Genomic DNA, 72,089 nt, shown 5'->3' with positions numbered 1-72,089 from the left:
GAAATCAGGAGTTGGCGTTTTATTATTCCGGCGTTTGTCCGCCAAAACGCAAGCCGACCGGCGTTTTCTGACGCGGATTAAATTATTTCCTTTTTTTTATAATTACTTCCGTCGTATATAGCTAGGTATGCTTCAATAAGAAACAACAAAGTTTTGAATTGTACGAAAAACGCCGTGTATAGCCCCAGTCTAAGAGGGCGCCTACCCCCAATGTGTTGTCTCATCCGTCTTACAAACGAGTAACATACCAAATTTACGCTCAACAGTTCGCGTTTTATACCGTCAGCTTAAGATTTAGAGTGAATCGACCTATTGTGAAACTCGATGGTAAGAACTTTTTATCTGTGTTTTGTTGGAAGTATTTTCACAATAATTCAGTGTGTATGTGAGTTATATGAGCATTTTTAATTTACATCTATTATACACGCATACGTCACTTAAAAACTAAATTATAGTAAAAAAAAACGTACAACAACACGCAGATAATGTTCTTGCCGTCAAGTTTCATAATCGGTCGGTTCACTCTAGTTTTTGTGCAAACGGCATAAAACTTGAACAGCTGAGCATAAATTTGGTGTGTTACGCCGTTACGCGTTTGTAAGACGGAGACCAACACATGCGGGTGTGGCGTCCTCCAAACACATTTCCCACTGCATAGTATGATATTTTATTCCCAATTAGCAAATTTTCACTGACAAATACCATTTCTGCAATAACACACAGCCTGCAGTGATATGTTCAACAATACACCTAAGAGCAATGTGTTTCTATCCACTGCAGAAACTGTATAGCTAAAATAACCAGTTACGTGTATAATTTTTATCTTACCTATACATAGTCATTGTGCTTTAGTTATTTTATTCAACAACTTATTATTTTTATACCCTATGCAAGGAATATTTCTTCACTATATAGTCACGACGAGTCAGCAGTGTTGGGACTATCTAGATAAAAAAAACAATTTATCTTTATCTCATCTAGATAAATATAAATAAACTGTTGACAACTATCTTAAGAAATGATCTTAGATAAACGATTTACTTATCTAGATATTTAAACAAATTATTCGAGTACATACTTTTTGGTTTTTAATTAAAATTGTATTTTTTAAATTTTTATTCATTATTATTTAATATTTTCTATGGGAATTGTTTTCATTTTCATCAGATCTATCTGCTCTATTAAAAGGACACTGAAGACTCAATTCTGTAGCCGTGTTGTTAATGCAAACAGTACAGTTTAAACATCTACAGTGAAAAATGATATATTTTCATATTTTACAATTTATCTCGTTTTTATCTAGATAAAATGGTTGTTTAATTATCTTTATCTAGATAACAATTTAATTAACTATTCCCAACACTGCTACAGGTCGATTATCTACTATAGAACTCGGCACGAAAAAATTGCCTTAGCACAACTCCTTAAAAACGACACCTTTGCGGGGGCCTAGCTTATTAAGAGTAAATATTGTTTTGATTGACGATTCATTTTGTTTTTCGTTGACTTTAGTATTGTTTATTATTTATTCTGAACTGTATGCTTCTCAATGGCCGTGTTGTTAAACTGATGAGCGACATCGTCGAATCTAATATATATATATGGTCGTAGATATATATACGGATCAAGGATAATATTGCAATACATCTTGCGGCCAGGTATATACAATAACCGCAGTATAGGTATATGGTAATATGCACATCATGGTCGCGGGTCTTCTCAGAGTTCACGGGAACCGGGTCTGCTCTCCACTTATGTGGACCTCGTGTCTGCCCACGAATTACTGCTGCGCCACGACAAAAGTAATGTAATAACATTATGTTGTGTGCTTGTTGTGTGACTTGAAATCGATTACCCTCGAGGATAATGCACGCACGTGCGACCCGGAGGCTGTCGTTGCGACGGAACTCGTGATCTGTCGAGTGTCGGGGATGTATGACGACCATAACGGATGACGATAATAATAATATAATGTTCTATAATAGTATAATATACGTATCAAGGCCGACTATACGGTTAACTCTACATGACTTATGCTCCACACGAGTGTCGGACCTGTATATACTATATAGGAATATTATGTTAACATAATATTACGCCATGAAATTGTCTGGAGATGGATTTGACAATTCTACGCTGAAATCACGTTTAAATAACATCATGTCATGCGTTTATGGGACACGACAGATAATAGGTACACACGTGACACGTATACATTATACGGTAGCTCAAGTATCTCATCTACGCATACGACTCGGAGTATATTATTTAATCATTATATAGTTTTCGGATCGACACATTGTCGAACGAATTATTGTCGTACTTACACACAAGCGTGTATATCGTGTTGAATTTTTAAATTTTTGTTCCCGCAGTGTTTTATATGGTAAATGTATTCAGAATTTGAACTGCACCGCGACAAACGGCTGGTACCGAATTGGTTCCCGAGCTCCAACCCCACATGCCGAATTGGTTCCCGTTTGAAAAAGGTATTTTATTAAGGTAAGCCGAATTGGTTCCCGTTTAAAAAAAAATGATATAAAATATACAATTTTAAATCGTTGATTTGGAAGTCAACTATAGTCATCACTAGGCGTAGGTACAAAATACAAATAATAAAATATAGTAAATACAATTATTTAAAATCGTTAATTTACAAATTTGAAGCAAACTTTCTTTAAGTATTCAATTCGCGAAAGCTTCTCATTAGTGTACTCTGCAGTCATACAATTTTCTGAGAATTTGTTATTTTTTTCTTGTTTGCTTGTAAGTTTTCTAGTATTGTTATTTCGAAATTTAATATAATTTAATGTCTGAATACTGTTTAAAGTATCCATAAAATAAAATATTTTAGGATGGGCACATGTAAACTCTTTATTCTGTTATTCAGCTTTGAATGGAACGATTCGCAACAATATGTTATCAATATTTTTGTCAAATCTAGTACAAATTTTCGGTGAAAAGTTACTGTCTGTCATTATGTATGTATTATGAACGTGGTCAAAGAACTGATCCAATTTTGGGGAGCAAAGTTTTATGGCCATCAAATCATTACAAAAACAGTCTTCGAATGATAATAAGGGCAGTCCAAAAAATAGTTTCACAAGTTGAGACTGTACAGTGCTCACTGCTCACCAAAATTATTGTCATTCGTAAATAGGATATAAACGACATACCATATAGCGATAAAAGTACATATATCTCTTATCGTTATCTTAATTGATTGGGATATCACCGATAATTTTCTAAACTTCCAATATATAAATATATTTCCATCTTATTGACTTATTGTATATTATACTATAGATTATAGAGTGTAGCCGTGTATGTACGTTTATATTTTATACTGTCTAATTTATATTTTGTACCAATTATTAAAAATTAAAAATTACCAGTATACAAACGGGAGCCAATTCGGCTCAACCCAATAAAATACCTCTTTTTAAACGGGAACCAATTCGGCTCAACTTTATAAAATACCCTTTTCAAACGGGTACCAATTCGGCCAAAAACGGGAACCAATTCGGTTACTCCCCGGCAACCATCTGATGAAGCCCTGGCCGGAAGACCCCACCACCGGTACTACCAGGTGTAGGTACTAGTGATGGGAATAATCGAGAGAAAATAATCGAATGATAACAGTAATTACTAATAAGTAATTACTATTTATTAGTAGTTACTAGTTACTAATAAAATACTAGTAATTCGAGTATTATTTTATTCTACTCATCAGTTAATGCTTAGAAACCATATTAATATCTCTAATATTGTAATATCTTAAAAAAGAAAAAATGCTGTTAAAATCTTAAATCCTGTAACCATACCATAACTGTAACTAATGGCCATGTAACTGCCGAGTTTTTTTCTTGATTAAAAAAAAAAAAAAAAAAATAAGTTTAATAATGAATTCGTATTAACCATGTTTTTAATTTTGTATTAATAAGTTGAATATTGGTTGATTTTTAATCAATAATGTTTAATGTTTTGATTATTTTAATCGAATGAATATATCGACCATGACGAAATAATATTTCGATTATTTTAATCGAGTGAATATCTCGATTATAGTAATACCTACTAGGTACCTACCTATATTACTGTGCACAGCTGGTAATATGTAAACGGTATATAGTGCCTACATAGTACGCATATACAGTGAAACCTGTCTTATCCGAACCCTTGATAAGACGGAATCCTTTTCTGTGCGGAAATGTATTATGGTCCCGGAAGATTTCTATAATTATTAACATAGGATTACACCCTTGATAAAACGGAACCTGTCTAACGTAAAACGGAAGGCTATTTAATGGTCCCATAAATCATATACACCTCATATACACGAAAAAACACATCATAAAATGAACAAAAATATTTTCGATACCCACATTTATTTTGCTACTAAACAATATTATAAAGGTCAGCGATTAATACGCATCGACAGATAAGTACATTTTATCTTGAATCTACACATCAGTGCTCAATGCTCATTATTGTCACCGTATATAGTCGTAGTTTACCCGTCGTTTCGTATCGTTGTATTTGCTTTCATAATGTCTTCAAAGATTTGTTTAAGTTTAGAGACATTTATGATATGTAGCCTATGATATTTTTTTATTATTGGCCGGAAAACGTTACAACCTTAATCGTGCAGAATATTATAACTCTACATTACGGAATTTTCCTTTTTATTCAGTTGCGATGGAAACCTGCCTAAAACGGAAATGTTTATTGGTCCCGTGCGATTCAGCACAAGACAGGTTTTACTGTATAATATTTGTGTGAGCGTGTACAAAATCAGATGTTTGGGATATACGCGAACCTATAACCCAACTGGGTTGTTTCTCGTTGGTTTTAAATGCAATAATATGTAGGTACCTACCTACTTGGGTTGTAAATAATTAATATTTCTAGTATGGGATTTGAGTTATTCAGATTTAACCTATATCATCAAGATTACGTAATAGGTATACGGGCACTGTGTATAAAAAACAAATAAAAATAACTAAAATAAATAACAAACAATATATTATTATGTTTTTATGGTAATAACATGATGTGTAGTGCATTAGTTGTGCAAAAGATATATTATTCAGTTTGTTGCAATTATTTTTTGAGTTACGTTACCTACTCACAATATTCATCGAACAATTGAATAATTGACAGTATACCACTGTTCTAAGTCGGTGTTTTATGTTTGATACTTTGATTAGATACTATTGCGGACCACATACGTATTGACCTGTTGGAGTACACCGTGTCATATAAATGGGGTGTTCGACCTTGAAACCAAAAACGGAATAACGGACGACATGTCATAAATTAATATTATATGTATAGAATCAAGCATAGAATCTTTTATATATTCACTTGGTTATGTATAATGCATTGATACCAGCTGTACCTATATTTATAGAAATCGTCGAGTGTGTAAAAATAACGAATATGACTACCCATGTCTACAATTATATCGTAAAAGGTGTGGCCACTATAACTTTTATAATAATAACTAGGTTTATTGATTATGTATATGAATTATTTGTCACATTTCCGTATTGATTAGGGTTTTTGTCAATCAATCAAAAAAGTCGTGTTGCAAACTGTAATATTATTTAATATGGACACAGTTGGCGTATGCAAGTGTAGGGTTCTAGGATTCTAACCCTCCGTGTGAAATGTCTTCTTTCGACAAAAAAATCTTATTTATCGCCACAACAATACACAGGGTAGATTAATTGTTAGTCATTTTTAACATACAAACATATAAAAACTGTACATCGTAATTGTAATGGCAATCACATCCACATCATTAAAAAATTACACGAACATTGTTTAGTCTGTGAATACCATTCCTAGGTAAACCGAACTAACCGAACTAAAATACTACGTACATCGTATGCACGGCTGCATCCGAATTGCATGCCAAAAAAAAAATGTCCAAATTATTATTATACTGTAACGTAATTTTTCATTGTAATATTAACCTTTAAAAAAATGCTATTATACTATTTTATTATTTAAAAAAAATGTTTCTATATTGACATATTTTATTATTATGAATTATTATTATATATTATTTTGTTTATTTAAATTGTAATATTGTGTGCCCAAAATGTCAAAAAAAACTACCAAATTTAAAAATAATATTATTTAAAATACACTCACTTGCAGATTACCCTAAACTGCAATAGTTTTATTTAACTAATGGCCTTTGTTGTCGATGAAAAAAAAATAGTTTTATTTTATGATTCTTATTCACAGTGTCACCTTCTACAATATATTTTATATGTTTTATTGTAATGTAACAAAATCCCGATCCTCCAGTTGAAAAGTAAGTTATTTATTTGGATATATCCCTCTAAGACAGCGTTTCTTAAACTTTTTTATCCGTGGAACCCTTTTTTATGTGCACTTTCAACGTGGACCCCCAACTTTTTTTAGCTTTTTTTTATTGAGCTCTTAACAATAAATTATTACAGCTCGACAATTAGAACCACTGCATTGTTTCAATATTTTCAATGCGTCATTTTATGTAAGGAATATTTGCAATAAAAGTTATAATTATGTGTCAAAATTTAAAATTTTGAATAAAAAACCACAAGTTTCGGGGAACCCTGAAGTGACCTCCGCGGAACCCTGGGGTTCAACGGAACACAGTTTAAGAAACGCTGCTTTAAGAGATGGCATGCAATTCGGACAAACCCCTTCAAGAGACGGCATGCAATTCGGACAACCCGATTTATATTTATTTTTTTGGCATGCAATTCGGATGCACCGGTATGCACTACTGCAGTGATTTCTAACCAATGGGCCGCGGCCCACATGTGGATCTCCAGCAGCGCGGTACTGGGCCGTGAACCATATAAATCTTTAATAATATTTAATGTTATATATGTATTTAAAATAATATTATATATATTTTTAGTATATACCTTGTAGTATTTCTGGTTATAATAATATTTATCAATAGTATCTACACCCTATAGTGTCAAATAAGTGCGTATTATTAACGTTAGATATAGGAATAAACTGAATGTTGAAAGCGATTTAATTCTAAAACCATGACAGTTTTCATCCCAATATTGACTCTCTCGCGAAGGACTAGGTGATGTCAAAAATCACATTGAATTGTTGAACTTGTGATTAAGTTTGATAAACAATTGATTTTTCAATTCTTTTTAGTTCTATAACAACTGACGTTTGTACACACACACACACACACACACACACACATATATATATATATATATTTATATATTTATGCATTCGTATACGGGTGAGCTATTTGTGGGCCTCAATAAGATTTTTTTACAAAATCGGTGGTCCGCACAGCTAAAAACGTTGGGAACCGCTGAGCTACTGTGCAGCTGCTAATATATAGAGGTATTGGGTAGGCACCTAAGTAAAATCAATATTACGAACACCAAGTTTGGCGAGTAAAAATATAATGGAATTTATTAAGGATCGATCTCGTTTAACAACAATTCTTTAATAACAGGTAGTTATATAATGAACAATATAATACAGTCGTAGGTAATAATTATTATAATATAGTCATCATTGGACGATAAGATTAACGTTGTACGGACTCGATCAGTACGATCTGTACGGGTAATAGGAAGGTCGCTGCTTGTAGGCGGATTTGTGCAACGGGGCGTCCGGGTAAGCCGGGTAAGCGGGCTCGGCGGCGGCCGTCGGGTAAGCGGCGTCGGCGGCGTGCTGGTAGACGGCGGCCGGTGCCGGACGGTAAGCGGCGGACAAGGATGGCTTGTAGGCTGGTTTATAGGCCGGTCGGTAAGCGGCGGCGGCGGTGGCGGCGGCGGCAGGTCGGTAAGCAGGGGCGGCGGCCACCGGTCGGTAAGCGGGGGCGTCGGCGGACGGGTGGCCCTCCTTGGACACGACCGCGTTGAAGCCGTTCTCCTCGTCGGCCGTGTAGTCGACCACGCGCCTGGTGCCGTCCGGTTCGACGACCGTGTACTGTCCTCTGACGTTGTCGCCGTCCCTCACTTCGGTCTGCGTCTTGTAGTCGCCCGTGTACGCGTCGGACACGTCGTACGCGAAGTTGTATTTGGGCGGGGCGGAGGGGTGCTCGTCGTCGGCGGCGGCCGCGCGCCCGTAGTAGCCGTTGTGCCGGTGGTCGGGCTGTGGCCGAGCGGCCGCTCCGTAACCGTACACTGACAAGGGACTGCCCGACGTCGTCTGCAGCAGTGATGACGCGGCGATGACGACCACGACCTGCAGCGACCGCATCTGCTAAAAAAAGGAGCAAAGCGATGAGGGTTTTTGTTTCGGACTCAATTTTTCAATACACGAAATCGAGTTTACTGTACCGTTAATTAATTTTAATATATTTACCAACTCCTTTTCAACGCTCAGAAAATAAAAATGCGTCGTGTATTTATATTATACATTGTATGAATTTAACTGGGTCATCAGTTTTTTACAGAGTCTAACATTAATTTATTCAATTGAAATTAAATGATAATATTATAATGTTTACGCCAAATGAAATAACTTAACCTACACTGGTACATATTATGGGCCTATATATATATAAGTATTGAAAGAACTACTCTTCCCATTTTTTTATGAGAACATTGAGGGTCGGATATAATATTATGATATTTTATTTCTTCAGCTATCGTAGTGGAATCTGGAAATACACAACCATTTAAATGTCACTATAGTGCTGGGAGTATTATGCAATATTAGTATATTACTAAATAATATTATATTATATTACAGTAATGCGTTTCACACCGATTAGTGTAACTAGTGTAAGTTGTACTTGATTGCGAAAAACAAAAGTGACACCCTGATACGCGCACAAAACGTATGATTTTTTCAGGAGAGCGATTTTAACATTTAAAATTATCAGGTTTTTTATTTATAAATTGTTCATTTTTGTAGATACAAATGTGTATGAATGCTTCAAATTCTATCGAAAGTGTTATATTTATTCTACATGGATATAATATACATGTTTTTTATTAAAATACTTTCATTAGTTCTATGAGAACTCGAAACTCTAAATTTGGAGATGTGTCAAACTATTCTTATAATCTTATCTATTAAGGCTAATTATAATAATAATATGTATAGTGTATTAATTGGGTGTAAACAAATTTGGAAAAAACTGTAAGCTAACGTTTCTGGCCCTATAGGGGATATTATATAGTATTTTAGCTGGTTCATTGTTGTATTTTATAAAGAAAATCGAATGTGGCGAGCTTTTACTGACAGGTTAGGTTAACTCGTCTGGTATATATTCATGTCGAAAAAAAAAATTTTTTTATTAAAATGTATACATTATTTTACATAGAGAGGTATTATTGAAAAAGGTTTAATATCAAAAGGTAAAATAATGAGTTTTGAGTGATCATTATAGTATATAATAATGTTAGCTATTGAAAGTTATAAACAACACATTTTTTCCGATGTGATGTTGCGACATAAACGAGTTCTTTAGAGAGATGTGTTTGGACCACTGAAGTCTGAAACTAACACCTAGTATACCTAACCTAACCTATAGTTTTGGAACTAAGAATTCCGAATTAGGTATTCTGATAAAATACGTGCAGCTTAATATTATAAACATATTTATAGCAAAATAGGTATGTTATTATTGCTCGGCTACCCGAAAACCTGCACGACATGTAATCAGCAATTACTTCTCATACGTTCAACGATAAATAAATATTATATAATATAACACTATACATACCAACTATTACCTACCCGCTACTTTGACATGCACATCGCAGAAAACTATAAAAAAAAACTAAGTTTAAAAAAGTAGATATTTTCGGCAAACGTGCGAACACATATTTTTTTGATGTATCTATGAGGGCCCTATGTATCTTCATATATTTTAATAATAATATTGGAACAAACGATAAATTCCGGCGAGGTCTGTACATGATATATAGATTTCAACCGTATCGTAGACTTACCGCGTAGAGTGACATTGCAGCTGTATAGTATATCGTCGTTCCTTCTGCACGACAATATTTAGCTTTATACGCGCAGAACTGACTGTGCGATCCGACTGCTCTCGAGAGTGCACTATATAGGTTTGGACGGAAAATCGAAGGGATTGCACTGTAGCAATGTGTAGAGCAATAACGGCTTTATATAGGAAAACGGTAATATTAATTGCGATTCGTATAATACAGACGAGCGTGCGCGAGTCGAAACACTGAAAGCCTACGATCACCCGACGCGTATTTATACTTGAAAAATAACACGACATACGGGAGACCTGTACCCGATACTGCATGCGGCTATCGTACGAGACGGAGGAAAGAAAGGTAGAGAAAAACGAAGGACTAGGTATAGACGGCTACTCGCGTGGCCTCGGGCTTTATCCCGGCCCCGAGATGATATACTTGTGTGTGTGTGTGTGTGTGTGTGTGTGTGTGTGTGTGTGTGGTGAATGATAATAATTGGATTCCTCGGTGCCCACGGTTCGCGTAGACGGCCGCGCTTAAGAACGAAACCCGGAGTCAAACGTCGCCGAGTGCGCGTGAGAACGGCCCTCGTTATTATTGCTAGGTAGATAATGATAACGTTATATATATACGTATATTATGATGATATGGGATAACACAAGATCGTAATATCGATCGTCGTCGGTTTCGCACGAGCCCGCTGTACCTGGGTCGATGCACTTTTCGGCTTCAAGTGTAATATTACCGACACACGACTACCTCTTCGCGACGCGTCCTGCAGGGTGATTCTCCGAGCGTACTTCACCCCACGTCCCGCAACCGTTTCGTCGTCGATCGATCAATGTATTCGAGTTCTGATATTTCTATTTGAAAAAAAAACAGGAGTTTGTACAGCCGCGGGAGCGAGGATAGTCTCTGCGAGGATAGTCTCTGCGACGATAGTCTCTGCGACGATTTACAGAATGTGTCGTGGCCTTTAAATGTGTAATTCAAAATTCCAGAAAAATAGAATTCGCGCAAATCCATCGCTGTAAACGAAAATCGGGGAGAGCGCTGAATGCCCTCGGCGAATCACTCTACGTTGATTATAATGAAATAATAACCATAATAATATGCGATGTTCATTGACGCGATGTGCGGCCAGAGATAAGGCACGGCTCAAAACGACTAAACTCTAAAAGTATAAATTTCATGAACACTGTCATAAAATATGCGTTGAATACGTCTCGCAATATCTCAACTCTACACTAGCAATATTCCACGCTGGAACCGGCTTTGTGGAAAACTGCGTTTGATGAAACCCGCCTTAGCTAGGTACTTCTGTAATAGGTACATTTTTATGCTAAATATTTGTATGATATAATAATATTTATTACGATTTTTTATTTTTACGCGCCTGAGGAAATACTCGCACATTACAAATAATGATCTCATACTTCTATTATATAGGTACCTATTATGTTAATGTACATGACATTATTTATTATATATTTATTTAAGGTCCACTTTTATGGTATATTACTATATTAGTTACAGCGGTACAAACTTACATTAAATTATATGTCCACAACAATAAATTAGCATTTAGCCTAGCTATAATGTGGAACGAATTATTTTATCGTTTTATATTGACAATCCATTACATATTTATTATTATTTAAATTGGGCGGAGTGTTTAAAGTTGTTTAAAATTAAATGAATTACATATAATTAAAATGTTATCCGGGAATAAGCGTTATACAATTATACCTTATACGTATATCATATATATTATAATATATTGTAAGAACCGATGGTTGATCAACCGCTTAGACGGTTGAGTCAAGACAATATTCAGTTTTAGAAAACGAAATCGGTCGCAGTGGCTCTTAAACGATTGTGTACCTATTTCCTTCTATATATATTACAGTAGAAACCTGATTAACCGTCCCTCTCTGTTATCCGTCATCGTCGAGAAAAACATCTCAGCTTTTTCACTTACGTAAAATAGTAAATACTGTTGTACCTATGTGCCGGCCAGTTTGGTGCACACAGAAGTTAAATTAAATAAGAAAAATAAATACAGTATCGTATTCGTAGTAGGTAATTGGACAAAGAAGCAAATGAGCTGAGGCAGCACATGGCAAAATTGCATTTAAGCACCGTGGTAGAAGGGCAGTGAGGGTCCTATACAGCGAGGCCGGTATGTTTGATTGTGTCTCTTATTTTTGTGTTTGTTTTCAAAATAATAAAAGTAATTTGAATAATGTGAATCTGTCAATTTTGTGAACCGTTCGAAAGATAAGTATACGACAATACGGTATATTGCCGCTCAAAAAGCTCGAGCCTCGGAGAAACAAAAGAAGATGACGAACTATTTCGTTTAGTATATATATTATGTACGTTTATATTATTTTTTTATGAACACCCGTAAAGTATATACGTTTGTGGTAAATTTTCGGTTAGCCTCATATTCGGTTAACTGTCACAGTCTCGGTCCCGATAGTGACTGTTAATCGAGTTTATACTGCGCATGTTATTTAGTCATTTATGTATAACGCACTATACTTACTTATAATATAATCAAGGAAAATGAAAACTGATAGAATAAATTAAAGAGAGTGAAGGATTTTGAAGGCAATAAGCTCGCCGGAATTGTCGCCAAAATTTGCTGGGGTTTTAATTTTTCTTAGACTTTTTATCCTTACACACAATTATTATTATTATTATATTATATACATGATATGCACATTGGCCCAATTGCACTTTACCGTAGCGATGAGCTTAGATGTACATAATATTATAGCCGTACATCAATCGCTCCAAAATGATCTTTTTACCTGTGAGAAATCTATCGATTGAGCATCGTGTCAAATCCAATGAAAATTTTTACATATTGATTCCGCCTGCCATAAATCAGCTGAATATTTATTAATAATTATTCGTATTAATAACAGCAAAATGTTGAATGCTTACTGCTTACATTGTGGGTACATTAGTAGTATTATAAATAAAAGTGATTAGCAGTTCGCTCATAATAAAATTGCATTGCTGAAATAGAATATTCCATGAACAAATACAAACTGATTCGTATTTAATTATAAGAGGGCTAAACAAAAATAAAACATGCAAAAAAAAAAAAATAATTAAACTAAAAAAAAAATACATAACAAACATTTTTGACAGTTATTTAAATGAATAAATTGATGGATTCACTTAAATAAAACTGCCGTGAAACCACCGTTTTAAAAACATTTTGTAAGAAAACCAATCACTAGGTCTTTGAATTATATCATTTTACTATTTTAACAAATTTTACATTGTGTTCAGTTGCTTTTTTTTACCACGAATCATTATGTATGTAGAATTATTATGTTATATTTTTCGTTGTTTAAATTGTTTTTATTTAAACAAAAACAATTATGATAAGCCTGGGTGTACCGATACTGTTAACTAAAAAAAAAAAAAAAACACTGTATAATATCATACATCGGTTATCGTTTAGTAAACAGTCAGCGGAATTGTTAGGCGAAATCGATTAAACCCCAATCCAAGATACAATACACATCTTGTGCCATATAAACATACAGATATGTACCCAGTGTCCCAGTACTCCCAGTAGTTACTATGTACGAGTAACACGTGAAGAGTAATATATACAGTTATTTTCTATTTTTCTAATTAAGCCAAAAGGAAAAGGACGACCGGAAAACAAGGTTGCTGCGTTCTATATATACCAATATACCTACCTAAGATATATCGGATATGGACGTGTGGTATATGAATTCCAATGAACTTTATACATGTTACGTATATATATCTTCGAAAGTAGGTACAAAGCAGTACAGCACCCAATAAACTAATCTCGTGACTCGTATTATTGAATCGAATGTGAACGCAAATGAAATAACACATGTGTAATGCCTTTCGCAAACTGCAAGACCGTTGAAATGACTTTCGTTGTAAAAGAATAACTATAAAAAAATAATAATAATAAATAACGAGTAAAATTGTTTTCATACGTAACGTAATAATCGGTAGTAGGTAGTAGATTTTTGGTTTTATTTTTTTTTTTATAATTTAGCCCGTCAAAAAATATTTTTAGAAACGAACATTAATATTACGCAACAAAAAAAACCGTAGATAATAACTACACTGCGGCTGCAATTGAAATCGTTATAATTTATCATTTTTTTACAGTGGCACATAAAGTTCCTATTTGTAAACATATATATTATATAGGTTAGTGTTATTATGTATTATTATTTAATAGTTACCATATCAGTTATAATCACATTAACACTATTTTTTCCTAATCGTTTATCAAAAAAATCTTCTTACATGTAGGTAAGAATAGTTTTATATACACCACTAAACCTATAATATCGTTCATCAAGTATTATTATGCGATTAAGTGTCGGAATCACATTATTGTGAAAGACACAGAAAACATGTGACGGTAAAAAGTGTACTGTTCCTGTGAACGGCTCAGAATTATGTAACGACGATCTATAGTCTATGTATATCTAGCTTTATCTAAATAGAGGATCGCAAAAAGTGACAATAAACTGAATAAACGTATTAATGTCCAGGCGTAATCCGGTATGACGTAAGTATAAAAAGTAAAACCAGTCGTATAGCTAACCTGGACCGAGAAAGAGCTCGGAAAACATGAGCGCGGTATAGAGGTATAGAGAAACAAAAACTGAAATAAAAAAATAAACATGGAAGTATGAGTACAGTTATACAAGACTTATCTCGCAAAGATCTTCTTTTTCCCGTTGACACGTGTCTGCGAAAAGAGCCGAAAACGTGACGAAGTTTATAATATTATAATATTACATCGTTATTCGTTACGTCGTTGGGCTTCGACTGTTGAAGAATTGACGTAATAACAACCGAGAAATTAATTATTGTTAATCGAATTGGAAATCGCCACCGTTATAATAATAACTCAGAGATAAGGCTTATTATTTTGAGGATTAAGCAGTGTGAAAACAGTTCGGCTCCCATATAGTGATGCCACATGGAAAATAAAGATAACGCTTTTGAGATTTTTTATTAAACGGTTAACAGCGTTAAACGTGTGTCCAAAAACAGTTTTTGACTCGTATTAGTTGAAATCTCCGAGGAAAGTGTTTCGTTCAAACCCTATTGGCTCACTCATATTATGATAGTTAAATATAAACCGGATATTGAGACGTAGGTAAGTATTTAAGACGATCAGAAACCCTGCATAAATTGCCATCTATTTTGCCCCGGGCCCCCTCAAAAAGTATACCAACATATCCATTCAGCAGTTAAGCACCGCGCGGTACCTGTAGGTATAGGACCTATCATAATTTTGCAAAACGCTTTTTTCCGCCGACGACCGGCGAAAAACCTTCGGCCCAAACATTACTGTTGCTACTGCAGCTGCCGCTGTTGTGCAAAGTTAATTACGGTTATTATTGTTGCTCACGTACAATATTCGGTTTGCCTGGACGTAGGCCAGTAGCTCTAATATCGCCCACGCAGACGTACGGCCGTAGTAGGTCTACATAATAATATAGTAAATTATGTTGCTTAGGTATAGATGTAGGTGTATTGTGTATACCTAGCAGAAATATCTAATACCTGTATAGTAGTATACTAATATTATATATTATGATATATTATTATCCGTAACGAGACGTAATGAGGCGCAACAGGTCGGGAACGTTTCATGAGGTACGCCGCCCTACAAATAACGCGAGCACAATAATAATAATATCATAATGTACCTGCCCGGTGTGTACGACGCCTGTGCGTCTATATTTCACAACTCCGTTCAACTTGACCCCGTGACTTCCACAGAGTCATTTACATCGGCCCCCGAGTGCACAGAGCTCGTGATTCGTTAGCGATATGTTGTGGTTTTTCTGAAATAATTGAGCCGCTAAACGCAATGACCGTCACCGCATTACAATGTAAATACAAAATGATTTCACGCATTGTTGCCTATACACTCCTGCAGTATTATTACCCACTCGAGTTCTTATACACGTCTTCTCAAATCATCGAGTGACAGAATGAAATACGTAGTATTGAAAAAACACTACGCTAACCCGCGTGTGTGGGATGGGGCCTGACTGTCGTATTATTATGTTTTACCCATTCCGACGTCGATAATCATAATTAAATAGGTACTTGATTAATTCCTGCTGAGAGGTTTTCGTCGTTATTGAAATTTACCAAGTAAACATGTAAATATATAAAACGATTTATAGCGTTATAAGGTATCTATAGGCAGGGGCCGAGTGGCCGGTCTGGAAATGGGAATTTTCCAGATGGCCTGGACCATATTATGGCCTGGTGGCCTGGCTATTTTGTCATATTTTTCTTTTAAATTTAATTTAATTTACAAAATATTAGAAAATGCAAAATGCATCAAAAATTTGTTTCTATTAAATTATTGTACTAGTAATAGTATTAGCCTAGTACAACCGTATTCTCGCTTTTGGATATAAAATTTCAAAATATTTGGTACATAAATATAGACATCAAACAAAATCAAGGCAATATATTGATATAGGCTGGTTATTTTCATAATAAAACATGGAAATAGATAATAATATCATCATAAATGTAGTTGGTGAGAAATCTAAGGTAGTATCTAAATTATTACTATAAATGTATAAATCTTTTTTATTATATTGTTTATAGTTTATGTATTTATTTATTACTTACTACCTTATACCTACTATACCTAAACCATTAAGACACAATATATAATTATTAATACAGTGGATGCCGCTATAAGACTCACGGATATAAGGTTCAATCGCTTATATCAGACTCAAAACCGTCTGAAACTGTCAGGACGTATCCAAATAAATTATAAAAAATTCAATTATAAGACTCGAATTTCGTGAAAAAAATGGTAAAAACTAAACATTTTTGGTTAAAAAATATAGGCACCTATACCCATCAATGACTGACAACACATTACGTTTAAACCTATATATTATTGCAACCGTTTAATTTAGAATATTTCTCAAATTATATCTCACACTTTATCGATCTGCATTTACTTAAAAGTTAAAACCTCAAAATATTGACTGAACGCGGGCAGATTAGTGACACGTAGGCAATGAAACAATAGCTGTTTCTATGTAAATAACACAGGTACACGTCTTATGCGCGTCCCAAACGCTTTCATTTAAATTTATTTGGACACGATTTGTATGCCATCGCAAATCCACTTCACAGATTCAAATACCACAATGATATTATCTGCACGTAGTAAACCACACGCGGGTAAATGTCAATGGGTCATTCGATAGATATAGTCATATAGAATTTAGACACGTATAGAATTCAGATCAGGATCGTTAGAGAATAAATATACGCTGGGAAATTTTGTGTGTACACGACATGTTATGTGCAAGTTTGTGCAGGTATAATGCGTATTATGCATTACATAACACGAGGTATAGGTATAATGAGGAGCGCATGAGTCAGGTCTTATAAAATGGTATACCTTCCTATATCTATTAGGTAAATATTAAATCGAGACACCGCGAGTAACATAATATTTCAACTCGATCTGGTATAACATATATGTATAATATATGGGACTATAATATTGTTGGGTATTATAATAAATTATTAATTAGTTGTTCAAAAGCTTAATTATTTGGACAGGTCCGAGAAAGTTCGTTTGAATGATTTTTGATTGTTGTGCCAACTTTGTTGTGCCGGTTTCACGTGGGTTGCCTTCATATTATATAAGACATTTTATCAAAATTTATTAAATATATATTTAATTACTAAAATGGTATGATAGAATATGGACAATAAAACAGTTTTCATTGCCATTAGAACATAATGTGTTACGTATTCACAAGATAATATTATGTTTCGAAAATTTGTTATTTTACGTGTAAACGACAAACCTAACGCTGTTGAGATTTTTAGAAGATTATTATCTAAGACTATTATCAAGAAAATATTAACAACACTTTTGATGGAATATTTATTTCTTTAATTTAGCCTCGATACCCAAACATTGATTAATTAATCATAGTTTACTATTCATGTAAAACAATAATTAGTAATAGTGACTTATTATTACTACGATATTATTATTATTATTGTATGGTATTATTAATAATTATAATACATAATATATTAAAATATACTTTAAACGATAATATGGGATACTAGCCATACTAAAATAGTGATGAACAAATCGTTATTATTGCTCCCGGTATTGTATATAATTTAAGTGTATTTAGCCATATTGTTCGTGTTAATCTTAAGGAGTAGAATAGGCAACTATTATAACAACCTCGGAGGTAAATTATAATATTGCAATGTTATTTTGATAATAAATGGTTCACCAGATTCCATATTCAAAGGGTCCCATATTGTCATTTATAGTAAGTACTTTATTTACCTAATGTACCTATAAAGTATAAATGTACAGAATATTTTACTGTGAATATTATTTGTTATTATAATATAAGGTATAATGTAAAGCATCCACGTCCCACATGTTTAAAAACAATATTTTTCATTATGTAATACTTATAAAGTTATAAATGTTTATTAACTTTTAATATCTGTAATAATTAGTGTAAGACACGCGTTCGACAACTGAAGATTTTATATTTCGAATAATATATGTATATTATTAATTATAATATTATAATATCTTTATAGTTCAGTTCTAAGTGCCATTAATTTAAACCTATTGTGATGTTTCTCAAGTGTTTTCCAAATCAAACGATTACATATTATATACTGTGTACCTACCTATGTATTTTTTTCTAGTTTAGCTTGAATAATACCTATTTATCTACCTCATTCCTCAAACCCGATCCAATAATACCATATAGGTACCGATATAATTTCTTCATGTTATATAATACAATTAATACCGTTATATTTATACATACATAAGTATATAATGTTTGATAACATTATTTATTTTGAATAAGTAGGCACTTAAATAAATGTTGAAGTCGTTAAATTGTTACTCCGTCTAATGAAAGCAGAAAAACCTGACATACCTCTATAAATTAGTGAAATCATTGGAACGTCAGAGTTTATTAAAACTCAATATTTTATTATAATGACACACAACAACAGTTTTGACGTATCTGGATGCAATAGTTTATTTTGAAATAATTATTCAAAATCAGCAGTTTAAATAATGTTATAGAAATAAATAATATAAGTCATAAGATTAAGTATGACATATTCCTAATGGCTAATACAATGTACAACAATAACTACATTTATAAAATATACATTTTTGGCATGTGAAGAATATTTAAACATTTTAAAAAAATATTTGTTTAAATATTAATGTTAAGAGGTTAAATTAAAGTGTATATTGAAAACGTTTAAATTATAATTTCTAATTTTCTACGGTGGTGATAAAATTGCAATGTTTTATGAGAAGTTTCTATTTACCCATAACATACCCGTAGAAAACACGAATTTTATTTATTGTTTCAATACTTAAATTATAACAAACAAAAGATTAAATAATGAATTTTTTTTATAAATTTGAAAGTTGGATATTAGAATGAAAACAAAATATACAATTGACGTCGAGCCAAATCGATATAGGTTATATATATATATATATCATTCAAATAGACGAAAAGGTATTAGGTTATTGGAGTACTGCTATCTTTCTGACATAGTTTTTTTTATGGATAACACTAACGAAAATTGATAATGATTGTTTTTTTTTTGCAGTCAATAACTTTTATTTGTCTTTATTGTTTATGGTAAATGTACGTATATGCGTACTAAAGTACTTATCCCTTTCGATCGTTTGTAATCGGTATAAAAAAAATAATATCATAACAGTGATCGAAATAGGTTGTGCATCATCTATAATTTATTTAACTTAGGAAGTTAAAAGTATTGACGCGTGAAAATAATGAAAATATTTACTGTATTATACAAATGTTGAAAATTTATCGATTAAGGTAGTCGCCATTAACTTGATCCTTTATAAATGTGAGTATTTTAATTTATAATAAATGATAATATATATAAGCAGTGGTGGATGTCCTTAAAATGATATGTGTTTCTGTGGATATTTCTGAGGACTCACCTGCCTACAAAGAATAGCGTTATACAGCCTAAGCATATTTAGTTGAAAATACAAAAAAAAATGGCTAAAAAATATAAAAATATACACCATCAATATTCAATCAGAAATTCATATTTATATTTTCAATTTTATTTTATTAATTTAAGATTATGTTATAATTTGTGTAAAATTGTTAAAAACGTGTGTACTTAGTAGAAACACTTAATAGTTGAAAAAATGTTTGATCTCTTATTTCAATGGAGGTTTCTTGGAGCAAACTAAATCAATCATTGGCATTCTGGAGGTCAAAAGTCAAAAATTTCCTATTTTTTTAAAAAATAATCGGCTAAAGCATTAAAACAATACGGAAACAACTGAAATTTCTAGACTAAAACTAGTTTAAAACTCAAAACTGAATATTAATCAGCGGGGACTAAAATGTTCAACTAAAATGTATTCACATATAAAATAACTAGATATGAATTAATTTAAAAAATATTTTAGCTTTTTTTTACTATTTACATCTTGTGTTTTAAATTTTCGACTATTTTTGTTTCATGTGATTAATAATTATTTATTATAAATAAAATAACTCATTAGTAATTAAAGTGCAACACCTTTTTTTAAAAAATTATGTTACACTATGTATGTAGTGAGCCATTGTATAATAATGACTATTAATCACCCATAATCCAATTACCCGCTCACCTACCAAAATATGTTCTATATGTGTGCTGAATTAACATCGAATAGCCGCCACTATCTAAGTGAAACATAAGACCGAAAAAAAAACATTTTAAATTTTACGGCATCGTTAGGTTACATTTTGGCAAAAAAATTATCTCGAAAAGGTTAATTACAACTAATATAGCGACATAAAATAGTTTTAATGTGATGTTTCTATTTCTTCGAATACGGATTTGATTTCAGATGAATTTATTTAATGCAAAATGGTATGCAGTTTGTTACACGAGTATAATATACTTACTGTAAATAGCTACGAAAAATTAAATTGGTTAATTAATCAGCCGTGTGTGAATATGTGTTACCTAACCGGTTGACCAGCAAATTGCGATGGAATTCATAAAGAAAAAAGTCATAAAGTACAGTTTGCTTACCAAACATGTGCTCCATCCCTCTTAAACATTTTTTATTGACTAATGACAATTGCCAATGAGATGAAGGTGAGTTTTACTGCTTCAATACTATTCTGAATGATAACCATGTTTGTATTTGTGAATGAAAAAACATCAATACTATTACTAACAATAGGTATTCTAAATTCTAAATTTTAATCTACACTAACCGTTGAATTTAAAATAAATATAATCATTTCTGAAGCTATAATAACATGTAGTAATGACAAAGTTTAGGGTACTCTTCAACGTACCTACCTATACTAAAAATACATTCTTATTATTCGGTGCTTATACATAAGTACGGTATGCTCATATGGACAAAAACGCCGAAAACAATAATTGTTCCGTCCAATTAAAACAAGTGGGTATAGGTAGGTACCCGCCTGTCTGCTGATGGCCAACATCAATATTTTGCTGTTAATTACACGCTGATTGTTTTGTTTGTTTGTTTTGTATACATAGAGAGAAAAACGAGTGTTAACCTCTATATATACCTAATTAATATTATAATATTGTTTTATAATACGTCGTTGGAAGTTGCGAAAAAAAACAAATCACTGCGGTCAGTCTCGCCGGTAAATACCATCACCTAATACCTAGCAGCGAGGGGGGCAAAGCTCGCCGTATTATTGATTCGTTTTTTTTTTCGAGTTTTTTGGACTTCCAACTCGCGAAATCGTCCGAAAATCCAGTCGTCAACGCGGACGTCAAACGGCACCATCGTCGTCATCTGCAGGTCTGTAGAAATACTTCCAATTTCCATTTAATTCCGCGACTGCAGAGCACGCTACGGGAATAATCGCCACCGTCGTCAGTATATGAATTTTGGATGACGTCCGATGATTCGCACCAAGTAGGCGGACCTTTGCAACGGTGCAGTTGCGATTATCCGCAGCCGCCGGACGCCGACCTCATAACGGTGGCGGTCGCCGTGGATACCGCGGCAGAGGTGGAGGCGCAAAGGAAACGGCAGCAAAGGCAGCGGAGGCGTGACGCGGAAGGTGAGGCGACTGACGGGGCGTCCGACGAGTCCTTTTGGAAACGGTCCACGGCATTTGTGACGGATTGCGCGGCGCGCGTCAGACGTGGCGCCGCCCGTCTGTGTCCGGACTGTTGAATACCAAGTCCGGATTAAGGGGGGGGGGCAAAGGGGGCCGTGGCACCCGGGCCTTGGTGGTTGGAGCTCGTTTAGGGGCCACACATTTTTGTCTGTTAATTTTTTCGTTATAGGCTATACATGCCATAAATCACCTAAAAAAATCGATGATATATTTTCTGACGACATTATTTTCAATTACATAATAATAATATTATAATATTATACGCATATTATAATATGTCAAATAAACCTCTTATAATAATTCACTATTAAAGTCCATCAATTCGATTGATGTCGCCCATCAATCGAACGGGCAAAAGATGTTTTTGTACACCAGTACACTGCAACAACACAACACGTTGCAACAAATTTGTCGTCTTCTGTTATCGTTGTTCATTTTGAATGGTTTGATGAGTTAATTTTTATATTTTTCATTCTTTTTTAATATTTTAAAAATGAAAGGGCACTTTGAAAGTGGTTCTCCAAAAAGAAAAACAAAAACAACAGATTGAAGTAAATAAGCGCCTGTAGACTGTAGAAGATTAACGAGTACAGGGGCCTCATTTAAAATGTCGGCCCCGGGGCCTCAAAATGTCTTAACCCGGGCTGGGACGAATAATAATTTTTCTTGCATGGCACGATGTGGAGAAGATGTTAAGGTGATATCACTTGTCAAAATTTGACAGAACGGATGCCAAAAATATGTAAGTACGGCGGACCAGGAGTTCCGAAATCTCTCAACCGAGTACGCCACCATTGGCCCGGGACATATTTTATTTCCAGTTTTAATGCGTAAATAATCCGCAATTAAATATTTAAAAATGTATTCAAATGTAAATATAATGTTCACAGTAAGAATATAAAATAGGTGAAATACAATATTATTTCATTATATGTTGCACAATGTTGTATTTTATCGGTATATTTTATAGAGATAAACCAATCGATAAGCTTGTATTATAAATTATAATTTATTATATTGAACATGACGTATTCGTATTATTATATTATATTACGTTATTACACTTTAAAAAGGTTTGAACATTAATTGAAAAATAAATATAATTTTCAACTTTTAGTTTATTTATTTGCCAATAAGTTATTGATATATCTGAACTCCTCCTAAATGGCCGGACCGGTTTGAATGCATTTTTTTGTATGCGTTTGGGTGACGTCCTGCATGGTTTAGATTCACAATTATTGGACCCGATGGGTCCGACCCGGGGAGTTGCTCGAACAGGAATTTTAAGTTTTACGGAGAAAATATTCGTTTATATACGGTTGATATTGGTTACAGGACAATTAATATAAATATATTTAGTAGAAATTGGTATTGTTTTTTTGTTTATTCGCGGTAGTCCATCGGGCAGATCAAGTATATAAACATGCATACAATTGCATTTTCGCACATTGCCCACCAAGGTGGCCGAGTTGCACTTATGGCCGCTCATCGGCGTGTCCGCAGTCAAAATCAAAATAAAACATATTATTTATATAAAGTACTCATCAAGCGGGATACATGGGCAATCCACAGCAGCAGGTAGCCATAATATACTGCTCGCATTATCACCACCGAGTCTCATATGGAGTTTGCATTTCTAACGGGCAACAAAGTGCACGCGGGATCGGCTAGTTTTACCATACAATTATAACTAGCTATTAAAAATTCTCATAAAAATCTGATATCTTTTAGTAGCTTAAAAAAAGTAAAACTATTTTGAAAATTGTATGGTGTATAGAAAATGCTAAAATAAACATTCGATAAAAATGGCAATGTGACAATTTTATATATTTTTCAAGCAGTTAGTATGGTTCCCCTAAAGATGTTTGTGTTGCTGTATTATTTACTATTAATTATATACATTTTTATAAAATAATACTACTCAATTAGTTTTCATTGTGATTTGATTTTTAGAATTTTATTCATACCTACTTATTTGTTAATTTTTCATTATTTTAAATATTAAAAAAAACCATTACTCAAGAAACATGAAAAAAATGTTTATTTATTAGTTAGTAAGTGTTATTGATGTATTTTAATATTATATACTATAATTAAATACCTAATGGCTAATCTACTAAACTCATCTACTAGACTCACTAAAATCATTTTATATTCTGATTGGAGCAAGGAACGTGTTGGTTTTACAATGATGCACCTGCCACCTATTCCGAGTGGCTGAGAAAATTTTTTTTCTTTATTTTTTAATTACGTGCAGGTAGGCCATTTCATCCAATAATAATACAAACAGAACAATAATGTTCTGTTATATAACCGCATAGCATTTCAGTCAAGCAGTTCAAGTTTTAAGCAATATTTTAGATTATAGCTATGGTCCACAATAAAAATTCATCTATTGAGAATTTTTTGATTTTAAACACCGTACTACAAAAATAAATGTACTCAGGAGTCAGGAGTACTTTTTTAGGTACCTAAAAACGATCAGTTTAGTATGTTAATACTACCTACAATATTGAAATTCAAAGTATATTATGTATTACATAATCCCTCTAGAGACTAAAAATGAAATCTCTAATTGCACTGTATTTATTACATATAGTATTTGTAACTGGTTGTTTGAAGAATTACATAAGCATTAATTATGTAATATTTTTATTTTTAATTCGGATTCCCGTCGTGATAGTATATTTTTTTGTTTATTTTATTTTATATAATTAGTACTTCAAACTTTTAGTTTACAGTAGTTGTGTTTTTTATAGCTTCCTACTTCATAGAAAAAAGTTTATATAAAAGAGTAGGTGGTTATCTTTGTATTTAATTTATAAAGAAGAATAACAAAAAATGTATGCATTGTCACTAAAATTTATCGTGTACGTTTTATAATTTATATTTATATTTTACAATATTACAATCCTAATTTTATTATTGAGCACAATGATTTTTTTCTTAATTAATTTGTTAATGAGTAATATGTACTATTATTGATAATTTGAATATAATACATTGAATATTGAAACAATAGTTTTATTTTATTTAACATTATTAATACAAATTGAATAATTATTTTATTTATTTTTTATACACATTGTACTATTTCAAAATAAATACATTTGTGTATATTCATGGCGAAATCTTCTTTTCGGTGCACTTTAATACCCAATGGTTTTGTAAATTGCTTTGATGTTTTATGTATGTATGTTTTTTACTCAAACTAGTTTAAGTATTAATTTATTCTGTACTAATTTCCATTGGGCGTGTATTTCAAGTAAATAAATAAATAGAAATAAAAATAAATTCAATTTATATATTGATCATAACTATAAGAATCAAACGAATGGATTTAAAATATATTTAGGTAGGTACCAATACTGGCTACTGTAATAGATATATGACACGAGTCTAAATTATTAACATTAGTGTATACGATTTTGTCAATTTAAATCTAATTGTTAGAGATAAATTAAAGATTTGAAAAAAAACCGTTAAATAAATTATGAAATAAAAATGTAAATTATATTATTTTAATTATTATTAATAAATAATATTATATGGATTTACTTATAAGTTATATTTTACTAGATTTTTGAACTTGACAATTAGTTCTGATAAATACATTCATTATAGCATTACCTCAACGAATTTACAAGTCGTATAAATATACAATAAAAGTTGAGTATACAACCAAAACATTGAATTTATCTAAAATTATAAATTTCAATGATAATTTTGTATACCACTAATTGATTATAAACACTAGCTAAATAAAAACTATAGTTTAAAAATAACCAACGTTCACTGCGTGGTTTATGATCTATACTAATCGCATACATATGATTTATATATATAATATACATTATACATACACATGACCACATACGAATATGTATAACAATAATAATATACGCATGTGTGATAAATACATATATAGGTATTTAGTACTCTCGCGGTAGAGAAACGATGGTTAAAATATGTTTTATGTACACAGTGTAATAAACTATAATATTAATATTATAATAGGAAATTATAATAAACACGTTAGGTGAAGATTTTTGCTTGGAGGGGGGGGGGGGTCCAGTTGTGGACGGGCAACCGTTTTATCAGCACTTGGGCGGCTGACATTGTTTGCAGTTCTCCATCTGAGTTTCGAATTCTTCGATTTGTAGCGTGCAATCGAAGAAATTGTACTTTTTGTACATCTTGCGCGAAGCTTCTTTTAGCACTGTAGTAGTGTTCGCTCCGGGCTCTGTATACATAAAATACACAGAGATGATTAATAAACGATGCTATTTTATTGATATGCTGACAGGGGTGAGTCGTCGTGTATCAGCGATTCTCGATATTTTTGAGGCCACCGCCCCCTTATACTATAATGTCATTATGATTTTTAGTGACTCTTTTATCGCGATATCGTTAAAAAGTGAATGTATATTGGCGACCCCCCCCCCCCCCACCAGTTTGAGAATTTCTGGACTGTACCCATGCAAACTGCAAGAGTATTATACAGGGACAATTCTTTGGAACGGTCGCCGAGTAAATTATTAGCCACGTCTTAAGGCAATCGAAAATGTCTCCTCTCTGCGCGCATCACGATAGTGACCGTTACCAGACACTTAACTTATTTTCCTTAGCAAACTGTGGTTGTAGTGTTATTGCTAAGCACCGATTAAAATGAAAATATAATAAAGAAATAATACAATAAATTTTAATTATTGCGGCAATATTGATTTTTTATAAACACTAGATAAATAACCATAGTTACGAAATTTTTATTTAGGAAAAACGTGTAAGAGTAAATATTAAACGTAACAGAGTAAAATGTTTTTACATATTTTTTTCCCCCAATTTACGGCCTTTTTTCTCGGGCAGTAGAAAATGTCTATTGTTCTAAGCCATCCACTGCACAGAATGCTCCGAATTATTCATCGAAATGTGTCCTGATTGTCTCAGCTGCTCTCCTTGGCTACTTATAGAATTTGAGCGTTTTTATTTTTTATTTTTTTATTGTAAAGCTTTGTTATAAATTTGTTACAGCTTTGTTTATGTTACTTAATTATTATTGCCTACATATATGTATCCTTGTTAACTACTGCCGATTGACGTAAAATATATATAAATAAATATCACTGCATGATGTGCACATAAACGAAATTCATGATTATACTCACTGACTGCCAGATGGGCGGCCAAAGCTATTTTGTCCGGACTCAGGGCCCACACCCTGAGGTTGTGCACCCTAACCACGCCGTCGATGCTCATGAATGTCTCCAGGACATCTACGAAATTCACTCCTTTCGGCATGCCTTCCATCAATACTACCATAGTATCTCGGAGTATATTAAAGGTAGTGACCAACACCAGCAAGGAAAACATGAACGTACATATTGGATCCACGATTTTCCAATCAGGCTGAAAAATCAAATTATTATTAGTAGGTATGTATTTCTATATCTAATTTGTATATATATGCAACAGTGAAGATGGTTGGCGAGGTGTGACTTAAAAATCTAAATGCATTATTAATTTAAAACCTTTTGACATTCAACATGCTGCAAGTAGAAGATAGTCTACGATTTACTAACGTAAAACATGTTCGACACATTCGGTTACATCTATTTATATTATATAAACTAAGGATCAGTGGAGATTTAAAAATATGCCATCTATGATGTTTAGTATCTGAAAAAGAAAACAAAAAAAGTAAAATGAAATACTTCTTACGTTTGGCTATTGACATTAAACGAACGAATGACTAACACGGTATCTACAATGTATTATACGTAATTAATGAAAAACAAAAATTCACAACGCAGAATACAATAATTTAAGTCGGCGATTATTGATAACTCCGTGAGTTATTTATTAATATTTTACTGACACAATACTATTATATTATATAATATGATATAACCTCGTTTCATGTACAAGGTTTAGGTGAGCTGTGTGTGGCGTATTCAAGTAGGTACATATTGTTTATATTACAAACCCCAAAACGTTTCTAGGTCATCTGCGTAACAGGTGAGGGGCGGGGGGCTTAGCTCCTCTATATGTGTATATTTTAGCCCCCTATAATATATATTGTACTCATTTTATTATTCCCTTTTTGTTTTTAATGATGAGCTTATATACTTTAATTTTATTGTTTATTTTTAATTTTGATTTTAGAGGACACTTACGGTTACCGCGGTGGGAGCGTGCGACCCCCAAAGTTATTTTGAACATTAGTTTTCTAGGACTGTAGTTACGCCTATGACTTAAGCATACTTATATGCGTATAACCTGAAATGGGTAAACGTCAGATAGGGACTACGAATGTATTATGATTTCGCTCTAATCAAATATATCGCAAACAAACCGTCCTTGTTGAATTAATTAAAAATTAATACGTTTGCTCGTTTCAATTTATACGCGTTGCGCACTATATACGCGGCATTAGCGTCATTTTCTTGATAATATATTCGGTTTACAAGAATGACGTACACTAAATCATGTACACGTACAATTTTTTTTTCAAAACTTTTATCACACATACAACGCGGGAGGAATGGGAGGGAGGGGGGGAATAAGAGTTTATCGAAAATAATATAAAAATTATTGCTCAACGTGACGGAGTGTAATCGTTATCATAAGGCTTGTCGTACACTGCTTAGGTATAGGTACTCGTATCGCTCGGTATCTAACCTACCGTATTGTGGATCAGTAGCATAAAACTACTCGGTGCCTATATATAGTACCTTTACAATATTATAACAGGATACAATTCAATGCCGCTGCAGAGGCTCAAAATTATTGTGAGCACGCTGATAACAATTTTTCAACACTTTAAGAAAACGCACTGTATAATAATAATTATTGTAATACCACCTACGTATATATAGTATATACGTACAATAATAGCCCGACAAGTTAGATAAGAGGATTAAATATTAATAATAATAATAATAATAATAATAATAATCGAATACCGGCGAGGAATTTTCCGTGCGGCAAACGAGCGGTTCGACGGACGTAAAACGTGCCGTGTAGCACGTAGTCGCTCTGAATATCATATAATATAGTTAGCCACAATATTGTATACTCACTCTGAAGTAAACGATAACGGCGGCAATCAACACGCCAAGGCTCTGGATGATGTCTCCGAGGACGTGTATGTAGGCTGCCCTGACGTTGATGTTGGAGGTGCTGCGACCGGTCGCCTCGTCGTGGCTGTGCGACTCGAGACTGCCTCCGCCGTGAGAGTGCGAGTGCTGGTGAAGGGTCAAGCCCATTCTGTAACGATACGATACGCGCGAGAGCGACTTTAAAATCGGACGATCGGCAGCTCATATAATATCAATATCGTTGCGATCGACGAACGTCACGAAAATTATCGTATTCGCAGCACACGACATTATATATGGACTGATCGAACAGACGACCGCAAACAAAAAAAAATGTATTGAATCCACGGGGAGTCGACATAATGATGGTCCCTTGTTGGACATGATTCTCGGTGGCCTCTGATCGGTCAGTTATGTTTTTCATGCGACCCCCGGCAATAGCTTTGTTATAAATGCTGCACGACGAATCCAGGATTCATATAAAAATACTAATAACTAATAGGTACTTTTAAATCAAATCTGACTAACGGAACGATTATAATATGCGATTAAAAGCTATATACGTAAATAGGAGTTTGCGTTTTGTAATGACGCGCATAGATTTATGCTGTTGGTAAAATTTATGTTTACGTGTTTGAGTAGAAAAAAAAAGTATTAGTTTAACACTAATTCTGCGAAATAAAGTAAAAAAGTTGCCTGTTATACCGCAAGCATTTTAGAAAATGGTTGTAAGTATTGAAATGTTTTTCAAAATACAAGTGCATTATCCTTATTTGACAACCACTGCAGCATGTCAACATTTAAAAACCCATTTTATAACTTTACCTTTCACGTCGGCACTGATTCCAATGCTAAAACAATTGTCTGAATAATATATTGTTAAAGTACAAAGTTTGTTTTACAAACAAACTTAATATTCCATGAGCAATAAATTTAGACACCATAATTCCAGGGAAACTTTAATTACTACAAATAAATAAACAATTTATTATACTGAATTTATGGTTTCTTCAATCCTTAATATTTTTTAATTAAATGTAATTTATTTGGTAGATACCTACATCTTTTTTTTGCAAGATTATTAATAATAATTGAAGATATGTCTATAGCAGCAGTGGCAATCCAATCACAATCCAATCATTTTTTTTTAAGCAACATTAAGTAAGTTTTGCTGACTTATTAGTTTAATATTTTTGAAACGTTGCTTGTATTTTTTTTTTTTTTTTATATTTTATACGCATATACAAGTATGTTGCTATTTTTTTTAGTTCGCATGCATAAACCCAAAGCCAATTTTATCATATTTTATTACAGATCTAGATTTGAGAGTAGCCATCACGGTTTATTCTAATACACATATATATCGTAGCGCAATCTGCAGAAAAATTAGACTGATAAACGCGTGCCGCGCACAAGGCCGAATCTAAAATTTTTTTCAGCGTGGGTGTGGGGTCTAGTCGGAGATATTTTTGTCCGATGTAGATGATCGTGAAAAAAATCAAGTGGACCCCAGATACCATCATCGTCTTTGTGGGTGACGGGTGCGATATTTAATATTATTTTCTACCACCGACTATACCACTATAACGGGTCTAAACGCATAATATCGAGATACATGTCGTCGTATCGATTCCTGTCCCGACTGTTCCTCTTAAACGTACATTGAATAATTATGATCCGTCTAAGCCCACGTGGCCTGCACCGCAGCTTAAGGCCGTTTACAATTCAACGATTTCGTAGATCACGCGATATGAACACGTCGCGCGACACGCGATAACGACGATATAATAATCGACGTCGCATTGCCATCGCGTATCGGACACACGTACAAATATTATATTATATACTCACACCAAGTTGACGCACAGTCCGACGGCGGACGTGATGAGCATAATGTCGGCGTCGATGGTGTACGTCATGTCCGTGAGGCGCTCGACGGCCAAGTACAACAGCACGCCGGTGACCACCCAGATGAGGAGGACGGACGTGAGGGCGCCCAACACCTCGGCCCTGTACCAGCCGAACGGCATCGACTGCGTGGCCGGCCTCGAGGCCACCCATATGGCGCAAAGCGATATCATGAAGCTGGCGAAGTCCGTGAGCAGATGTGACGCGTCCGTCGCGATGGCCAGACTGCTCGACAAATACCCTCCTGCGCATCACGCAATATTAACGTTTGACGAATACTTTACGGAATGCACGTCACGCGGCCGCGCCGAGCGTTATGCTCAGCTATGGGCATACGAATAATTCCCGCCAAGACTTACCGATTCCCTCTCCGACCATGAACAGCAGACACAGTATGCTGGCGAATATGAGTTTTCGCCTGGCCTTCTGACTGCTCGACGTGCTCTCTCGGTTCGGGTGACAGTGTTCATTGACTGCGAATCAAAAAAAAAATCATATTCGTCGTTATTATATAGCGATATGCGTGCAGGCCTCCATAATTATATTTTACAATATCGACTCTCGCACCGATATTGTTTTCGTTTCAAAATATCGCGACAAACGTAACGCGGAAACGACATTCCCGAGAACGCATAATTATTTACGTGTAATTATTTGACCATTCGTTATATATTGACATAGATAAGGACAGGGCAGATAAGGCGTAGTTCGAGGATACGGCGGACTGTATCTTTAACTAATATTAAGGATACACGCTGAACTATATTTTTAGCGCGTACGGTAATAAAAGGTTTGCGGTTGCTAACACTCGGTAGTGCCCAACTTCACCTGGTACGTTCTTGGCCAAATATTTACAATTTTCAATTTTTTAGTACACCAATTATATATTGAAATATTTAGCGTCCACAGTTGGAATGAATATAAATATATTGTATTATATACAGAGTGATTCGTCGAGCATGATCACTCCCTTTTTTTTTTTGTTCATATAGCCTTTGAACAAGTTGCAAAAATATTTTGAAAAATGTATTCGCTAAATAATTTACAGTAGCCAGCTGCCAGGGGGATCTAATTTGAAAAACAGGAGTTTGTAGTTTTGTACCTCCGCAGGACGCTCTTTAAAAAGTACAAAAAAACTGAAGAATTTAAAAAATACCCTTACAGTATGTTTAAAAATTCCAAACATCAGAATTTGATTGGAATTCATTAAGTACTAAACGAAAAGTGGGGTTGATCACTCTTTGTAAATCCCCCTATATAAAATTAAAGTCTTACAACCAAACAAATTAAATGTTTAATACTAATATATATATAATATTGCTTAAATATAATATTTTAACTCATTTTCCAGCCTTTAATGCTACTTTACTTTTTGGAGGTCTTCAGTTTTTTTTATTTTATCCTTCATTTCATTTTCTATTTGACCAGGAACGAATAATGAAAAATTTCTTTTTCCAAGCATAAAGTTGTTGTATTATGTATAATATAAATGAATCGATAAAAATCAAACTAACAAATATAGCAACTAAATTAAACATCTCAAATTCCAAAATGTCCTATACAAAACCCTAGCCCCATTTGGGTTACAGTATAATCTAGGGCAGTCATCCCAGACAAATTGAAAAATACCCATAAAAATCGGTTCACGATACACGCACACGACACACAGACATACGATACCGTAATAACCGTTACATAGGATTTAGTTTGGTTCTGTTATGATCATAATAATATAATATAGACGTTTTAGTTTTTATATATGTAGGCTTTTTTTGTTCATTATAAAAATGGTGTTTCAATGAAAAATCTTATCAAGAAAAAAAAACAGATATTATATTACACTAAATAATCGTTAATTTTGTTTCATTCGTTTAATCTAATCTTTTTGTGTGACTGTATATTATGTTCAACATTATACAGTAAACACTATATTTATAATAAAATGTGTCCAATAGTTTAAAGTGTTGTTCGAAAAACGCTGCAACTCCGCGTTTTGTTGGTATTTTTTGTTACCAGAAAATGTACCTAAATCCGTTCACATTAAAATACACCTCTCATTATCGGTGTGGGTGGGTGCTGTAAAATGACCAAATTTGTAGTACCCAATATATGTAAAACGTGCAACGGAACACAATATCCGTTAAAACACTGAACACTCTACACGTTAACGTTTCAACGGACTTTCTAACGGTTTTTCTCTTCGTATCCACATATCACTATTTTGTACGATCAATTAAAAACAGTCGACATTATACCTGGGACATTATTATATTATTATCGGTCATACTCGAGGCGAAAAAATCGAATATATAGAACCGCGCGTCCCCGCGTTTATCGATTTCTTATTTTTGACGACCGCGTGCGGACGTCGTATATATCGTAAAACGTATCTATGTACGTGACATTATTTTAATTCCGGATAGACCGCGGACTGCGGCACTTACAGATTGTGATGGATGATTTTCCGTCTGCCGGGTCGGGGGTTTCGTGGTTGGAATTGCTGTCCTCGGTCGAGACCAGTGTGGCGCAACAGCCTGACGGTTTGCCGTGTATGCAGTACACTTTACCAGAACCGTTTGACGGTTGCCGTACAAAAGCTCCGGTCATCGTCGGTGTTGTGCTCATGAACACGTCTTCATTAACGGACCCGTACTTGGAACTTTCGCCTAACCTGAAAAAAAAAAATGCCAAACCAAAATTATTATCGCCCTCCAGTAGGTACGTCGAACAACTGCACGCGCGCACATCGCATAATACCGCCGTCGTCGTTTATATAAAATATTTACGGGCGATTTCGTTGAAAATAAAAAACCGTAAACATGCGGTAAAAGTCGACATCGATTTCGCGATATCGTATACTCTTATGCACACGGCGGAGACGGATTTTTAAAGGCTAGTAGACGTCGCGCAAAAAAAAAAACACAAACGGAAAATATTAAAGCACTCGCAGTCGTTCCTTACAGTGGAATAAATTCGTTTTCCATGGTGCATTAGGATCGACAATTCACTGTGTTAAACTGCAGCAAAACCGCTATGTATTATAATATTATGTTATTATTATAATATTATTACAGGCAAGACCGAACAACATCGATGTGCAACGATAGAACGAAACACTGTGCGCACAATCGCACTGCTAATATAGCGTAGCAGTCATATCGACGTCATGCAACAATCGAAATTTAAAATGTAATACTATGGTTTCGAGACGAGAACTACAGGCGTTCAACAAGTCCCATTTTTCAGTAACGACTATAATATTTACCGATGGAATTGGTCCGATAAGCACTCTAATATTGAATATGTAATAAAGTGGAAAAAAATATATCGAAATTGTTTTCCATGTTGTTATCTATACTAATTACGATGACACAACCCTGGAGGGGGTTTCGCTTCCACCCAACAACTACGTTGCCGTTGTGCTCGAGATTCGAGATTAAAACGCACCTGCAGTATTGACTATTATAAGGTATTAATACTGTGTTTGTTCTGTATTATTTCAGATTATTTTCATTCAGATCCGTTTAAGTACAACAGCAAATAAATCTTTACAGTGGCACTCAGACATGCTTTTCTAACTTGATGTAATATTATAAGTAAACGCGGTAACACATCACGTACCTATAATTTTATAATAATCCATACGTGAAAACGGCGACACGAATAACCTTTGACTTTCATTATCAACACTGTTTGGCCCGTTTAAATGCTTATCTTGAAATGTACATACATATTCAGTTTGTATTTTTCACATGAATTAAACAAATTCAAATAATAACTAGGTACCTATGAACTGATTGAATATAATTTCTACAATAATAAATATAATGAATTGTAATTATACTATTATCATGTACCTATCGTTTAAAGACTTAAAAGTTAAGGGTGATGACGACGGTATACCTACTGTTTGAATTATAAATAAGAAACAAAAACTAGGTATGTGTGTCATTGGATGACAATAATATTGTGTTCATGAATACATTATAATTTAATAATTATTCGTATTAAAAAATAAAAAGTCGACTAATGTTTTGCAATTCGTGTTTGACTTTGACAATGTCATAAATGTTATTATTTAACCAAAATAAAAATAATTCAACGAATACTGAAGCACTTGTTGAGTTCTAAAGTACATTTAGTTTTATTTAGTATTTAAATGAAAACCCTGATTATAAAAATTAAAAATAATATAGCCATACTCAAGACTTATGATAATATATACGTATCATAATAATACTTACACGGTAAGTTGTACTTACGTCTTAAGCGACTTAACACCAACATGGAGTAAGCGTTAGATGAAATCACCATAGATTGCTATTTATATTTTTTACAGTGCCACTAGACTTCTAAACCTATTGTAAATAAACATTTCAAATGTAAATATGTATATACATTTAAAATCGTATTTACTGTTACTTATATTATATCATGTAAAAATATATGAAATTTGAACCCATGTAATACTTTGTAGACTAATTACCCTAATTGTCGAAGCCTTTATTCTTAATTTAAAAATAATACCTGAGTATGGTATTTTATTTGATACATTTTTTTTAATTTGTACAATTATAGTGTATTAATAACTGGACTTTAAACTACACCACAATGTGTAAGTACCTACATACGCATTTTTGTAAGAAAGAAAAAATGAACAATATTTCACTCATAATTAAACATTTTTTAATTCAACATTAGTTCAAAACTATTAGCATTACCTAGTATAATATTATAACAACAAATATTTAAATTATGGACTGTGGAATAAATTATTAGTAAGAAATATGATAAATGAACATTAAAATAAATCATCTTTGTGGTACGCACATACTTATCTCACCAATAGAAAAAAATTATATTCAGGTGTATAATAGAGCGAGCAATTAGATGAATAAAAATAGGTAGTTAATTGGTATATCAAATCGATACTTAAAGCTATAAAAGAGATAATTTAGAGAAAACTAAACGTTTTCATTTAAACGAACAATAGAGGACAGGCATCAATTTTATGAAAATTGATACGAAGCAATGGGTAGGTATAGGCATCCGATAATAATAATAATGACTATAAATTTAAAATAAAAAAAAACCATAACGTGAATTAGACGTATCAATTGGCCGGTTAATAAAAGCAGAAAAGCTCTCTGTGCATCGTTAAGGTTTCAAGCTCCAGCTGTTAAATAATTAGTTCATAATCAAACAATCCGAAATCGATTAGTTCAATGATTAGATCGTGACACAGTGCATTCAGATTTTATTATTTTTGACATTGGATTTAATAGTCCATGATCAAACATTTCGACGGACATTTTAAAATTAACATCAGGCACTAACCTTGACCGGAAACGTTAACGTTACGCTAGTAATTCTCATTTTCATAAAGATTTTCAAGATTTTCAAGACTTTTGACCACCTATAAAATATAAATAATTGCACTAAAGGTGCCTGATTTTAGTTTTATTCCGAACTTCAGGCTCGAGAGAAAATAAGATGGATTATTGTTACCGTTGTCGTGTTATATAATAATATGATAATCAGTAACTATGTACAAATTGAACGTTTAACGAAAGTGCTGTATTGAAGGTAACGAAAATTTTAAAATATGCAGTTTTATATGCCGTACGTAGTGTGTAGCTATAATTCTATAAACACAGAGTGATCAAGAAAGTCCGGCTAAACACTCAGAAAATGGTAAACTAGTTACCTACCTATATAATATATTATGATGTGATACTTACATTTTTAAGTTAATCAAACAGTTAATAAATAATAATAAATTAGTAAATTTTAGATAATATAATACCTAATACCTATGTAGTATGTACAGGCAAATAAACAATTTACATAGGTATAAAATACTAAAAATCAACATTGATAAGACTAGTTTAAATTAATTGCTAATAAAACTGTTACATAATACTACAAATAACAGCGATATAACCGATAATCAATAGCTGGTTATTATATTTTAATTACAAACTAGAATATTATTATACCTACTAGTATTTTTATTCAAATTATTGTTGTTATTATTATTATATAATTATTAACACTACATAACTTAGAAACATTTTGTTTTATTAATTTTCATATCAAAGTAATAATATACCATCTATTAGTTAAAATAAAATGTATGATGCAATAATCGTAAAATCAATACTAAAACTTGTGATATTGAAAATATATTATGACTTTTGGCAATACAGTAGACAATAGTCTTAACAATATTTTTTTAAACAAATCTGATAACACATATTACATTTTATATCGTACCTTTAAATTAGAGTTGTTTCATATAAACTAGCTACCTACGTACTTAATAAATGTATATTCAACAGTGATGAGGAGAGAATAAAATATTCTATAAAATATATAAGTTATAGCTGTAGACGGATTTAGACCGCGTCCGTCTAACTTCCTAGCTTATCTAATAACAATATTATTATTTTGGAGTTAATCAATTAACAGAAATTATTAACAAACTACAAATTTGCATTTATTGTCAAGCTAATTAAGACAGGTGAAAGCCCTGCAGGCACGTATCGCCTGGTGTGATGAAGACGATCCCCCCTCTGAACCGTACAACGTTTTGTACTTTTGTTACAGAAGTTACGAAGTATCCATCATAACTCTTGAGTTCTCATTTGAAACTGTATTATCGAGTATTTTAATATTCAAACGTTTTGTTTAACTGTTTTTGTAGGAAACTCTTCGCGGGTTGTATTTTTAGTTATTTCAAATAAAACTACTAAACTCAATTTAGTTGTTTGAGTAACGAAATTATTCAACACCTAGCTTCTGATTATTTATTTTGAAACTTTAGGTTTTGCTTATTATTATTAGATTAAGACTTGGTTAAGAATCAGAATAACTAAACATAGACACTTACAGAATTGGCACTTTTGAATATACGACATACACCGCATTGAAATCGTCAACGTAAATGTAAAATTTTTACCGATTTACTGAAAAAGCTTAGGATTTTATTATTTAGATATATTTCAGTTTAATCATAAAATTATTTTGCACATGAAATAAATTAAAATTTTAACTTATTATACTTTTTTTTTTACTTTTTTTTTCAGTAAGACATTTTTATATTTTAACTTTTTTTTAATATTTGTTTTTTTCTCCCAGATTCAAGCACAACATAAATAAATGCATTCACCTAAAATTGTTTTTTTATGATTTTTGAGTAACCTTGGAGTAAAATTATCTATTATAAAAATTTTAGATGATAATATTTTTGAGGGTAGGTATGATATATTGGTTTTTTATTTTTTAATTATTTAATTAAGTATTCGACTTAAAAAATAAAAAATTTTTTTTATTTAAATGATGTTTTAATTTTTTGGAGCCAATATTAAGACAAATCGATATGCCATTCTCTTAAAAATATTATTCTTTATTGATTTTGTAATGGGTAATTTTATTCTGAGGTTATTCTAAAACAAAAAAAAAATGATTCTGATTAAATGCGTTTTGTCTATGTTGCGAGTAGGCAAGAGAGAAAAAACAAATAGTGCCCTGACAACCTCTGACCGAGTGTCAACTAATAAAAATCAAAATGATACCAAACATACGGTTTTTTTTCGTCAGTATGGTGTTTTTTGTAAAAAAAATTATTACTTTATGTTATTCTTTATGTACCTATCGTCAAAAAATCTAAATATTAAGAAAGTGATTATAAATTTCAGTAATAAACAATTTGTGATTTTCTAATTAAAGAAAAAGAGTAGGAAACTATCATAGTATAAAAGATTATTGTACTAAATAAGTATGGACCACCGATCACCATCACCGTTTCACACAGTCTTGCCACAAAATATCCAAACAGTTTTATCTATAACCACAAACTATTATAATTATTTTAAATGTTTCATGATACGATATTTTTATAATCATAGTTTTATTTTCCTTTATTTCATGAGAATTTAAAAAAATACATTTCAATTAGGTATTACTTTTATAACAATATAATATAAAGTCATCGTGAATACTACTTCAGTAATTAGGTACAATTAGTGAATAATAATCATTACCTAATTATTTACTAAGAATATCAAATTGTTTACCATAAATTTAATGTCATTCATCTTACAAGTTTTTTATTAGCAAACAATTGTTTAAGTTATTAAACTAAATACATATTATGTACAATGTGATTTGTGAAAGTATTAATCTTATTTGTAGATCCATCCAATTTACAAGAGCTCTCTGTATATAATTGTCGTTTATTATAATACAATCTGTATGCATAAATATTACCAAAAGTGCCACTTCCTCGAAGTATTTAAAGACTACTTGACTTTCAATGAGAGTCAAGGATGAACAAGTTATTTTAAACTAGTTTAAGTTAAGCTAATTTAAAAAAAATATGTAAAATTATTTTAAAAGTACCAATAGCCTAAAGTGATGAGAAGATCCTATATTATTTTCATTTTTTTTCATTTAAACAATTATTAATACTGAATACAATATGAATTCAGTCTAGTTTAATATAGAAATTATTATTGAAAATACATTTCTTGTAAGTTGTATTGCATTCAAGATATATATAGGTATATATATAACAATCAAGTTCCAATAAAAATAAAACATTTAATACATAACAAAATCTAGTTTCATGTTTTTAAAATACACATTGAGTTTACTTTTAAATTTTGTAAAAATAAACTTAATAAAATATGATCAAAATCACTTTAGTGTTTTAACTTAATTATTTTCAGTTAATGAAAGACAACATTATTTGCCTATTTATTCTTAAAAGATATAATTTGCTAGACATTTTAATGATGGTATATTATAGGTAGTGCATTACAAATACGTACAACATGTTTAACACTGCATTTTAAAAATACACACAACCTAATTTATTAACCATACTTAAAATCAATTGTTTTTAAATTGTATTTATAATAATTAATATGTATAAATGTGTCAAATCCTAATAACTTATATTATACTGTTGTACTCGTCACGTGCCTAAACGTTAAAACGTCTACAACGATTTGAAATGGAAATTAATGGTTAATTTTTTTAATTTAATCAAACATTAAGTCTATACAATAATTGGCTCTAAAGATTTTTTTCAAGAAACGGCAAAACAAAATAAATACAATTTTTATTACTTGGGATTTCAGTAAGCTAATAACAAATATTTGAGTATCAACAAGAAAAAAAGTTATTGACAGACACGGTAAGACATTCTGTATACACGGGTGAGTAATTACCGAGTACCTATTGGTAAGAGATAAACACTGAAGATAGACACTATTAATTATATTTATATATGGTATAGAAATTACCTAATTCATTATATTAATGTTATTACCAGTTTACCACGTGTAACGACTAAACAGTTAGTTTGATTAATAGACTTCAATATTTACTTGCACATATACCTAAATGTCAGTTTATCTGTGTGAGTCTAATTCATTATTATACTTTTCACTTTTTCAGTTTATCGTATAAAATATATACAACACTGCTGTCTGCTTGTGTAGGTACTAAACTATAGGCAATATTAGGTATTATGATAAACTTTAGTTTGTATATTATGCATGTACCTATAACAACTACACTGCAGCTGTTTGTAACTAATGGTAATTTTATTGGTCGTTATTTTGTTGTCTATGTGAAAATAGTAGTACCTACATTCGAATACCTACACCGATAACATAATAATTGAACATTATAATATTGTTAATAGCATACAATTTCATTGTAATATTCAGTAGTGATAAAATGAACAGTAAATTTTAAAAAAATCGTTCGACGTCGAGTAAATATAGGTATTAAAAACATAAGACTGTAATGCACACGATGAATAGAAGGCTTGTGCCTTAAAGGTAGGTAAAAACGGACGACCACTTTCGTCATAGTATAAAGGAAAATATTTTATAAATGTCTAACCGGCGTTTCTTTTCGATATTATATTATGTTACAATATGTTTGTACAACAGTTTCTGTTTACTTACATGGACCACAAGTGGGTAGTGTTGTACTCGTGTATTTTTCGAATAAAGTCATAGTGGTATTATGTCAAAACAAAATTGAAGGCGTCTGGTGTGTTTCCACGTACCTTTACTGCACACATTATAATTTAATAATATATTAAAAATAAATTAAAACACTTTCTGTGAGTGTGACTGTATAGTCACGTATTAATAACACGATAAACTACAGGTGCGATAAACAACCGAAATAGCAGCCATAATACCGTATCCATGCATTTTATTATAATATATGTTATATACATATTATATTTACTATCAGCAAACAGGCCCCACGAAATTAGAATAATAATATACTTGAAAGATAGGATGAGAAAACGCAGCGGTGGACAACAATTGAAAACAATATAATATTATTACAGTTATATAATAAATTATAATAATATAATATTAGGACTTGGCGGTTGAGGTTAGGCGCCAGTGTTGTTGTCGTCCATTTTTTTAATTATTATTTTTTACTATGGTAGATTGTGAAATACTACAAGACATACGTTTTAAAATAAATCAAATTCATTGTTTCATTGCTAATCTTCATTTTATATTAAACATACTGAAACAATAAGTACACAATGTTTGATTTTCTATCAAATGCATTAATGTCTGATGTCTGTGTAGTGTCTGCAGTGTCTCTGCAAACAAACTATTGATTATTTTAATAAATCTTAAACATATTGTATTAAAATATAAATTATGTGTATATGAGCATGATTAATGATATAATAAGCACCATCGTAAGAAATATTTTACTTGTTATTATTCATTATAGACTACTCCTATCGGTTTATCGTATATACTTTTTCTTACTCTTTTTATATACAAGGTGTGAGTGGTGTGACATAAAGACCTGACAAATTAAATTCATAACTTTTGTTCTAATCGGTATTTGCAAAACGCGGTTTTTTTAATATAGTTTGTAAACGCTCGAGTTACAAGTAAGGCAAACATGTTTTATTTTTTAATACTGAAAATAAACAATTATGAATGTTATAAGACTTTTTTTGGACAAAATTCAAAATGGCCACTTTGTAAATCTAATGTTTCAAAAAATGTGGACAACGTTTATTTAAGTCAAGTAGTATAATTATTTGTAAGTATCAATATTTTTGGGAGAAATTTTCAAACATAAGTAAATCTTAAATCATTTATCATCCATTTAATTTTCATTCAAATCTATAACATTTCACTTCTTTAGAAATTAACCTCCCCTGAAATTCAACCACAATCCTTCGTCTATAAATGCTCACCACTCCCCTCCAAACGTGTCCGTATTACTATACCTGGTGGCCTGTGAATTATATATCGCAACGTCATTCCCACTAATAGAGACGCTAGAGACGCTCGTGTATTATAATGTGCTATAGTACAGCAGGTAAAGAAATCTTTTTGAGAATTCGGCCGAAGCGATTATTATGTGGTCAGTATATTTTGTATAATGGACACTGCGTCTGATCTAGTTACCACGACCGGATAACCCGTCGTCGTCGACATCGCTGCAGCACACATGAACGGTAAAAAAAAAAAATACAAAATAAATATGCGCTAAAGACGAGAGTGTGTGTGTACATAGCATTTAAACACATGTACATATTATAATAGTGTATATTGGCGTTCGATTAGACGCGGTTTTCGGACGGTGGCGCACTCACGGTATTCAAATATGTAAGCAAATTAAACGGAATTCTAGGCGTATTCAAACGACACGGGAAAAATGAGGCAAGTGGGTTAATAATACAAAATTATCGGACGTCGCGAATTCGACGATACCGATCGCCGCCCGGCCGGATAATAAAATATCATCATTATTTACCTTAATATATACCGACGGGGGAGAAAGCTATATTATTATAAATGGTATTATCCTAAATATTATTTTTTAATTTAATTTTTAAAAAAATATTCATCGCACCACTGCAGGACCAGGTATTACCAGGTTAATGAAAAACGATTAGAGTAGACGACAATAAATACATCGAGAAGAAAAAACTACGCGTGATCGCCACTTATCGATTAGCAAAGCTGCCTGCGATGTGATCACATATTTCAATCCAAATTATGGTTTCCTCTACCTATACTCAATCGCGGTTTTACAGACTAAAAAACGGCCATACAGATGATTATGCGTAATATGCTCAGGAACTTCTATAATTCATAGATACTTTATTGCAATATGTATTTAACCGCGAAACATTTAGCAAGAGTTTATGTTCTGTAAACGTTCAGAAGAGTGCATTTATACAGAGTGGTTCACCAAGTATGCCCATATTCCGCTTTTTCTTTAATAATGCAGTTATTCAAAATCTGATTTTTTAATTTTTAAATATACTTTAAAACTATATTTTAAAATTCTTGCGATTTTTTTTGTACTATTTAAGGAGTTCTGTGAAGATACAAACGGCTGTTTTTCAAATGAGAACACCTCTATTCAACTTTAAACTATACAGTAGTCAGATGATATTTTTTTCTGAAATTTTCGACGTATTAAAATCAAAATTCGTACAAGTAGTTTTTGAGTTATTTAACTTTGAGTAATAAGGATAAAAGGTCTATAGTAATGAGTTTATAAGATATGAGAGCTATGATGATTTGAATTTTCATAGGAATAATTTTCAGGCCTTGTAGAATTACCGAATTTTTATAAATTTTTTTTTATTATTGAGAGGAATACTTCCTATAGGCCTCAATTTTTTTAAAAATGTTTATACAACCATCATAAATTAACAATATAGATTTATAAACTTCTATACCAATTTATAATTATCAATACTTTTTAAGCTAAACTTGTGTTAGGGATTGAAAGTTCACCTTTTAAATAAGGTTTAACAAAATTTATTAAATTACATTAAAATAAACGTAGGTACTTGCAATTTTTTCTTAAAGTGATCGAATTGGTAATAAGCTCAAATCTAAGGAATTTTGTCTAGTCGATCAATCCCAAGTAAATACTTTTATTTAAATAAGTTCGTACCATATAATTATATTATTTTGATTAACTTTGCAGCTGTTTTAAAATTCCAAATCAAGATCCACCCCATACTAATAATATACCATATCGATAAATTGATTGGTACAAGGCAAAATATATGATACGAATAGTTTTTTTTGGTATCAAGTTTTCAAGTTTATATAATGTATATGTTATTGCACGTAGCTTCCCTATATAATCCCCTGCATGTATTATGTAAATGTATATGCCATCTTAAGTTGTACTCAAAAATATTCCCTAAATACCGTATTCTTGAGACTTTTTTAATACGCTTACTAGTGTGTACGTTGCATATTTCACTATTAGCACAGCTATGTATTGTTATTGCGTTCACATTTATGAAAGTCTTATTTATGGAAAAAGTTATGGACATTGTTTTATCATCGTTTCATATCAAATTTTTGTCACAAAGGCATTTATGAACTTCTTTATACCAATTGTGGGTTTATAATGAACTCCCTCCCACGGTTTCTCCGCGAAAAGTAGACTAGACAAGTATCATCAGCGTAGAGACTACCCGAGTACCCGACCATCCAAATTTAGATCATATACCGAGTTTATGTATAATATTAACAAAATAGGACCCAAAACACAGCCTTGAGGAACACCATGTTCAATAAAATTATTTTGGCCAATAAAATTATTTATCTTAGCTTTTTGTTTTCTATTTTCTTAGATATCTACTAAACCAATTCAGTCCACGGTCGTTTATTCCAAAACTAGGTAATATTTGTAGTCGTTTTATGATTTATACGGTATCAAAGGCTTTAACTAAATCCCAGAAAATAGCTATTACTTTGCTACCTTTATCTAGTTCATTTTATATGAACTGTGTCGTACTATAAAGGGCGTCATCGGTATTCGGTACTTAAGGTAGGTTTAAAGCCAAATTGATTTTTGGATAACAGTTATTTTCTTCCAAAAAAGTAACTAACTTTCATAATTTCCTTATTTTCTCTATAATTTGGAAAAAAATGTCGGCAAGGATATTGGCCTATAATTGTTTATATTTTTACGGTCCCCACCCTTTAAAATAGGCTTAACTACTGCAAACTTGAAATAATAAAAAAAAATACTTTGTTGTATACTTGAGTTATAAACATAATCTAGGGGATTAAATATAAATTCAACATTATGTTTTAATATTTTAATCGTTTCTTTGTCAAAGCCAGCCGCAGTGTTATCTTCAAAGTTATCGACAATTTTTGGAATACCTGAGTTCTCAATTTTTTTTAATCAATAAATTATCGAAAAAAAAACATTTGAAAACTCTTTGTTCAACACCTTACCAGAGTTTCCAGCTAGTTTTTTAGTATGTTCATAAAAAATTCATTAAAAATATCTTATACTACTTTCGGCTCCATATTTACATTGTACAATGTACACCTTGTCATTACTTATTATAGTTTCAATCTTATCCTTGTATTTAGTTTTAGATCTCTTTACTTCATTTATAAGTTGCCATGTTAATTTTGGATTATAAGAGACACTTTTAAATTTCTTTTCATAGAAATTTTTGTTCGAAAGTCTTAAATTATTTGTGTAGTTATTTTTATATTTTTTATAGAGTAAAGCTAATTTTAAGTTGTTTGGATTTCTTTCATTTGCATATAAATACAAAGTTATCCTCCTTCTTAGTTTTTAACTTTAATATTATGTAATAATTTTAAGACAATCAAAAAGAAATCAAAATATTTCAATTAAGTATATTAATTAATTTTAATACAAAAAAAAAAATACGAAATCGTAAAATATAAATCAGTAATAAACACCTAATTAAATAAAATAACTAAATTTGAATCATAATAACGATCATATAGGCTGTTCTTTACAGTGTATGTTTTTCTATACTTCAATACTATAACGCAGTGGGATATTTTATATGTATGCATTATGCTTAAGCCTTTAATAAATAATAATAATAATAGTAATAACATAAGTTTCTACTTGTTTGAGTTGTTTTTAATTTACATACTAAATGTAAAGTATACATCATGTATCACATTGTATGTCTTTACAAACAATAACTATTCGGGTATTTTTAAAAATGATTGTATGGACATATTAATTTATCTGTTTTTTTCCTTAAGCATTGATAAAAACATCTGGTTATCTAAGAATTTAGTAACTACATCATATTAATATGATGAAATATACCTACCTATTTAAATTTAAAGTTTTGAATAAACCAAGTTATTTTTTAAAGATTTTATAAATAGGAAATATCTAATAGCACCATAACGTGTCAAGTCACAGTAACCAGTGTTAAAATGCATTATCAACCAAACAAAATAAGTATCTTGTATATAGTGTGATCATTTAATAGACAAACCATTCATTATTATCATTCAAATTTCAATTGATTTGTAATTTACATTTTAAGAAAACAAATTTAAAAATTCTTCTTGCACCCATTTGTCATCCATAATTTACCATAAAAAGAAAATATGATTGTGTTTTCAGTAGTTTCCAAAATATAATAATATGTCTAAGATATTAAATTTATATCTGTGAGATTTTTTTAGAATTTCATTGTAAAATAAATTCAATTTAAGTACAATTTACTACCTATAAAAATTTAAAGTTCCAAACATATCTTATTTTTAATTATGTGATTGAAACATAAGAACTGTAATACAAATATTAATACATTAATTCCTTAAAATCATACAAACAATGTTTATATGTGTCAGCTATTAATACAAAATATCACTCACTAGGTAACTATAATACTTTAACACACACAAAGTGATCGATCGTACTATTATCACAGTCAATCAATTCAAATTAAAATTAATTTCTTAGTGTTCGACTTGAGAAAAAAAGTTTTAGGCAAATATAATCACACTATAGTATACCCTGTATATTTTATGAAAATTTCACTTATTCAAATATATGATTGTAATACAATAGTAGTTATGATTTGTGATTGTTCTGTATGTTATGATACGGCAAATAATTTAAGTTTCATATTTCAAGTCAAATATGATTAAATTAGTATAACAAATTGAAAAAATGTAACATATCTAACAATAATACTAGTACTTGAACAATATCAGATTTTCAAAGCATATATATAATATTATGTAAACCACGTTAGCCATTAAACTAGGACACGTACAACTATTGTAAAATAACATAGGTTAGCTTAACGTCTATAGGTTATACCTAATATGCGTGAAATTAATAGGGATTATACGAAACATCTCGTTCAGACATATTTAGTTTAAATCGTTTAAAGTGAAAAAAAAACATTTTAGAAAATGTATTTAAGATTTCTTCGTGGTATAGTATACACATTTCATGCGTATTACCAAAGTATTATTATTTTTTCAGTGTAAATAACTTAGGATTACCGATAAGCTTTTTTTCTTCGCTTTATATTTCAGTCATTAGGCTTAGAACAATATAATTATATAATATATAAGTTATAAATTTAAAAAATATTTTTTCTAACATAATATATATCCAGTAGGTAATCATTAATATTTTATTATCAAAACTTAAGATAAAATCATGATCTAAAATACATATAATATTATAATTCAATAATTGCTAAACTAATCCATAATGTAATAAACAATACTTGGAATTCACAAATTTTACTTTATTTATAATTATATTGTTTTTAAGGAGAGAGTAAATAATTTACAAATAAAAAAAGTTGACACTCGTTCCGGATACAAAAAACTCTCTATTTATTATTATCTTCATAAACAACAAATATAGTCAAATAAAAGAAAAAGTAATCTGTAATCCTATTACAATGATACATAAATAAATCATTTAACTTCTTCCTAAAACAGTTACTAGTTTAAATTAAATTCCAAACTTTAAAACCGGAGGTAGGTAATTTTCGTAATGAAGAGTTACGTCATAAAGAATTATACGCAATTAATAGAACATATCAAAATATTAATTATTTGGAAGCCTTACTATTATTTATAAGGCAAACAATTATTGTCTAAGTACGTGAAATATATCTGAACTACATAACAACAGAAAACCAGAATAACTATTAAATCACACATTGCAGGTACATGATTTAAAATACATAATACAAATTGTTATGCAACACTTGTCCATCCTTAAAATAATAAGTGAAACATTTTTTTTTCTATTATACATCCTCAAATCCAAAATTTAAAAGCCAACAGAATTGCTTTAAATAAGTATATTAATACATTTCCATTCTTCATTATTTTTAAATATTTGTTTCATTAATTTCTGAATTAACTTTGTTGTTCATTGCTCAATACACATCGTTTACAAAAAAAAAATAAAATCGATAGAAATCTTTTTAAACATTTTTATAACACTTATGACTTATGAGGGTATTTAAAATAACTAGGTTCAAATATATTGATGATATAATAATATGTTATTTGCTTTAATGTTCATAATGCATACATCACTTTTTATCGTCAAAAGCCAAAAAAGGTAGTTGTTTATTACTTATCTAACAGTTTTGATCTAATTTTATTGATCACAATTCACAATTACCATAACCTAACCACATTTATGTCATACTGCATTATAGATACTTCTAAGCATGCTTTTCTTCCCCTATACCTATGTTCTACTAATTTTATATTATAGTAAATGAACTAATTTTAATGATAAAATAATAAAGTTACATCACCCATAAGGGTTAGATTCTAGTAAAACATTTGAATTAAATTATGTTAGAAAATGTGAAGTCACTGTTTTATGAACTTTATTAATGAACAGAACGATCTGTAATATGTACGATTAAAATATTGATGTTCACTTCAAATAATTTATTCTTACGCAAGTTTAAAAAATATAGTATCACTTTTTGCTAACCATGTGCAGCATTGTATTTTAGCGTGACGTACAGTTTTATCAAAAACTTCCATTTAAAATTATCGTAAATTTAGATCCGAGAAAACTGAAAATACCACAACCCTGTAAAACTGTTATGAATAAATCTGTTGATGATATCGTATACATCAAATATATTTTGAAGCAGAGAGGTAAACGGCGTATTTTCGAGTGGAGTAATTTATTTTTTGTCCACACAAATACTTAAGCCTGAAATACCTTGAAATCATCTAGTGTGAAAAAAAAAATTCGCCCACAGCAAAACGCACGCTCCACAGAACGCCGCGGGTTACAGCGCTGACTTACCTGTCAATATAGTTAGGTATTATATCTAAAAGAGAAAAAAATCACCAAAATTGACTTACTCGAGTAAAAGTCGGATCCAAACGATCCACGCGGGATGCTCCCGTACAGTATCGGTCGGTTCTGTAGTATAATCGCACGCCTACACACCTATATATATTATATGATATTACAATGGCGTGATAATGATATTACGATCGGACTGTAAAAATCTTGCGTACAAAACAATATCGTATCGAATGTACCTACCCAACGCGAATGAATGTACTAGTCGGCGACCGGCACACGCTGCGGCGCGACGTCAATCGAACGTGCTCAATAATAACAATAATAATACAATATGGGTGGGCATACACGGTCGAAACAAAACACGATATTCAAACGGCGCAATTAATACCGAAAACGTTCGGCCGGTGTTCAGTGAACGCGTTGATGTAATACCATATACGAGGTATACGGTATTGTAAAGCGAATTCGGCGACGGAAGAGGTGCGCGACGATGATGACCGGTGCAGGTGGCGGCGGACGACAGTCGAATGAACGGGCGGCGGTGCTCGCATTCCCATTTAAACTGAGCGGTGCCGCGCGCTGTGACAGTTAGTAGTGCCTAGGTACGCTGTGTTTTTTTTTCCCGCGACGATTTCTCTTCCCACCGCGTGTGGAATAAACGGTTTTACGATATTGTAATAATATTTATTGTGTGTGTGTGTGTGTGTGTGTGTGTGTGTGTGTGTGTGTGTATATCGTTATCGCCGTCGTTGGACTATAATAATAATAATAATAATATGCAACGGAGTCCATCCCCCGACGACCGGAACCCGTCGACGTAATAAACGCTCCGATTGCATATTCTGAATAACTGTCGTGCCCGCGTCACACAGCATATAGGTAGGTATACACTGCGTAGGTATGAATGTGTGATACACCGATTTAGGTATGTACGCTGCACATAGGTGCCTATATACAGACGGGTAATGTTAGATAGGAGGTAGTTTTGCAAAGTATTCCAATAATAGGTATATTGGACTGTATTTTTATAGATTTTAAGCCGAGAGATTAACGTTTGGTTTTACATCGACGAGTGTCTTTGATTTAAATTTTTAAATTTTGTATTTCTTGTCTATATACGTACCTGTCATCAACTTTTGGAGCTGTACAAGTGCTCCAAAATCTCCGACTTCGAGGTTAGTCTCTTGTGGAATAGGCGTCTAGAGGTATAGTTGAGGGGGATAAAAAAAAACACCAAGTATTTTCCAAAATAAAATATAATAAAAACTAAAATAAAATTACGGAAACATTTATGCAACACCAGTTTTTGGTAAAATTGATTTTTTTCAACAAATTGTTGCTATCATAGAAAGTATAGAAACTTTAGAACAATCTATTTGAATTTATAATTTTCTGTGCACAATGAAATTTTCAAAATATTTAGACTAATTTTCAGCTATATTTTTCGCCATGAAACCACTCACAGAATTACCTATATTATGGTACCTATGCCGGTATATATTGACTTATAATTTATACTTAAGTTATTAATAACAATAATCAATAACATTTGGTAAAATATTATAATAAATAATAATATCAACACATCATATACGATATATTCGATGCTTTTGGAAAATCTTTGATTAACCTACCGTATTACCGACAGAAAAATAAATGACTAATAGTACAGTATATAAATAAATTATTAAAGATCATATTATTAATATAGACCACCTCTGTTTAAAATCGTTTTTCATGTGTAACTATAATTAATAAATCAAATTTAACACATCCACTCAATAATAAGGCACACTCAAAATCTTAACTATATACTATGCCTACAGCAGAGCTGCTTCTCGGATTATTGCATAAGAATACAAAATGTTGAATACATTTGAGATGAATACAGAATATTATTTAAATGCATATTCCTAAGAAAAAAAATGTCACTTTTTTATATCTTGACCATTAGATATTTGTAATCAAAACAAAAAAATGTTAAAACTGTTCCACATCATAAATTATAATGACTACGGCTTAAATAATCCCTCCCTTAAATTTTGTTTTAATCTTTTACACCCTATTTATTTAAAAACGTTGACATTTGAAATGCTAGTTTCAAAATATCAACAAATTTATTTGTAAACATAAATAAGTCTTTTATAAAAACATATGTATTATCTTATGATGTGTTCATAATATGAATATAAGTTTAAAAATATATGAACTTTGCATAAAATATTAAATCAATACTATTAGAAGTTATGCGAACGAATCCACGAAGGAGAGGATAACGGAAAATACAAATTATTTTTATTAAACATATAAAACGTAAAAAATAATATTCAATTCATTTTTTAAGTTACTAGGAACGCTTTATGCTGAATACCTTTATGATAAAAGATTTGCAAAAATACGCATCACACAAAAATTCATTCTAATCAAGTAGGCACTTACGTGTAACTGTAGTTAACTATTACCAATAACTTATCCTAACTGGCCAACTATTTAGGTGGATAGGTTTTTCGCGCTGTCTATGACGGAGTGTGTGTTTTAGTTCACAAGCTATGTCACATTATAGGTTTATTTTAATAATTTATATACTTTTATTATCAACCACCATCACCGCCTCGACATAGTTTAAGATTTTATATTCTCGTGCGTGCCTATGTAGGTACCGTTTTCAAAGAAAAAAATTATTCGATAGTGTTTGTCACGGTCGTCAAGAGTCAGGTTTAACAGCGACAAACGCCACCACTGAAGAATGTTTTCCGCGACACGCGTTTATACAACATATAATAATATTTTAATTTTTATACGCGTAGAGGTATATGTATTTTATTATAATTATATAAGTATGTATATGGGACAAATGCACGTATTGCGTAGGTATATTGTACAGGTATTATTGTGACCGACATTTTCGTATCGTTGTTATCTACGAAAATTAATATTCAGCCGCGCACGTGCACCATAATATATGTATTATGTATATATAGTCATAATATTTTGCGTAGATGCGGTATTACAGTATTTTGTATATTATTATAATATGAGCAGCTGAATGCAGTTTATACTAGGATAAGAACGCTTTACGCTTAAAACCAATTAATCGTCAAGTCCGTGAATTTATGCTTGGTACCATTATACAGAGCGGTCCATCTTGCACTCGCACCCTCATTTTCACCACCAAAATTCATCAGTTCAACGAATTTATTAAAAAAAATGTTAAAACTCATTTGAAAGTTTCTATCACCAAGGGACTACACTTCATAAATATATAAAAATATCCAAAATATGGTATATTTTAGTATAGGAGCCTATTTACAAAAAAATCCAATAAACAGAATTTAAATAATAGTGTTGTTGAAGTTTGTTAACATTGTTGAAGAATAAAATTAAGTGAGCGTGCATGGTGAATCTTTCTGTACATAATATTTTAATATGCATCTTAGATAGTTAGATGGTGCTCAAGTGTAACAGTTAATAGAATCACTCACACAATTCACCACGTGCCAATAATTGATCATTAACATTTTGAAAATTCCTTCAACACTAAAATTCAAAGTAAATTACATTATTTTGTTAAATGTTTATACTGCATTCTGAAATCATAATAAAACACATCAAACGTTTTTTTATTTTTCTTCATAATTTTTCTTTATATTCTGTTGAATAAAATTATTAAGATTTATCAATTTCAAAAAAAAAAAATAGAAAAAAAGTAGAATTAATGAATTTGATATACAACACCGCATATCTATTTATCAAGAGAGGCATCTACCACGATAAACATAACATAACGAAATTTTCACACGCTTAAATAACTATCTAAAAGTTTCATAGCGGTTACAAGCTATGAGATAGTTATGTTTTAAAATGAAATGACTTATTGTGGGATAGTTGATATTTGCTAGGAAATGGTTAGATACAATTTATATTACTATATTAGTCAATCTTATATAATAAACATCTGATTACTTGTTGAATCATAAATAAACACAGTACACACACGCACACGCACACATACACATGTACATTTATATTACATGTTTCCATAGTGTCCACAAGGAGGAGTGTCAATTTGAATAAGTCGTTTTTCCTTTAAAAACGTAATAGCATTTTTTTTCTCTGACTGAATAAGCAAATTAAAGTGTTTGGCTAATATATTATGTTGAAACAATATAACGTATATCACGTGTGTACGCCACGAACTAAACTATAACCGATTATCTCATACGATTACGATTACGGTCACGATTATTGCTAGACCCAGGTTACCTATTATATTATTATTAAAATATAGTAGAGGACTTTGATTAGGATGCATAATATATTAATAATCGTCATCGTCACCTCGGTGTGACATGTAATTGAGCGTAACACGTTGAGGCACGTCATCATTTTCGTTTTTTACCTAAAATTGTAAACACGTTTGTGCGCATTTATGAAAACACGTTATTCTGACGTACCTACCTATAATGAAATTCACGTTTGGGCTCGAAACCGTAACAATTTATAAATAACCAGTATTATTATGAGAAAAATAATTAATTAATTATGAAAAAATAATGAAGAAAAATTTAAACGTCGGAAAAATAATCAAATTTAAAAAAAAATGATTAAGTTGTATGAAAAATAAATAGGACAACGTTTTGCGACAAAAATATTAATTAAATCATATACCTATCAATTAATATAGAAAATATTACAAATTTAATTAAATACATTGAATTGTATTAAAATATGAGGACAATACTTTCAAGTACAAATATTAGTATACTTTACTAAAAAGTATACCTACTAATAAATGTGCAAATATAATTTTTGAAAACTATTGAGCCAACCTAGTGATGTCTTCTGAGTAACGCCAATAGGCTCAGAATTACGTATGCACGCTATCGTGCTTTCATGTGCAGAGAAATCTGAAATCTATCTATTCTTGGGTCCTAACTTGTTAATATGTGGAGGAATATTACGCCCAAACGTTGTATATGGAGATATGCCCTAAAATGTTGTGTTTTGAGAAAATACTCCTAAACGTATTCATCCTAATGAGCCGAATGACTCGGTAGATGCGTGGTAGACGGCAAGACAGTGTTCGGAAGACAGTATAATATGACAAGAATACCTGAATACCAACTATTAGCCGTATACTTTAGTAGTTCTGCAGTACTGGACTAAATTTGCATAAGCTATGTCTGCAATAACAGTTGTAATTTCCCTTTCTTTGACGACTTTTTTCTTTTTTTTTTTTTATCAGTTTTCTGTATGATGGACTTTTGGAAGCTCGACAATATGACAGTATGTGTAAAATAATAATAATCATACCCTAGAGTAGAATTAAGCAATAATCTTTAGAGACTTAATGTGTACAAAATCAATTTTACATATTTTAATTTAGTTGGCAAAAATTCAACATCCAGCAAAGCATGTGTAACATAATATTATGTAACTATATATTTATGGAGTTAATTTAAAATTTATTATCCACAATAATATTCGTAATCAATAAATATATAGTTGTCATTTTTATTCATAGACAGTATTTTATGTGTCAATCATATTGCTAATAGTCAGGAACAGAAAGATTCATTATGAGGCCACGCTGGGACATTGGCGACGAGTACACTATTGCATAGAAAAATAACAGTTATCCTTCAATATTTGTGATAACCTTGTGGCTATACTAGTCTTAGACAAAAAAAAAAAATTAGAGGCAAATTTATTCTTGTAAACAGTTTATTTGTCATTCGTACAAATACCTATGTATACAATTTGTACCTATATTATTATAAATTTAATAATGAAAAGACACGTTGAACTTATTCGAGGACAAATGCAAATATTCACCGTTTTTCATTTCCGTTAAAATTACTCTTATGATTTATACTTCATCACCCAAAGGTCTTATCGCAGTTAAACATTTAATATAATAACATTATTTTAAAGTACCATAGTGCATGGGTATAATAATACCTATACGGACACTGTAAATTGTATGTATATTATAAAAATTTGAAATAATAAAAATAAACTGTTATTAACTACGTAGTTCGAATCTTTCAATTATGAACATTATTTTAAATAAATTTCAATAAAAGTTTCAAAAGCATAACAAATTTAGCATTTCGAAATAATATTATTATTTATTTATGTATACATTTTAAATTGTTACAAGGCAATCTATAGCTGTGATGTCACATTTTTTTAGTTTTCTAATTTTGCATTACCCTACTTATGATAAGCATTTTTCCATTGGTAATAATAAAGTTATACCTAACGTATTTTACACAATATTAATAATATAGTCGCGTGGAGTTTTAAAATATAATTTGTATTTTTACATCACAGTAAAATAGTGGGTGCAATGTTCTTAATGATCATGCAATTGAAAAGTGTGAACAATACCTAAATCAAAGTGTTTGACACTTAATAATTTGTTCACCTTAAGTTTAATAAAAACTGGTAAATGTGAAGTTAGTGTATAGTAATTAATAAATAAATTTTTCTAAAAAAAAATACATTATAATTTTCGTATTTTAGATAGATGGATTAAAAAAAATGTATCTATAAGACTCTTTATACACCATAAATCATAATTTAATACGCATTACTACAATATTATCCGGGGGTATCTATGAAATAACAGTTTTCGTTAAACCTACCTAGGTATATTATTATATTAATTATAATGGAATAACGGAACAGCATAAATTCTAAATGAAAATAATACAAAAATAATTAATCGGAGTCCGGACCTATAATAGTCATCACTGGAATGTTTTAAAACTACTCGACCGGCCAAGCTCAATCACCTGCCGAAAACTAAACCAGAGAAGCGGAGTAGTCGAGGTCGAACTGACCGGTGACCCGCAAAAAACTGCACCGCCTGTTTTACTTTACCTAACTGGTATTTTAACTGTGTATAAAATAAATCAAACGGCATCCGCTAGTCGGGAAAATCCGATTGGCTTCAAAAAGGGACAAACATTTTTTCCAATTTCGATTCCGAATTTCACTAGCGGTAGTGATTTTCTTCAATTTCGGGTTTAGTTTCGATATCGATTTCGGTTTTTGATGGTTTTTACTTTTTACCGGTATCCAATATCGGTTTCAAGCCTTGAATTGTTTAATAATAATAGCAATCAGTGGCACAGTTATGGGGTGTTTTGGATGTTGAAACACTCTTCTCTATGGTATTCTTGCAAAAATATATTTATTATATTATAATATGTTTTAGATTTCTACAAAATATGTTGTCATATTATGGTTCTATAGGTTCTATTTCATATTTGATAATATTAATAAATAATAATACCAAGATTGATAACTATACAATGGAGAGTGTGGAGAACCCCACACTTTATATTTTTTAAATTAAAAATTAAAAAACCTCAAAATTAGATGTAATTTCTACAGATTTCGAGAAAGCATTTGACAAATTCAACCATAAATTACTTACCAAAACTTTTCAGGATTGGTATATAGGACCATCTCTCTCGTGGTTTTCGTCTTTTCTATCTAATAGAACCCAATCTATAAAATACAAAAACTATGTTTCTTATAAAACTATAGATTCTTCTTAAAAAGAAGTTGTAAAAATCTCAATGATCTAATAAAGCATTGTGTCTCTGTGTTATCTATTACTCTATGAGCTGAAAAATACATTAAATGTAAGTCTTAAATATAATACTTTTTATATTATTATTATATTTAAAAATAAATTATAAAAAAAAAAATTAAAAAAAAAAAATTTTATAAAAATGTTATCACAATTATTATACTTGTCTCTTAGCACTAGTTATAGAATTATATACATTATGTATATTATGTTATTTATTATCAAATTATAAACTAAGTTGTGTTGTTAGTCTGAAATAAGTTGAATTTTAAAATGAAATAAATGAGCAGTAGTTACCTAGTATATTAGGTATCATTGAAATATTATTATTCATAACCTTCAAAAAACCCTGTTATCTCATAATTATTTTTTACTTTTATAATTATTCTGTAGATTGTAAATAGTATGTCCAAAAATCGAATAAAATAATTAGATAATAGGTAAGTCAACGAAACTAAGTTCATTTAAAAACAATAAAAAAACAATAGGTATATACATATATTATTATATAATATATAAGTATGCATTACGAGCCCCCTACCCCGAATATTTATCTCCTGCAGTGGCTTGGTGAACTTGATATTCATCAGAGACAACTCTAATATTCCAACTTTTCATCCGACTCATCCACCCACACAAACCACGACAAAGGCATTAACTTTCATATTTTTAACTATTATCCATCATATTATATTCATATTGTAGATATGAAAATACTATTTAATACTAAATTATCAATCACCCATAAACAACCCCTAAAAACTCAGAGGCGGTCACCTGTTGAATAACCACATCATAACCCCATAGATCGCACTCCTCGTCGTTGAATTTATGTAACCACGTAGATACATTTTAATTCATAAATAATACCATAATATATTAATATAGCTATTTTAGTATTTAATAACGTGTATACGAATATCAAAACTGTATTTTTAAATTAACTATATTTTTTTATTCGTGATTAATTTAATTTGAAAAAACTTAACTATACTCGTGCAATAAAAAATAACAAACAGTAAGATATAGTTTTGTTTAGTTTATGCTTTCTTCGAGTGCAAATCAGATCATGAAGTCACAAACCAGAAAGACAAGACATTTGTCAGTATAATGAAAACAATTTAGGACAGGAAGAAATCATCAAAATGAAAGGTTTAGTTATGTATATATATTTGACAGTGCACCAAACCGAATACACTGTCATTGTCAAAAAATTGTACATAAAGAAATTATAGTAATTTGAGATTTAAATAGAGAATATAATTTAATTGTACTGAGAAAGCAAAATTATTTAAACGACCGGGTTTTAGAATAAAATAATAACGTGAAAACATCGCTGTATACAAATAGTAAGATTCTTGAAATCATGAAACGTTTTTTTAAGGTAATTGCTACCTATTTTTTTTTTAAATGTATGGATGTCGCACTTCAACTCTTGTTTTCACTTTGCATAGGATAATATTATCTATTCAATAAATCTGTTGATTAAATCAATATTGTAAATTCATTCGTAATTTCAAAATATTACATTAATTACACAATACTTTAAGGATCTCTTGAGCTCCTAGACAAGTTACAGAATTATGAAATAAAAAAAAACAAGGAAGTCACTGCTGTATAGTACATTTTGAGGGTACCTTATCATTGAGGTTACTGTAATGTTTGTATTTAATTTCAATTCAATGATAAATAGGTACGAAAAACGATTCCGATTTCTAAGCAGATACAAGCCGTAGGTATTACCCGGTGTACCCGAATTGGTTCCAATACGTCCAAATTGGTTCCTGGGTTGTTACAAAGGGTATATCCGAATTGATTCCGAATTATATTAAAAGTATTTTAAATTTTCCTTCCCATTGTTTGCAAAGTTAAGACTGTCTAAACATATTATGCACTATTGCACTATACAGATATAATTAAAAATTATGTTTTTTGTTTCAAAATATGTAGATATTATTATTATTTTATATTTTTTTATATCGAAAGTATTACTGCAGAGGTAATTTTATTAATCATGTTCTTCGTTGCGGTTTTTGTACTAAACCACAATGTAACATATTATATCATATTCTTCTTGTAAACATTATTTAAAAATTACAGATTGTATATTTCAAAATAAAAATAAAAGAATATAAAATAAATAATGATTATAATAATAATCATGATAGCTGATAAATATGTTTCTTTGTTTTTTAAACATTTTATTTTATCATGGAAAAAATGTATAACAATTAATATTAGTTATAAATTTCAATCTATATTTATTTAGTTTTTTTAAATTTCTGTAGTTCAGTATGTATGTTCCAACTTAAAAGTCTTAATCGGCAACCGTACTTGAACCTTGTTTCACATTTTCATTTTTAAATTATAAAGATTGAAATTTTAATGAACCTACTTTAACTAACTACGAAATAATTTGGAAATGTTCGTGATTTTGATAAAATTTTAAACTCAAACACTTATAGAAAAAATGACCATAGTTTTTGATATTTTTAATTTGTGTAAGAACAAATATCATGTCAAACATTACATTAACAGTTTGATACATATAAACAAAAATATATAAATTGAAATACTTAATCCAAGAAACTAAAAAAATATCAAGTAGGTAGGTATATGGTTATCAATTGGCCACAAAGTTCTAAGATATTATTAAAATTATTTCTAGACTAAAAATTCGAATATAAGCTATTTGTTGAAAATTATAAGTCCCTGCAACAGTTATTCATTTTTGAATTGCAATAAAATAACAAAATCAATTTTATTGAAAACTGCCGGTATTATATAAAATAAAATGTACCCATTTTTCAGTAATTTTTAATTACTATATAAATTTTACCCAAGTAACGATGATAGACAAAAAAATACTTCACATCATTGTAAAACCAATTATAATTTATGGCGCCTTTCAAAATCTAAAACTACTCAACCCAACTAATTTTAAAAGATTTTGAACAATAATGTAGGAATTTAATTAGATAACGTGATACTATTTCGTATCCACAATACTATCAAGTTAATCAATAATTATAAAATATGATGCTCACAATTCTACAAATTGCTGACTTATAGGTATTCATAACTGCTTTACTATAAAATATACATCCAACTGTAGGTTAGGTGAACCACCCAATTATTCGTTTCCATTTAAACATGACACCGAATAAATAAAATTGTATACACCACACCAGTACATTACTTAAACACTCGGCTCGTCGCAACGTAAATATTTAAGTAATATAAATTCTAAAATACGTACCTATACGAATTCATGGTTATATACGGTAATAAATTATTCTGGACATATTTTGACCACGTAGGTAGGTATATTTTCAAGCACCTATTACATTTCACAACAAAGTTATGAATTACAACTCGTATATTATAATAATATTCCTCTCCATGACAAACCCAGCTTACAATAAATTCTTTTCTCGAGATTCCTGATATAAAATAAAGTACCTAACAAATATCGTAATGTAGAATTTTGCTCATAAAATTATATTATCTTACATATAAAATCAACATAAAAGTGCACTACCACCATTGTTCACTTACTACTATAAACAACTACCTACTATATAGGTACACAATGAATTCAATTTTATTGTACTAAGATTTAAGGTTTGAATTTGTATAATAGTCGTGTATTATTTTTTGTGTTAGAACGAAGAACATTGCATTTAATGGGAATCACTACGAAAAAAAAAACGATTTCAACGAAAAATTCCAACACTATAATTTATCCAGAAGACCTAACTACGTATCATATAGTGATTCCACCACTGGATAAGTTTTTCTTCTAATAAATCTTGAAAATATTTCAAAAGAAAAAAATATTTTATGATAAAATGTACGCGTATTGTGCGGTACACAGATTATAAATATCGCAGTTTTTTTATGAAAAAAAAAGGTAATCAAATTCACATAATATAATTTATAACGTGTACCTATACAGTGAATAAACTGTAGATAGCAACTAAAATATAAAATAATACATATATATACATATACACACAGTATTACAATGTACTCAACCATAATATTAAATTGAATGATAACATTGAACACCAATCAAAAACTATACAGATTACGAATAGAAAACTATATTATACTTGGGTTGGAGATAATTATTGAACAAAAAACATTTTGGAAAATCATCATCGGTGATTGAGTCAAATTGTTTATAAGAACAACAATTTAAAATAGAATAAATCATGTAAAAATGAACTAATTTTGAAATGTACTATAGGTAAATGTTGGAACCGATTATAGTACAAACACGACGTTTCTTCCGAACCTCTCAGAACGACGCCACGTATATCTGTACAACATAATATTATTATGTACCTATAATGCATATTAGTACGTCACATTATACATATTTTATACATAATATTAAAATAAATATAATATGCGCAATATACAACTCTACATTGTGGAGATTTGTGTCAACGCCCCCCACCCCAATTTATTTTGTACCTATCTTCTATACGGAATAAATAAACGGTAATAATAAAGCATTTAATAAATAATATTTCAAACACGAATCGTATCGAGTATATACAATATACAAACCGGTCTTGAAGACAGTAAAGATTTATCTATATTATGATTCGTAAATGGATATTATTGTTGTATTATGATTCGTTACAAAATGTATTATTTTATAATATTCAATGGAAACATACTAAAAGTTCATTGCCATCGAACATCTATAATACGTATATCGTAGTATGCAATAGTTGGGTATATCTGTTTATTTATTTTATTCTCATTATGTATACTTATCGTATTTACATAATGGTATGCACCAATACACCATTAAATTATTGAAATTGATTGATTATGTACTTATAACTTTTAACAAACAAAAAATGGTCAATACAAATGATTTTCATACCACTTACTACTTAGCATAATATGTAGGTAATGCCTATGTTTGGCTACACGTAATATTATAATATGGTTACAAGTTACAATAACTAATAAATCCTTGTCTGAGAAATAAAGTGTTTCAAAAATAAAAATATACACATTATTTTCTAAGATTTTAGAAAAAAGAAACCTACTTACATCTGAATAAAGTTTAGAAGTTTCAGCTCAATTATAAAAATCGATTGTGTAAAATATAATACATAGCAAACCAGTAAATTAAAATTACACATTTTATATGGGCAATAATAATTTAACGATTTGTGTGCAAACATTATTATTTATTAAAGTTTAAAAAATGATCCAGTACGCAAAAAAAAAAAACATTCAACAAGTAATTGATGCAAGTTATAAGATTTTACATTTGTATTGTAAGAGTACTCTTTGAACTTATTACAGTTATTGATGTAATATATTATCTACGGTTATTTCAAACATAAAATACCTAACAGTATTTAATAAACAAAACAATAGCTAACAAGCTTTTTTCGATTAAAAAAACGTGATCTAAGCAAATAATATAAGTACCTACGGTGTACATAGTATTATTATGACAGCATAATATTATATTGCTATATGTTAAAATTATAACTCATAAATCAGATAAAAATATATTAATTTGCCCCTATGGATAATTTTAAAATTGTGAAAAAACTGATTTTTCATGATTTAATGAAGCAATGTCCATAAAATACTTAAGCGTTTTATACTTTTAATACTAATTAAATAACTATGTATAAAAAATAAATTGAATGTGAGGTATGTCAAAAATTATAAAAATAAAATACCTAGTTACGTGTATACTTTGATATTTTTTTAAAATAAAATAACAATGACATGATAAAATGTATTTTTAGTTACACAGAATTTTCTTATAAAAGATAATAATTATTTATCTAAAACTATAACATTATATATTTATATGGTTTGAAGTATACTGTAGTATTTTACTTAAAGTTATACTCATAAAAAATAATATAATAGCAGAGTCAGTAGAGCTGTAGAGGGATGTCATAAAAGCTTTTTAAAATTATATATACGTATAGTACTTACTACTTATAGGTATATAGATACTGTAGAAATCCATTGTTTGTATCTTCATATACGTTTTTAGATAACACTAATGACAGCATGCATTTTTAACTCCCTAAAGATTATTTGTGTAAAGAATATTTTTCTAAGGATTCTGGTACTTAAAATGACAAAAATCAAATTTCGAACAAGTAGGTAGCTATATAATTGTTCAAAATTTAAATGAGTGGATATTGAATGATGCGGTGTCTAATGGCACATCATGGGGTTCTATTATCTCGCAATATGGAAGTCTACTACTTCGCTTGTTAAAACTTTATAAGTTAAGGTATACTGCATTAGTGCAATAGTACATGTAGAGTGCCACAAGCCGGCAACTCAAAAATGTTCATATTTACATGTCAATTCACTTGAGCCTATGAAAAACAAACACTCTTCTTCTTTGGACATTTCCTGACATAAGTATATTTTTTATCCATATAGTTTTCATATTAAATTGTAATCGAACGTTTAGTATAGCATCAATTTTTATTTTTATTTGTTAGGCCTTTCTATTATACCCGGAGTTACACCTTATATATGTATATTATATTAGTATAATATTCTATAATCACATGATGTTCATACCTATATAACAATTAAGCATTTGGTTGGTTAAAATTTAATTTTTACATTAAACAAATGAATGAAAGAGTCGGAAAAAACAAAAAAAAAATTAAATAAAAACGATGATTTTCGCTCAAATAAAGTTTTTAATAAAATCAATTTAGTTTTTTTGGTTGAACAAAAAGACCAACAATCGCAAATAATTTAAATTTTCACCGGATGTTTACAATACCATTTTGGCATTTTCTACACACCATTCAATTTTTGAAAATTGTTTGAGCTATTTATAGGCATAAGAAAATTTCGATTTTACAGAGTTACTAGATGAATCCATGCACTTCGTTTCCCGTTAAAAATGCTAACTCTAAGTAGGTATATGAGTTTTCCTAGGGTTACCCTACCTATAGTATTACCTATATATTTATACCCACGTGGCCACGTGTCAATTAAATGATCAATTTATTCATATTCGTGTAATAATTTATATGCTAACATTTTTTTTCCTAACGGTTAGATAATATTATACAATTTGTATACACATTTATTGTTTCTTATATCACACAGGAATTATAATGGTCTCTTTAACAATATGCTATGAAAAATAAATTAAAAAATCGTTCTCAACATTGTCACCAAAATAGTGTCGTGCTATAATAGCAGCTATCAAATGTCTGCTACGGTGACTTCAGATAGGTAACCAATATAGCACAACACGAAGTGCGACGTCACGCGTATAATTATTTATGTACCACTATATATAAATACCTAGCCAGCAGTGATCAAATCCGTTGCTTATTTATAAATAAGTGGCAGCGGTGACTTTGGCGTTGAAATACAAACCGAAAATGGGATTCCGTATTGTTATTCGGTATCAACTCGAAACAAGCGAACGTGCTGCAGGCAACTGCAAGAGGATGCAGATGTATGTGCAACGTGCATAATGCACGTATATAATATAATAAAATCGTCAGCGGTGTCCGCAACTTTCGATTTGGTAAACATTACAGACTCGGTCGAAATGTTCGCGATTGCCTGTCGGGGCAAAAGAGGAATTGGTGATTTTTTGAGGGTCTGTAAGACAACGAGAATCCTGCAAACGTGTCTCACTGCTTACGGGCACTGCTCGTCTGCGCATGTGTGTAGTATAAATGATCATTAGTGTGTGTATGCTCCCCACCGATCAACTGCATCATACGTATTACTACGCCCCCACATGCACGTGTTGTTTAGTCACTAGGTAGATCGAAATATTCAAAGTCAATTTATCGACGTAAAAAGCTGAAGAAAACGTAAGTGCTTTCAAAGGTCCGATGATTTACAAAAAGTAGAAACTTTTGAAGGCATAAACAAGATTATTTTTGCACCGGTCTGAGCACTTTTTAGATTTTACCGAATTCTCGACGGAAATAAACGTTTAACAGTTTAATACTTTTTAAAATAAATACATTGAAAATTTTCAAAAATATTCAATATAATATGCTCCGACCGATGCCAGGTCGACTTGAAATGTTTACATTTTTCGAATCGGACCGCTTGATGCACTTCAGTATTCGCCATCAGTCGATATAAGGTCGTTTTGGCGAAAAATCGATAGGCCATTATCATATGTGCATGTATTAAAGAGACCGGAAGAGATTTACTTGCCCTTCGAAGACGACTCTGTCCGCGCCGCGGTCGTTGCAGCTTCCGTCTTCGTCGCGGTACGCTACCCTCCGATTCAGCAGTGGCGTCCGATCAGTGGCACCGTCGACGACGATGGATACGGCGGCGTCCGTGTCTGGCGGCGTCCGCGATCCGCGACGTTCCAAGTCGTCGAACGTCACTCCCCCGGCGCCGACTGACGTGGCCGATCCGTGGTGCTGTTGTCGCCGTCGCCGATCGGAATTACCGCCGGAACCGTCTTCTCGGTCGACGTCCGCGGTGGACTCGGCGGGAGGCGCGGTCTCGTCGATGACAGACATTTTAGCGGACGACCGCCGGGGCACGAAACGACGCGACGTAGGTATAGGTTAGGCTACAGTCGGCCACAGAGGACGGACGGCAAGGTCCCGGACGAACGCGAAAATTTTATGGAAACAATACGAATTCGTGTTTCAATATACGACGGCGATAATTGTATTGTTATTGTTGTTATTATTGTAATTGTCGCCGTACAATAATATGGACTGCGACTGCGGATAAAACGTTATATTATTGTAACACTATGATGGGTAACAACAATCGTCCGACGGACGAATCGCGTGTCAGAACGGGCTCGGGCTCTTATCACGGGTTAATAGTTCCCCGCGATTGTAGTGCAACATTTACATATATAGGCACTCACATCCCGACACGATAATAACAGTATATTATGCCCAATATTGTAATAACAAATTACGACGTGCGACGTATGCCTACCTGCGGTTCGACGAACCACGTGCGAGTTCGATCATTATCGCGGAAATAACATTATAATTACGACATTCTAACACCTATAGCGGGCCCACCCAGGTGTCGCTGTGTTATATATTTGTACAGCTGATAGAGCTTGTGCCGAGTGCGCGGGTATGAGCGCTTTTTTTTCGACTCGCGCTCGGCCCGAGCCGAAGATTTCGTCGCGCCGCGGGCGGGCGGCCCGCCGGCAAAATAACAGTAACGTTACTTCTTGCGGCTACGGCGAGGGGCACGCAGGTAACCGAAATTATATAGGTAATCATTATTATTATTTATTATTATACGACCACGACTAACTGTAATATAGGTACTACCTATTATAGTCTATTATGATATTATTAAAGTTTATTGTCGTTTATTGTCGTTTACAGCTATATAATAATACTTAATGCCCCTGTAGACACCGGTACGAGCAACGGCCACGCGTGTATTGCCCACGTCGGTTTTGCCTGTCTGCGTCCAAGTGTGCCGTGGTCGTCGAGCAACACAACGCACCGAACCGCGGTAAGCGGTTGCCTACCCGAACGCGTAGACGGTGACGCGGTCTGGAATGTGTCCTATCCGTTTCCTCGTCAAATCGAAAGTATATGCTCACCATATTTGTCATTTTTCTCTAATTTTTTTTAAACACTACGTCTGAAAAATGTCCAAAAAATGTCTACACATTAGACAGTCTATCTAACTTAGGTCCCAGAAATGATTACTTGGTACCATATATATTATCCACCTACATTATCATAAAGTATAAGCCCTAAATTAAACTTCAAAACCAACGCCTTAGCCAGCTAGACTATGTTTCTACCTCTCCGCCTCTAATATTTAACTGATTAGGTGCAAGTATTTAAGAAAATGAAGAAATAAATGTTATTACTTCGGATATAACTTAGTCTGCAGGTTAATCCAATAAGCCATAAAAGCATGTCTTAGAATATTAAATTTACCGTGTTTGAGGTGAGAACTGACATGTAAAGGTCATATATGTACCTGTAACGTTCGTTGAAATGATATTTTGATATCTAGTTAAAAATGACGTATGTTCTGCACTGAAAAAATCAGGTTTTTTTGTTTTTCCGTCGACGCAAAGTCCATTCGAGTGAGAGATTCCCCCTTGAACTCATTTTGTTTCACCTGTAATACAACTGCAATGTCCTCGTAGAACACACTATATATATTACTACTGACGAGTTATTTTTATGAGTTTTTGGAATCATCTTCTTGTATTGAGTTTGATATATTTAAAAATACCCGACTACTGTGCGAAAAATAGTCTGCTCACACCTTTCCTATGTCTATTTACAGTATAAAATGTCTTGTGCGGAATTGCACCGGACCAATAAAAATTTCCGTTTTAGGCAGGTTTCCATCGCAACTGAATAAAAAGGAAAATTCCGTAGTATAGAGTTATAATATTCTGCACGAACAAGGTTGTTACATTTTCCAGCCAATAATTAAAAATGTCATAGGCCTAAACTTAAACAAATCTTTGAAGACATTATGAGAGCAAATACAACGATACGAATCGACTGGTAAACTACGACTACAGTGACAATAATGAGCACTGATGTGTAGATTCAAGATAAAATGTACTTATCTGTCGATACGTATTAATCGCTGACCTTAATAATTGTTTATTAGCAAAATAAATGTGGGTATTAAAAATATTTTTGTTCATTTTACGATGTGTTTTTCCATTATACGGAAAAAAACCAAGGAAAAAAACCACGGGAAAAAAACCAAAATGATAATATAATCAATGTTGTACATCAATTTGTACATCTCCATGTATAATATTGTTTTCCAGCATATTTTAAGGTATACATATAACCTTTGTGACAAAGCTTATCTGCACCCTTATTTGATTTAATAATTTCCATATTTTAAAATATTAAATCCAGAACTTTAAAAAAAAACAATTTGCAAGACACAAGACACAATAACACAATACAGTAAATTCACAGTGAGCAAAATGATCAATAGTGTATTTTTATATGATCTTCATATTCCCCCAATTTCAACTATAATCAAACTAAAATGTATGTAATAGCATACATAGTGTTTTGTATTATTATTATCTCCATTATTATATTATAGTCGATATATTATCACTCATAAAATTGATACTTGTAAAGTTGGGTAAGTGTAACACCAAAAAGTAACGTAACTTGCTCAGCTTTGAAAATTGGATAAAATAAATATAATATAATTAATTATATAATATTGACAACACAGCAATAGATTGTATATTATTATATTTTGTAATTATACTAATTCTCTGATTATATTATTATCATTTTGGTTTTTTTTTCCGGGATTCGTTTTTCCGTGTATATGAGGTGTATATGATTTGCGTGACCAACAAATAGCTTTCCGTTTTACGTTAGACAGGTTCCGTTTTATCAAGGGTTTAATCCTATGTTAAATTATAGAAATCTGTCGGGACCATAATAAATTTCCGCACAGAAAAGGATTCCGTCTTGTCAAGGGTTCGGATAAGGCAGGTTTCGCTGTATTATAATATAATTGTAGTTATCTGTATAATATTATGTAGGTAATGAAATAAACAATAATATGTTATAAGCATTTTAAAGCTAAGAATTTCAAAAAGAATGTAGGTAGTGTTGTAGCTATAACACGTAATCATTTGTTGTCTTATCATTATATTATGCATATACTTATTGTATTATATACTCTGAAATAGTTTCTTTTTTAATGTATTTCTCTTTGTGGATTGTTTAATTTGAACATTGTTTAGAAATTAAGAATGTTAAATCATAGAATGTACACAATATACTTTTCTACTACAAATAATAACAGTCATACAATATGGAATATCTCCAAATTTGAACAACTCTAAAATCAATAATAAATATACTATTGTCTTTTTCTGGTGTCGTTAATTATTATATTTGAAGCAAACGTGTAATAAGGTTAAAAACGATTGGCCGATATGCCTTCAATGGAAGGCCTCTCGCCCACACACAATCAACCTAACACTCATTGTACAGCAATTTTACTTATTGTAAAAACTATTTTATAGATTGTGCATTAAAAAAAAAAAAACTAAAGATAAAAAAAAAATTAATTAAAAATTAGAAATATAAGATTGTTATTATTGTTCGTATGGCCTAAACAATTTTCGTTATCTAAATGCTACAAATCGTAAATCGTTAATTTATTCAATGTTAATTTACTGCTTCTTACCATTTATACCTATATATTATAACAGTTAAGAACTCAACACCTTATCCAAATATGTAAGTTTTATTGTTATAAATTCAAATAAATTATACTGGATACATAGTCCCTTGACTATTATAGCAATTATAAAAAGGTTAGGCTAAATTAGTTTACCTATATTAGATTATTACCGAAGAACTAACAGTTTACCCCATAAAATTATGAAAAACATTGATAATTGATCAATTATATGAACAATTATTTTGACTCTTATAGGATATACTGTCTACATCAACAAAAATTTCCAAGTAAATCGATGGCAGTTATGAAAACAAAACACGTAACTAGTAAAGTATTTAAGAGGATGATGTCATAAGTAGTTAAACAGTATGAAGAAAATGGCAAAAAATCTGTAAACTGTATACTGACAACTGACCTACGCCTGTACTTGATGTATTACGAATTGCGGTAGGCAGAAACAGAAGCAATAAGTATATTCAAGTAAAAAACATACTCTCTTACGTTTAATTAATTTTAATTCCAATTACATTTTTGTGAAAAGCTTGTTCCTGATACATCATATATTTTGATTTATTTTGTATATTTCGAATAATCAAATATGTTATAATATTATTGATTAATTTATTTTAACTAGACTTCAACATTTTACAATGTATATAATGCTTTGTGATCAAAGGATTAACTCTGTTTTATTTTTACTGATCTAAAGTGGCAACAACAATTTATAGGATTGTATAAAACATATAAGGACATTTTTAAGTAAAATGTGCTTTCTTTAAATTGTATTATACATTTATATGTATATACATAAATATTATAACATATTAATCGAGTAGTTATTTTTGGACGAACACATGAAGAATGCCTTTCATTCGTCAAAAATATACTACTTAATCAAAGTCTTCAAGTTTGCCAATTACCACACTTAAATATCTAACATAGCCTGCAGACCGAGAGTCCCAAGCACGTGACATGTAAAACATTTTTTCGTGTTTGTTATTATTTTGAAAAACGCATTGTATATCCAAATAAATTGGAACAAAACAAGTTTTTAAAAATACATTCACCGTGAACGGACGTCGAATTAAACAAAGACAGGTAGTAACTTAGAAATTATACATAATAATTTATCAAAAAGACAAGAACACACGTCATGATATTATTATATTAGGTACCTGAACCTGACTTTACTAGGTGCAACCCACGAGAAGTGAATAAGGAGACAACTCGGTCGGAGCTTCGAATCATAAAATAAATTAATGTTGGCCACTGCCATGCCAGTTGAGGGCAACGCTTGTTTTTACTTTTTTTATTGACACCCATAACATGATACGTATAACAGTCATGTGGAACTGTAAGTACGTTCTCATCATAAATCAAACTATTATAATGCACTGTACTATACTACAATATGTACACATGAACATATTCATCGACTGTCCCAGGACAAACTACTCACATTAATAATATTAGAGTATATTAAACAGCTAAACGGCGCATAAAATATAAAACGGTTTTGATTAGGTACTGCAGTTTGTAAGTAAAAAATTGGTACACGCATTAAATAAAAGTGGAACATTTACCTGGCACGCGTGGCATTTATTATGACATACTTCATTTGCATGATGAATTGTGTAAATTATAAAAATAAAAGATAAAGATTATGAAAGATAATAATGTGTACATAACGTTTCTCGCGCGTTCTATTATAGTCACCAGATTTGACATTGTAGAGAACATTTTAAATTATACGCATAAAATATGCGCTTTTAGAAATATTAAATAGGTAGGTACACTTAATAGCATAATATACCTAAAACATTAAAAACTTTTATACCGGCTCATTGCAGAGACAATGTGTGGTTTTTAGTCTTAGAGATAATTATTAAAATTCTATAAGCCGTTAAACTTGGTATTGTTCTAAGTCCATTATTTAGTAGAGGTACTAGACATCTAAAGCAACACTAAATAATGAGCTTTTTACCCCACCATATTACTCTGTTGAGCATACGAGACAGGAAGCACAGTTGAGGTACCTATATACGGCTATATATAATGGTTTATTTCTTATTTCTGTATAGGTAACGGGGCATGCAATTTCAGTAACGGTAGGTAATGTCCTGTATACTTATAAGTATAGTACCACTAATATTGTTTTATGAAACGAACCCGATAATTACTTTATTGCTTTAAAATTTGTACACACTCTACTTTTTTCTTAATTCCTTTTTATTATTATCAACATTCGAAAAACAATTTGTGTTAGTCTGTCTATTTTAGTAGATAAATAATAAGTTTATTCGTGAGTATATGAAAATTAAATGTGCACATAAAAATACTTGAAATCAAAATAAATAAAAACAAGGCGCTAAACTAATGTCAAGTAATAGGTATGCAATGCGGCCTACACATTATAAGTGTCGTTCGCGTGTTTGGCAGTCGCTCTGCGCCGTCTCCGAATTCCACAAATTGAAATCGTAATTTACAAGACAAGAAATTATTATACCATTTATACCGACGGCCTAGTTGAATATTAGAAAATTCAATAGCTCAATATCATCATTATAATTCAATAAATACTCTAAATAAATATGATATTAGTTTTGTTGAAAAGCACAATACGCAATACACTGCAAATGATTAACAATGCTTATCGTATACAATTGTATAAACTCGCACTAAATAATATTACAGAAACAAACATATCAATTTATCCCAGTTGAATTTTAAATGTACATATTAATATATAATCATATCGTACGTATCCATTGTCCATAACTTAAAATATATAAATAATTATATTTCAACACTTGAAATTGGCTAAATTAACTTGGTAACTATACAATTTATAATCATTTAAACGTATTAAAAAACTCGAAATAAAAATATGTTTCTACGCTAATTATAGTATCTG

General features: G+C 31.2%; 2 protein-coding genes and 1 long non-coding RNA gene across 6 annotated transcripts; 1 reads left to right on the top strand and 2 right to left on the bottom strand.

Moving 5' to 3' along the window:
• Positions 1 to 7,434: 7,434 nt before the first annotated feature.
• On the bottom strand, positions 7,435 to 10,248 carry LOC111027060 (cuticle protein 7-like). Of its 2 annotated transcripts, none has more exons than XM_022305279.1 (2): positions 9,951 to 10,248; positions 7,435 to 8,247 (listed from the first exon to the last, which is right to left on the bottom strand). In XM_022305279.1, the coding sequence occupies exons 1-2, from the start codon at positions 9,963 to 9,965 to the stop codon at positions 7,591 to 7,593; spliced, it is 672 nt and encodes a 223-aa protein (XP_022160971.1). In that variant the 5' UTR covers positions 9,966 to 10,248; the 3' UTR covers positions 7,435 to 7,590. The 2 variants fall into 2 exon arrangements, with proteins under 2 accessions (XP_022160971.1, XP_022160970.1); XM_022305278.1 differs by having other exon boundaries at positions 7,435 to 8,250; positions 9,951 to 10,241.
• A 9,425-nt stretch (positions 10,249 to 19,673) lies between these two features.
• Positions 19,674 to 24,100, top strand: LOC111027061. The gene is made up of 3 exons (XR_002603754.1): positions 19,674 to 19,925; positions 20,932 to 21,185; positions 21,603 to 24,100. It is a non-coding gene; the product is annotated as an uncharacterized LOC111027061 (long non-coding RNA).
• A 1,385-nt stretch (positions 24,101 to 25,485) lies between these two features.
• On the bottom strand, positions 25,486 to 65,727 carry LOC111027037 (zinc transporter 2-like). Of its 3 annotated transcripts, none has more exons than XM_022305240.1 (7): positions 65,189 to 65,727; positions 33,651 to 33,877; positions 31,566 to 31,679; positions 31,150 to 31,450; positions 29,281 to 29,467; positions 27,367 to 27,607; positions 25,486 to 26,444 (listed from the first exon to the last, which is right to left on the bottom strand). In XM_022305240.1, exons 1-7 carry the CDS (start codon positions 65,503 to 65,505, stop codon positions 26,299 to 26,301), a joined length of 1,533 nt encoding a protein of 510 aa, XP_022160932.1. In that variant the 5' UTR covers positions 65,506 to 65,727; the 3' UTR covers positions 25,486 to 26,298. The 3 variants fall into 3 exon arrangements, with proteins under 3 accessions (XP_022160932.1, XP_022160934.1, XP_022160933.1); XM_022305242.1 differs by lacking the exon at positions 65,189 to 65,727 and adding an exon at positions 34,168 to 34,459; XM_022305241.1 differs by lacking the exon at positions 65,189 to 65,727 and adding an exon at positions 33,993 to 34,142.
• Between the last annotated feature and the right edge of the window lie 6,362 nt (positions 65,728 to 72,089).

This window comes from Myzus persicae, unplaced genomic scaffold, assembly GCF_001856785.1.
Source record: "Myzus persicae strain clone G006 unplaced genomic scaffold, MPER_G0061.0, whole genome shotgun sequence".
Classification (NCBI taxonomy): Eukaryota; Metazoa; Arthropoda; class Insecta; order Hemiptera; family Aphididae; genus Myzus; species Myzus persicae.
Note: the sequence above shows the minus strand (reverse complement) of the source record. Positions and strands in the feature narration are given on the sequence as shown.

Excerpts from the sequence above, each read along its gene's own strand:
- LOC111027037 (XM_022305240.1), bottom strand. The coding sequence starts at position 65,505 with ATGTCTGTCATCGACGAGACCGCGCCTCCCGCCGAGTCCACCGCGGAC. Across the intron at positions 31,680-33,650 it reads AAAATCATCCATCACAATCT|TCAATGAACACTGTCACCCG; the intron begins GTAAGTGCCGCA and ends TTTGATTCGCAG. Across the intron at positions 26,445-27,366 it reads GGCCGCCCATCTGGCAGTCA|AGCCCGGAGCGAACACTACT; the intron begins GTGAGTATAATC and ends TTATGTATACAG.